We start from the raw sequence: 72089 nt of genomic DNA, 5'->3' as shown, positions 1-72089 counted from the left end.
GTCGAAGTCCATAACGCTGTCAGAAGATCGAGCGATACCGCAGGAGAGCTCTAGTAGTCACCTTGCCTTAAGCGTGCTCGAAAGTCATGTCAGCATCCCGCCTCGCTCCAGCACTGTCATTTCCGTAGGCACCAAAACGCCTGCCGACGTAGAAGGCGTCATCGAGGGTGACCAACGTCTACTGCTAGACCGTGAAATTTGCGTCGCAAGAGGGATCGCTCGACTTCATGGAGGGAAAACTGAAGTGTTGCTGACAAACTTCAGCCAGGAGTTCAAGCACATCAACAAGGGCACGACGATCGCGTACATCGAGGAAATTCTGGAAACCAGTAATGCGTTTGTCCTCTCGGATTCCGCCGCATCTACCCCGACGACCATGGTTCCCGAACCAGACTACGACAGTAATCCAAGTCTCCCCGTGATTAAGCAACAGCAGCTCAGAAGTCTGCTCCGACGATACAAAGGCTGCTTTTCGACGTCATCGAAGATTCGACGAACACCAGTCGCCAAGCATCGCATAATAACCGAGGAGTGCGCTCAACCACTCCGCCAGAACCCTTACCGAGTTTCGCCGCACGAACGTGAAGCTTTAAGTCAACAAGTCGACGAAATTCTGCGCGACGACATCATCCAGCCGTCGAAAAGCCCGTGGGCATCCCCTGTTGTCTTGGTGAAGAAAAAGGACGGCACCTTACGTTTCTGCGTCGATTATCGTCGACTGAACAAAATCACAAACAAGGATGTATACCCCCTACCACGGATAGACGACGCATTAGATCGGCTCTGCAACGCAAAATACTTCTCGTCAATGGATCTCAAGTCTGGCTACTGGCAAATAGAAATCCACAAGAGAGATCGCGAGAAGACCGCCTTCATCACCCCAGACGGCCTCTTCGAGTTCAAGGTCATGCCATTCGGACTCTGCTCGGCGCCTGCAACGTTCCAGCGCGTGATGGACACGGTGTTAGCAGGATTGAAGTGGCAGACCTGTCTTGTTTACTTGGATGACGTCGTCGTCTTCGCCGAAAATTTCGACGATCACCTTAGGCGGCTTACGACAGTACTAAAGGCCATCAAGTCATCAGGGCTCCCTCTGAAGCCAGAACGTGTCACTTCGCTTACGATGAGCTTCTGTTCCTAGGCCGCGTCATCAGCAAATCTGGAGTCCGCCCCAACCAGCAGAAGACAGCTGCCATCGCAAAGTTCCCGCAGCCCATCGACAACAAGGCAGTGCGTAGGTTTCTTGGCATGTGTGCCTACTATAGGCGATTTGTCAAGGACTTTTCACGTATCGCTGAGCCGCTGACGCAGCTAACTAAATGTGACGTCGAGTTCAAGTGGGAAATGCCGCAGGCCGACGCATTTCAAGAACTCAAACGACACATGCAGTCGCCGCCTGTACTTACGCACTTCGACGAGCACGCCGCTACCGAAATCCACACTGACGCCAGTAGCCTAGGCCTCGGTGCCGTGCTAGTCCAGAGAAAAGATAGTCATGAACACGTGATAGCTTACGCAAGCCGGTCGTTGTCAAAAGCGGAAGGCAATTATTCTACAACCGAAAAGAATGCCTCGCCATCATTTGGGCTACAGCGAAATTTCGCCCGTACCTATATGGCAGGCCATTCAAAGTCGCCAGCGACCATCACGCTTTGTGTTGGCTAGCGAATACAAAGGATCTTCGAGGACGACTGGCGCGGTGGAGCCTCAGACTAAAAAAATACATCACTGTAACCTACAAGTCCGGAAGAAAGCACTCTGATGCCGATTGCCTATCACGCGCCCCCATTGTCTCCACGCCGCCAGATCACGAGGATCACGACGCCTTCCTCGGCATAATAAGCGCTGAAGACTTCGCTGAACAGCAGCGAGCAGACTCGGAGTTGAAAAACCTCATCGAGTATTTGGAAGGGCACACCGACGTTGTCCCTAGGGCATTTAAGCGAGGATTATCTTCGTTCTCGCTTCAAAACAACCTACTCGTAAAGAAGAACTTCTCACCAGTGCGCGCCAACTACCTTCTTGTTGTGCCGTCAGGACCGCGTCCAGAAGTATTGCACGCCCTACATGACGATCCGACCGCTGGACACCTCGGATTTTCCCGGACACTATCGAGGATACAGGAAAAGTATTATTGGCCGCGCCTGACCGCCGACGTCGCCCGTTATGTCAGAACATGCCGAGACTGTCAGCGACGCAAGACACCACCGACAAGGCCAGCCGGATTACTACAGCCAATCGAGCCTCCTTGCCGACCATTCCAGCAGATCGGGATGGACTTGTTGGGACCCTTTCCGACGTCAACAACCGGAAATAAGTGGATCGTCGTGGCGACGGACTACCTCACCCACTTCGCTGAAACTAAAGCACTGCCGAAAGGTAGCGCAGCCGAAGTGGCAAAATTCTTTGTCGAAAACATCCTGCTGCGACATGGCGCCCCAGAAGGCCTCATCACCGACAGAGGAACGGCCTTTACAGCGGAGCTCACCCAGGCCATTCTGCAATACTGTCAGACAAGGCACAGGAGGACAACTGCCTACCACCCACACACGAATGGTCTTACGGAGCGGCTGAATAAAACCCTCGCCGACATGCTAGCGATGTACGTCGACGTCGAACACAAGATCTGGGATGCCGCCCTGCCGTACGTAACATTCGCTTACAACACGGCGGTGCAAGAAACAACACAGATCACGCCGGTCAAGTTGGTTTACGGCAGGAACCCGACGACGACGCTCGACGCCACGCTGCAGCACGTCACTGATGAAGATAATCTTGACGTCGCTACCTATCTCCAGCGCGCCGAGGAAGCCCGACAGCTCGCCCGCCTACGGATCAAAAACCAGCAGCGTACCGACAGCCGACACTACAACCTCCGACGACGCTTCGTCGAGTACCAGCCCGGCGACCGTGTTTGGGTATGGACCCCGATACGCCGACGAGGACTGAGTGAGAAACTATTGCGACGCTATTTCGGACCCTACAAGGTCATCCCACGTATTGGCGCACTGGACTATGAGGTCGTGCCAGACGGCATTTCGCATTCCCAGCGGCGCCGCGCACGACCTGAAGTGGTCCACGTGGTGCGTCTTAAACCATTTTACGGACGCTAACGAACTTACCTTATTTTGTTGTTTTCTTTTGTTTGTTTGTAGCAACGGGTCGATGCTTTCTTTAAGAGGGGGGTATTGACACGTGTACTTGTATTTATCGGGCGACACGTTTTGCCGCCTAACAAATGTTATCGCACAGCGCGGCACGCTGCTGCATGTATCCGAAGTTACTGGAAAGTTATCGATGCTTCTTTCCGCTGTCTGTTGTCGCCGAACCTTGTGTTATCTGATTTCATCGCTTGACGCGAATGGTCTAGAACTTTGTAAAAGGCATGCCGGTCCCAACGATTAGTCTGGAACATTCGATGACTGCTGTATAAAAGCCGACGCGCTTGACCCGCCGATCAGATTTTCGACGATCGCCGACCGTGTTCGCCGCTATCGTTGTGCTATAAGTGTAGCCTGTTTTGTGGGCACAGGTTCGCCCAATAAAAGCTAGTTTTGTCGTTCACAGTATTGCTACTGTGTCATTCAACGTCACTACCACGTGACAATATTTTCACAAGGTTCTTCTACTTTCCCTGTCTCCTCATGCTTATTTTTCCATCTACCGCCATGGTTTTCATTAGAAGTGCTGCGCACATTGATCGGCTCCGGTGTACCGTTGAAGCTCTCTCTCCAGTAGTGTTCGAGAAATAAGTCGGGCCGTAGTTCTCCTTTTCTTTTTTTTTGCTTGAGCACTCAAAAAAATGTGGTGTAACATTAGGGCCGATGTCATGTCATGTTCTTCATATGCGTTCCCGTTATGGTGCAAAAAACTGAGCATGAACAAACGAACTTAGCCCAAGTAATTGAAATGGCATATGTTGGGGTTTTAGCGTAGGAATAGAAATCATTATCATCATCATCATCAGCCTGGTTTCGCCCGCTGCAGTGTAACAGCCTCTCCCCTACTTTTCCAACTGCCGCGGTCATGTGCTAATTGGGGCCATTTTGTCCCTGTAAACTTCTTAATCTCATCAGCCCACCTAACTTTCTGACGCCCCCTGCTACGCTTCCCTTCCCTTGGAATCCAGTGCGTAACCCTTAATGACCTTCGGTTATCTTCCGTCCTCATTTCATGTCCTACCCATACCCATTTCTTTTTCTTGATTTCAACTAACATGTAATTAACTCGCATTTGTTCCCTCACCCAATCTACTTTTTTTATCCCATAACGTTACACCCATCGTTCTTCGTTCCGTAACTCGTTGCGTCATCCCCAATTTAAGTAAAACCCTTTTCGTAAGCCTCCTGGTTTCTGCCCCATACGTGAGTACTGGTAAGACACAGATGTTATACACTTTTCTCTTGAGCAGTGGCGTAGCCAAAAATTTCGGTAGGGGGGGGGGGGGGGGGGGGCTCACAATGCAGCTCGGCCTCCTCCTAAGAGCAAACATTAGGTCGGATGCTCCTATCTAAATACATGTAGAAGCAGAATTCGTTTTTCTCGGCAACCACTTCACCCAATTTGGTGAGGTTTGTGGCATTTAAAAGAAAAACTTACATTCTAGTGATCGTTTGTTTCGAATTTTTGATTTAGGTCGTAAATGTTTGATAAAAAAGTGGCAAAATTCAAAATTCTCAGAAAACGAAACAATGAAGTTTACAACTCTCTAAACCAGCAATGAAAATTGATATCACAATTCTGTGAATTGCACATAGTAGTACATCTACAGCGGACAAAATTGATGTTAAACATGAGTCTGAAAAAATTAAGTATTATGGAAATACGGCTTTTGCAGAACCTTTGTACATAACATAACCAATTCACATAAGATACAAATAGACATATTGAATTCCTCCGCTTTGAATTATGTAATGAATGCCGTTTACAGAACTGCGATATCTCTTCTTGATGCCGAGCTAATAATTTGTAAAGTTCGTGCTTCTATTTCTTTCGAAGTTTCGAACTTTTCAAAATATTTAGACAAAGTTTTTTTTTTTTTCAAGAAGAATCAAGAAGTCTTTATTGAGTAACACAAACAAAATGTATACACAGATATTTGGACCGATAGCCAATGAGGCTAGTAAGCGGTCCAATACAAAATAACATATAGGACAGCAATCACAAACACATTGAAGAAAAACTAACTTTGTAGCCTTGCTTCCATTCCCAAAAAATGTTTCTTGCATGTCAGTTTGAAATTCCTAGCTTGCTTTACTTCAATTGGCAACGAGTTCCAAATTTTCGCTCCTGTAAATTCTATTCGTCTTTCTCCGTACGCATTATGGCAAATAGGAAGGTTAAAATTGCCATTGCTGGCTTGTCTAGTGTTGCGGACGGGAATACTGAATGCACCAAGAGGTAAGGGGTAGTTGGTATTTATAATATTATTAACCATAAGAGCTATTTTGTAATCGCGTAAGGTTGTGAATGACATGATTTGCATTGCGTCAAAAATGTTATTGTTAGAACTATTCGAAGAAGGTAATCCCATGGTTTTCAAGGCACGTTTTTGTAGTCTTAGCAATGGTGTTAAATACGTTTTGTATGTGATTCCCCATGATTCACTGCAATAACTGAGATGACTGTGACATAATGAAAAATACAGTGATCTAAGAATAGCAGGTGGAAAGTGCCGCCGTGCCTTAGACAAGGTAAAACAACCGTACGCAACCTTTTTACACACACTGTGCACCTGTTCCTTCCAAGACAAGTGGCAGTCGAACATGACCCCTAAATATTTAAAAGAAGACACACTATCAATAACATTGTTGTCAACACATATAGAAAAATCACTTAATTCAATACACTTTTGTTTTGAACGAAAAATAACATATTTAGTTTTTTCAGTGTTTAAAGTTAGATGATTATTACGAAACCAGGTCGAGATATTTTGGAGTTCATTGTTAATAGGATTTTCTATTGACTCAAGTGAGTTGCCAGTAAAGATAAGTGCAGTGTCATCCGCATACATCAAAATTTGAGAACACTGTATTGCATTGGGGAGGTCATTAATAAAGAGCGAAAATAAAAGCGGTCCCAGAACTGACCCCTGGGGTACACCACACGTAACAGTTTGGTATGCAGACTTGAACTGTTTGAGGACAACTTGCTGCTGTCGTGAAGAAAGTCCCTAAATCGAAATTCCGTTTCCAATGGACGCTATAATTGACCTTACTCTCTCAAATGCAACAAATTTTATTAAAAGCGATTCAGGAGTTATCTCAGAAAAGCGGTTATGCGTCTTACATATATCTGAATAGGCCGCGTCGGAGTTGGGCCTGAGCTAAAGCCTCCTCTTGAAAAATTTGCCTACGGATCAAATACATCAATAATAACTGCATTGCCATTGCCAAAGATGCTGCAAACGAATTCTTGAACGCTACGCACTGTCGACACAAGTAAACTATGTATTTTCATAAAATATTATACTCGTATGTGCCAAGAATTGTGCCCAACATAACTGATGTCAGTGTTTCCATGTTTTTTTGTCTATTTAGTAAGTAAAGAAAATATCACACGAACTTTAGAACTACATCAGTTCGAAATCAGCAAAGCAGTGCATGCCGCTGGTATGAAAAATGTAAAGGCCATGAAATGAACAAGTTGAGCACAAATATGTTAATGAAACTTTGTCATTCAAGATCCTTGTTTACATCCTTGTACATATGCAACGACCAATGAAAAATCTCAATGACGCTGTCATTTGTTCCGATGTATTACGCAGGAGCAGCTGTCACCGGTCGTGTATCGTGAGTAATTGCACCGAATTTATAGTCGCAAAAGAGAGCACGTATAAAAAGCAGTTCTGCAGAATATACGAGGGCGAGTCAAATGAAAGTTAGCCAATACGAATATATGACAAACGGGGTACTTTATTTAAACGTAGCCTCCATGAGCTTTTAGACATTTGTCCCATTGACTAACGAGTCGCGTAATTCCCGTCTCATAAAGCTCCTTGGGTTGTTGCTTCAGAACGTCTGCAAGTGACTTTCACGTCATCGTCCGAGACGAATCTGGTTCCCTTGAGCTGTTTTTTCGGTTGCCCCAAGATGTAGAAGTCGCAAGGCGACAGGTCTGAGCTGTATGGCGGATGTTGCAAGGTTTCCCGCTTGAACATTATCAGTTTTGTAATAACCACAGCAGCGACGTGGGGACGGGCATTGTCGTGGAACAAGATGACCCCACTTGTCAATTTTTCACATAGCTTGTTCTTGATTGTGACACGCAGCCGATCCGGCGTTTCACAATATCGGATGCAATTGATAGTCTCTCAAGATTTAGCAAATTCTATCAGTAATGGCCCCGGACGATCGAAAAATAAAGCCAACAACACCTTTCCGGCGGAAATGACGGCCTTTGCTTTTTTGGGGGGTGGTGAATTTGAAAGTTTCCATTGTAAGCTTTGCCGTCGTGTTTCAGGCTCGTAGTAGTGACATGATGGTTAGTCTCCGGTTACAATTACAGACAAGAAATTGTCACCCTTATTGTGATACCGGATCAGATGAGTAAAGGCAGCGCCGAACTTCTCCGTATTCTGGCGGTGGTTAAAAATCTTGGGCATCCATTGCACACACAAGAGCCGATAAGCGAGATGTTCATGAATTATGGCGTGAACGGTGATGGTGAACCGAACCGTGACTGATGTTCACACGTACTGCCAGTTCATCGATGCTTATCCCCCGTTCTTGTGTCATCAGCTCATCAACCTTTGCAATTTTGATTGCACGGTGGCTTTGCTCCGGTCTGGGATCGTCTTTGGAACTTTCACGTCCTTCTTTGAACCGTTTGTTCTAACGCTTCACAGTGGCCAATGAAATGCAATTTTCAACGTACACGGCAGCTATACGACGACCAATTTCTTTTTGGCAAACACCTTTAGCTGTCGAAAACCTCATGACACCACGCTGTTCAACTATTAGAGTGTCCACTATATCGCGCAACCATGTTCAATGCACTCTATAAGACCATTAAAGAACATTTATTCTGCGTTCCACTTTTGTAAATGAGAGATCCATGTGTGCTACGCGCAGGCCTTGCATATAATGAACAGAACCCTAATTGCGCAGGGTGGGTAGGCTCACATTCATTTGATTCGCCCTCGTACATTAGAAATGGGAAGATAGAATGGAATATACAAATGCGAAGATACAGCTTGATAAAGGGCAAAAAGGTGCCACTGGAAACAAAGTTCACTGCACGTATGCAGAAAACCTCGCAACAAGATATCTAAACATACGTATAATTCTCCAATAAATCTACGTATCTAAGAAAAAGTCACGCTATATAATGGGTCAAACAAGGCAAATAAACATGTTGCGCAAACACAGATTCACAGAATTCTAGATCCCGCCCACATTACATCCACTCCCCCCGATGTATCGTGCGCGACGGAAGGCCGCGCGCTTGCTCCTCACTTTTCTCCCTTGCGCACACAAGACTGAGCCACCATCGTCGGCTCACCCATTCCCCACCACCCCCCACACGCTTTCACTCGCACATAGAGCATGCGACGCGCCGTCACGATGTTATCGCCCTTGGACTTTATGCGGAACATGAGAGCGACGGCGACGGCAGGAATGCGCCTAGAGTGTCCATATAATTGGTATGGCAATAATATAATAAGAGTATCCGGCAGCTGAAGCGTCCCATGGCCCAAAACTTTCCGCAAAAGCAGTAACAAAATAGAACTTTTACCATGTGACAATTCGCTGCGCCGCAACACCGTTTTTTTTTCCTTTTGTGGGGCGGGGGCACCGTAATGAAAAAAAAAACGCAAAGGAAAGTATGTTGGTCACAATCGAATGCCTACTTTGGGCAACTAATGTGGCTATAAAAGGAATATCAAAGAAAACGCGAGACGCTTGGTCCACCAAGAACCATGCGCATACTGCTCGGTATCCTACACCGGCGAGACAAGACTTTCGGGAGAGGTTGCGCTCAAACGAACGCGGTGCAATCCGTCGAGTCACCACAGTGATGGCGGTGAGCGACCATTGTTTCTTTTTCTCGTCTGCTAGCTAGAAAGCGTCCAAAACTCTGCCAGGCGAAAATGCACTCGGCCAGAGAAAACCGAACGCGCACCGAAGTGCGCCGCGTGGTGGTCGGGGCAACACGAGAAAATCCCATGCGCTCTGGCTGGCAGTGGCAGCCTGTGGGTATGGGAGCGAGAACAATATTGAAGAGGCTCAATGTGTCCTCGAGATTAAAAGTCAAAGTAGAACAAATAAATAAGAACGTAGTTACCTTGGCTGGCTTTAGTGTCCTTACTGGATGCTTTGGCGCAGGTGAAAAAATATTTTGATATTTTTTTATGTGACTTGACGGCACGAACGCAAACTTGTCTTTGCAAACTGGTCTGATAGTGTGTTGAGCTCCCACAAGTAACGCCGGAAGAAGTAAAAGCGTTGGGAGCTATGCAAAGGGATAAGGCAGCTGTGGAGGCTCACACAACAGCAGATTTGTATAAGGATGGTGGGCAGATTTTTCTAGAGAAACTGGCCACCCTGTATACGCAATGCCTCATGACGGCGAGCGTGCCGGAAGGAGTACCGGAGCGTGCCAACATAATCCTAATGCATAAGAAAGGGGACGGCAAAGACTTGAAAAATTATAGACCGATCAGCTTACTGTCCGTTGCCTACAATGTATTTGCTAAAGTATGCGCAAATAGAATCAGCAATGCCTTAGTCTTCTGTCAATCAAAGGACCAGGCAGGATTTCGTAAAGGCTACACAACAATAGACCACATTCACACTATCAATCAGGTATACAGAGAAATGTGCATAAGATAACCAACCCTCATATATAGCTTTCATTGATTACGAGAAAGCGTTTGATTCAGACGAAACCTGATCAGTCGTGGAGGAATTACGGAATCAGGATATAGACGAGCCGTATGTAAAAATACTGAAAGATATCTATATCGGCTCCACAGCCACCGTAGTCCTCCATAAAGAAAGCAACAAAATCCCAATAAAGAAAGGCGTCAGGCAGGTAGATACGATTTCTCCATTGCTATTCACACCATGTTTACAGGAGGTGTTCAGAGACCTGGATTGGGAAGAATCGGGGATAAAAGTTAATGGAGAATACCTCAGTAACTTGCCATTCGTTGATGATATTGCCTTGCTTAGTAACTCAGGGGACAAATTGCAATGCATGCTCACTGACCTGGAGAGGCAAAGCAGAAGGGTGGGTCTAAAAAGTAATCTGCAGAAAACTAAAGTAGTGTTTAACAGTTTCGGAAGAGAACAGCAGTTTACGATAGGTAGCGAGGCATTGAAAGTGGTAAGGGAATACATCTGCTTAGGACAGGTGGTGACCGTGGACCCGGATCAAAAGTCTGAAATAATAAAAAGAATAAGGATGGGCTGGGGTGCATTTGGCAGGCATTCCCAAATCATGAACAACAGGTTGCCACTATCCCTCGAGAGAAAAGTATATAACAGCTGTCTCTTACCAGTACTCCTGCATGGGGCGGAGACCTGGAGGCTTACGAATAGGGTTCTGCTTAAATTGAGGACGACGCAACGAGCTATGGACAGAAGAATGATGGGTCTAACGTTAAGGGATAAGAAAAGAGCAGATTTGGTGATAGAACAAACGCGAGTAATTGACATCTTAGTTGAAATCAAGAAAAAGAAATAGGCATGCGCATGACATGTAATGAGGAGAGAAGATAACCGATGGTCATTAAGGGTTACGGAATGGATTCCAAGGTAAGGGAAGCGTAGCAGGGGGCGGCAGAAAGTAAGGTGGGCGGACGAGATTAAGAAGTTTGCAAGGACAACATGGCCACAATTAGTACATGACCGGAGTAGTTAGAGAAGTATGGGAGAGGCCTTTGCCCTGCCGTGGGCGTAACCAGGCAGATTATGATGATGTTTTATTTCTCGTCCTAATCTCACTGAGCTCTATCATATCCCATTTACTGCCCGCTAATTCCTCCAATAGCGCTGCTAGGCTTGCCTCACTAGATAACGTTGTAGCGTTAAGCGTTGGCAGGTTCAGATTCCAATGGCGGCCTGTCCGGACCCAGAGATTCTTAGCACCCTCTGCATCGTCACCGATCTCACCACCGCTGTGGTCAGTTGCTTCGCAGTTGCTGAGGACTGAGGGACGGGGTTCGACTGTCGTATTCATATAGGAGGTTGTGGCCAAGTACTGCACCAGGGTGGGCAATTCTGCTCTGGTGAGAGAGTGCATTACCGTTTCTGATCACCGAGATCACGCCGCACTCCAGGCCTGTTTATGAAATTTTATCATGACGCGAATTTCTTTAATTTCGGTAGAAAATTGCGTGGCATCGGGATTCGAACCACGGTCCTCTTGAACGTGACGTGGATTCTCTACCTCTACGACACCGCTGCACGCCTCCATTCGTACGGTGTAGGAATGGAAAAGCTTGCCACATATAAGTCACTTCTATTGAGGACAAGAAATGCCCAACGTCAATCTGCAGTGGTGTGCACTGCGCTTTAAGAATATGGTTCAGCCACCACGGTTACACGTCCTACCGACGCCACAGCTTTTTTCTCAAACCAAGAATGTCTAAAAAATATTTATGTAAACCTGATCGCCTCAAATCAAGGGCACGCTCGCTTCTTGTGCGGCTCAGTCGCGAGAAGAGAACGTTCTTCTTCGTCGCTGTCCCAGGCTCGCGTGTTGTATGCTGCGCGGTTACCCTCCCGTAAGTGAAGGCGTCCTGATACGGCCGGGAGCCTGAACCATGCCCGTTTGGCAGTAGGTATAAAAGTGCAGCAGATTGAATGAGTGTTCTCCTAGGTAAAACCGCACAATAACTTTGCTCTGGTGGAGCAGGGCGAAAAAAAGTTTGGCGAACGCTGGTTTAAGCCAGTAATTGGGGATGGTGTCGTTGTGCTCGTTTATGTTGAGGGTGAAGGTATTGGGCGCGTAGTGAAACACGTGGTAAAGACTATTATAGAAGGTTGCAAGGGTTTTCGTACAAAGTCTTGGTGAACAAAACCTTTAGCCTTCGTCCTACATTTCCGCGAGACCTCTGGCAAACTCTGTCTTTGCGTGGGAGGAGCAGTTGGTGTAGGGCATCGACAAAACTGGCAACTCAAAGAGATGGTCTGCTGCGTCTGGGCTTCAAGGGGTGTGGCCAATTCCAAGAACTTGTCTGCAAGGAGGAGGATCGAACCAATGATTAGTTCTGTCAGTGTGCACTGCAAACTTTGAGCGTAGACCCAAGTCTCCGCAAGGCAAGAGAAGGGAACGTGCCGCACTGCATGCTGTTTGGTTTGGCCTTGAGATAGACTTTCGGGGAACGTTGTAATCGCTATACCCTGCCGTTAGCAATGGGGTGGTGGTACACCGTTGTGCGAATTCGCGATGAGTCGAGGGGAATCGAGAGGTTGGAGACAAGTGACGACTCGAAATGACCACTGCGATTGGTTGCGACTTTACAATGGACAGAGCACTGAGACACCCAGACTGCAGCGACATGCCTCATGCACGAGTGAAAGGATCCCTTCGGCTGCCAGGTAGCATGCTCGCTTTAGGCCCCCGCGTGAAACGTGTACGTTTTGCCGTTAGACGGAGGCTGCGGTGCTAGGATATTCATGTGAATCCTGTCGAAACGCTAGCTGTGAAGCGGCGTGTTGATAAGCTGGTGCAACAACAGGGTGGACCTTGGACTGCCGGCAGGCGAGGGAGCTGCGCATCTAAGCACGTGCGTCCTTCTTAATTCCTGACCATGCGAGACGCTGCGTGACATGATACTGCATAGCACGAATTTCAAGGTGTGACAGGTCGTGTAGCGAGTTGAACACGACAAATTACTGCAGCAGCATAACCATCGCCTGATAACATAATGGAATGTAATAGTGGTTCGAGTTCCCCTGTCATGTTCGGTTCGTCGCTTCTTAATTCAACCACCGATTTTAGCCTGCCGCTCCCGATATAAGCAACGTTCAACGCCACCTGAATAACATAAGGGCTTTCCCAAATTGTTAATAAAATTCGTTTGATTAGGGCTAAAATTTGAAACAGGCTTATATGATAGGCATCAAAGTGACCACAGGTCAGTCTGAATTCAGCGTAATTTCAATGCTGTTTTCCATGTAACATCACGGAACACTGCTAGGCCGTGAAAACGAAAATACCAAAGCTCATCGCGAAGGTTGGTGGCAGGCAAAGCATTGATCTGATTTCATTATTTGAGAAGCTACATTGCCAAGCAGATCTATGCCAAACAGGTGGCGGTGTGTGGTAACAGTGCCCCAGCTTAGCATACTCTTCTAGAATGTCTCGCACCATTCCAGTGCAGTCGAACCTGCCAAGACGGCGGAGAACGGAGTGTTCGACCGTCATCCGATTGTAAAACACAAGCTATTGTTTAAGTGGAAGTTTAAGTTGGCCGGCAAGCCACTGTTGAAGAACTGGTGAAGCCGGCTAGCTTGTGTGCGTGCAGAATTAAACTGTTGCTCGAGTCACAGTGCATAATGTTTGTTCCTTCATGACAGTAGTACGAACTGCCTGAAAGCCCCTCGTAAATATGAATGTAAAGGCGGAAAGCGGACTGATAAAAACCCGGAGATATTCGAGAGAAAATGAAAGACCTATAGCATCTGTTATAATCATTGTTCGAAATCAGCCAGATCTTTTATCTGCACTTTTAAAAGATCTTTACGCCAGACAGTTTATTTCTAATTAGCTGAATATATTACAAATAGTTTGAATCCTACCTTAGGATACTATGTATATAAGAAAATATGCAATAAAAACGGTAGTTAGTGTTCTTGAAATTTATTATTTTTGCAAGGAATTGGAATGAAAGACACGGTGATGAATGCCAGTGAAATGCCCTCGCAAGAAAAAAGAGAGATTGTATAGGAGCGGCGTCATCTAATGATATCAGTAAAAGGTAGGCAGCGTACTGCAACACCGTGTTAGAGTAAAAACAGGCCCTTAGCGTAGCCAAAGATATTGTTTAACCTGTACATGTCCCTCTTTGTTACAATACAATCCACAGAAGTTTAGGAGTATGGTTAGTTGGCCAAAGAAGCAGGACATGCGGCTATGCGATGATCAAGGTGATATCATACAAAGAAATCAGTGCTGTGTTTCTCTGCAAAACCATTTTGTTGCTTCATTTCCGAGTGATATATCAAGCATTGTCCTGAAGCTTACAGTGACTTCTTTTACTATGATGGATTCAATCCTGCATCAGCTCAGTTTCAGGAAATGTTACTATTGTGAAACCCAGCTTATTCTTCTTACTAGCCCTTGATCGTGGCTCCTTTGTAGATTTCGCCTCCCTTGACTTTGAGAAACTATTTCACACCGTGTCTCACTGCCTTTTACAAATGAAAACCCTTAACATCGACCTTAACGTACGGCAGTGGATTAAATTTTTTTTTTTTACTATGTGGCAAGCAGTACGTCAAGGCAAACAGCTGTGACTTTCCTAACTTCACTGTCGTCTCCGGTGTACCGCAAGGCACCGTTCTCGGGCCTTTACTGTTCCTAATTTCTATTACTCACATTCCTAATCATGTTGTTTCACAAACTAGATTTTTTGCTGTCGATTGCATAATATAGAGGCAGATTACTAAACTCGGCGATTCGCTGCTGCTCCAAGGTGACCTTGACAGTGTGCAAGCATCGTTTACGCCGCCTTGCAGCCATTTTGCGCTCTCCTTTTGCGTTCTCCTTCTTATAGGGTAAGTGCAAGCTTTTGCACGATGTATATATGTGTTGCTGTTTTCTGTTTGTATTTCAGTGCTTTAAAAGTATTAAAAGATAGGAATGATGCCATCTTGTCGATGATGGCAATAATGCCGCCTAGTGTTTTGGGCAATATGCAAAAAAAGAAGCGATAAGAGGTCGGAACGCAACTGCTCGGGGCCATGGACTGGGTCAATCCATCGGAAGAGCTGAGCCAGAGCTCGTAATACGTGTCATCACTCCGTCTGAAGCTGATTTAATACTACGTTATCTATCGGCTTCATATGATTGCGACTAACGAAAAATGGACCACTTAGTTCCCGTTTTTTCTTGTTCACTACGTAGAGAATACAGATGCAGTGCCCCGCGAGGACTCCAACTCAGATCCAGCAGATTGCCCACTAACAAATTCACCTTTCAGCCAGTCCAGTTTTGTACTTACTTAAAGGGAAGCTGAAAGGTTTTCCAGAAAAAATGAGCGAACATCTGTACATAATGGTTTTCAACCCTCCGAATTCGAATATCGTATCGAAATTGAGCGAAAGAAAGCGCAAATATATTTTATTTCGACGAAAAGTGCAGCAGCGGACACGCCCAGCTCGCGCGTCTCGTTTCCACCTGTGATTGGTCGGGCGCCTCGTGACGTCAACTCTAGTAACCGACCGCTGCCGCTACACATGAAGCGCGGTGCCAGGTAGTTTGGCGCTGTTTGTCTGAGACGGTAATGGAAAATTTAGAGAGACTGCGTTTTTCTGAGTAGTTCGGCGTTACTCCCTACATGTACGAGCCGATTGCGAAGAGCCGGCCTCTCGAAGAAGCAAACGATGTTGGTGCGAGCAGTGCTTTCGACGCGAACGAAAGCAAATTCTTGGGATCTCCTCGTGTTGGAAATGCTCTTTGGTGAGTATGTTTTTGCAAAGCGATCTAGTGATCTCGCCGATCTTTCGCCGATCTAGTGAGCTCGTTTCCGGTCAAACAACTGTAGTGTTCTATTCCTTCATGCCTCCTCGTGGAACGTAAGCGGGGATGCGATCGTCGGCATTTGTGCGCTGTCCAAACCTGTCGGCAATCTACAAAGACGGTTTAAACGCGTGAAAAGCTTCCCGGTTCATGCAGTACGTGTAGTGACCTTCATCTGTTGACTACCACGTTGACTACAACTCACGTTGATTACCACTCACGTTGACTACCACGCACGTTGACTACCACTCTACATACACGCACCCGCACCCACAAAGGAATGCAGGGTCGATCGAAGCAGATTACGCTGGCACGCACGCAGAAACAAGCGCGGTCAGGCACGGTCGCGGACGCTGCGAAGGAACGAAACACTAGAGTTGACGTCACAACACCGTGGTTTCCGGTCTCCGCTCGCATCGTCTGCGTCAGCAGCAGCGCGCGGCATTCGACGGGGGGCGGAGCTACAGCGCAATTTCAACCGACAATTACGTCGCTCCTAATTGAAAAAAAAGCCCAAATTTTACCTACATGGTTTATAATGTTCTCGCATCCGTATATGAGCGTCTTATTGAATTCGACCGACTCTTCAGCTTCCCTTTAAGCTATCACCGAGAATAGTGCTGTGCCTGCAGAGTGCGGTGCATCACCAGCTGCTACGCTGGGATGTGGGGCTGTAACAGACCGAAGCCACGTTCTACAGCCTAATCAAAAAGAAGCGCTCAGCTAATATAGTGTAAAGAAATGCAGCATTAGGACGCAAGAGGCACGGTAGAAAAGAGGAGGTAGAAATATTTATCAGAACCATTGTGGGCTAATGGTGTGAGCCAAGCAATAATTTTCTTGCGTCCAACTAGCTAACATGTCTGATTTGTGTAATTACGTGACGTAATTTGTTTAATGCCACCAACAACTGTGCGGCATAGGATGAATTGAAGTGGTCGTTAGAATGACGGACTAACGACGCCGTACTGACGACGGTGGCATGGCGACGAACGAATGGCGTCTACAGTTGATCTGCAATAGAATGGCAGTGACATCATGATGATCCAGCAGGCAATGGTGACAACTGTGATGACGATGAGTTACTATGAAGCCTACGTGCAAGCGGTGTTTTAAAACAAGACTTCCATGTAGGCTCACTAAGAGTGGTGATTCTTGGCTTCTCCAATTTGTACCCGCCTCCATTTTCGTGCTGCGTACAGTTACTCCTCGGGCTCTCGATGTTAAACGCTGCGATCCTAGACGCAATATCCCATTCAAGAAAATTGGGGCAAGTAGAGAAAGTTATTCATTTAAAAGTAGTGTCTCTGGAGTGCTCAACTGGTGAGCGCCAGCTCAGTAAAAAAAGGCGACTGGAACTACAGTTGTCACTAATGAAATGTTGAAAGGAGACCGACCTCCTTCACTTACTCCACTCTTCACTATTCCACTCCACTCTCCGCTTCACTACACTCTTACTCCAACACATACCGCACGGAACATTTCTATACTGATCAAGTCGCAACATCGGGTTACCAGGGAGGCCACATATTTTTGTAAATGTCCCCACATATTCCTTTGTTTTTTTAGATCGAGGGTGCCTCGGATGCCCCATCTTTGGCGGAAAGAAGCTTTCACGGGGAAGTTGAAGTACATAAATCAATATCGTCACATTGCTTTGAGCTTAAGCGAGAAGGAAGTGGGACACAAGCATATGCGCGTTAATTTGGTACCTCTCTGCCGAGAAAAACACAGAATTTTTCTAAATAGATTGTACTAAGCCAAAGTGCTTATAAAATGCGGCGTACTTTTAAAAAAGAGTGCCCTAAATCATCACGAAGGCTCTATTTCGAAAAATTGCGTAGTACTTACAAAGCAGAGTGTGCCGTTGGGTAGAGTCTCGATAAACCCGTAGCAGGTGTGATTGCATTCAACCGTTGTCTGTGCAAATAAATGATTGTGGTTAGAAATCATACGCCTTGTAATGCAAAATGTTTCTAGATGCACTGCTATTTGTCATGCTCTTTGTGGCAGCTATAATAATTATCTCAGTGATTACGTATTGCAGTGCGACTGAAGTGCTGGCTGTGTTGGCTAACATAGAGAGCTAGCCTAATTTCTTCAAACGTTTCATTGAAATGTTCTTCTGTATCACGGTTTCGTGCAACTTTTTAATCTAGGTTGGACACAACTTTTTATTTGCCTGTCACAGGTACCGACTTTTCTGTCGCAGTACGTGAACAGGCGCAGATAAGTTGCACCACAAAAAGCAATGTCCTGGTTACCAAATGGAGAAATAATAACACTGAGCAAATACCATGTACATCTCTCTTTCCCAAATTTTATAAAAAACAGAATAACTTCATGCGCCTTCCCGCATAGGGCATTTGTCAATGCGTACGTGCGCGCGCTCGCGCCCCCACGCTGCTGCGATGGGACACGCTCGGCAATGGTCTCAAAGAGCTAGTTGGCGTTGGCACGATAAAGTGTGCGCGTGATTGTGGCCATATTGGTTAGAACATTGTACTGTGTGCCGCACAGACTCCATGTCATCATCGGCCACGCAATAATTTTCTTTAAGTATGAGCTACTGGGACAACAGCAGCAGCATCCGAGAGCCACGGTCAGGAAAGTCCAGCAGAGTTCTCAAACAAAGCCTCACTTTGAAAAACCTGCGTTTAGTTATGCAGTTTAGTATATAAGTTAAGTATATCTGAAATTGAAGGGAGCCGTAATGAAGTCGCGTTTTTGCATTTTTATAAAAATGTTTAAACCATGTCCAATTTCGAGATGTCCGTCTGTAATGTGTGCTACGATATAAATTGTCGCTGCAAGCAATTTCCTGAGAAATGTGGGTCAAGCAGATCGTGATGATCTGAACCTAAACTCCAACTTAGCTTTCAGCAGATTTTTGGAATAGGTATCTCATAAATTGTGCTAGTTTATTACGGTAAGGAACATTACTATTACTTTTTGACTTCGCTTTCGCAGCTCAAGTATTTTCCTTCGAGTGAGTACTTGAAAAATTTTTTGTTAAACACTGTTATTAGCCATCTCGAAAATACAATTTTTCGTACATGTGATGCCTGCCACTTCAAGTAAGACATAAAAACAGGCTGAATTCCGTTATATTACCCATGTTCGTCTTAAACATTTCTTTTAACTAAAAGAACACATTTGTATGCCTAATAGATGTAATTGAACCATAATCAAATATTAAATTATTCGTTCACTCTGAGAACTCGCCATATGCAACTGCGTAAGATCAGCAGCTCCGAGATGCATGAGGCGCAAGTATTACCATATATATGCATAACTTCTTTTACACACATAAACCAACATGCTAGCGTCAGATAAAACGACACACAATTGCCTTCGTATACGATCAAGTTTCTCGCTTTAGTGTTATAAGCAAGATTATGGTTCACAATGCTACATTATTATCATAGCTTTGTGCAATTAAAATTGCACAATCAATTTGCGCAATTTGTTTAGATAAACAAAAGTGGCCATTAAAACTAAATAAGCTTAAACTGATCGTGCGATGCGAGCGTAGCACAATTTGCAGAAACCATAGCCGCAGTTTGCGAAGAACCTGCGCACCACTAGCCGTCTACTTTCGACAAGTGAAATGCAACATGTCAATAAGACACTACCATCATGTCTGTACGGAAGCTTCCGCACGAACCATCCCATGTATCGTTTCATTCTCGTACTCCACCTGAAAGCGCGCTATTTAAAGAGATCCTGAAGCAATTTTTGAAGTTATTATAGAATGAACTCACTACTGGTGTAGGCCACTACATAAAAATCCTGTGGCAAACATTTTTCCACTGCTGCAAGTATAAGCGGAGTTATCGCACAACCCTGCGGGCTTCTATTTTCTTACTTTTCCATTTGCAAGCTAGATGCTACACAGGAGGGTGACGGTTAAAAAGGTACACCTCAGGCAAAGTTATACTTTGTCTGCTTTCCCGGGTATGATATAGCTGCTGGGCGCGGTTGAGTCAGTGAAACAGAACATTTAGAGACTCTAGAAAATATATGAAATTAACAGAAGTCAGCAATTCACGACAGTGAATAGAAGCTTTCGACTTCCTGGTCATCATGGCTGGATGTAGGGGCGTGGACCTGTACGACTTTCAATTTGTACCTCACATTAATTTTCACAAGACCTGCCATCCTCTCGTTAATGCTATAGAATTCCTGTATGCTACTACCTATATGCTTATTAATGAGGAATCCGACTCCTAGTTCTCATCTCTGCGCTATGTCCCGGTAGCACAGGACGTGCCCAATTTTTAGCGCTGTATATGCTTCATTTGTACTCCTAACCTGACTAAGCCCTATTATATCCCATTTAATGCCCGCTAATTCCTCCAATAGCACTGCTATACTCGCCTCACTAGATAACGTTCTAGCTTTAAACGTTGCGAGGCTCAGATTCCAATGGTGGCCTGTCCAGATCCAGAGATTCTTAGCACCCTCTGCTGCGTCACAGGTCTCACCGCAGCGGTGGTCAGTTGCTTCCCAACTGCTGGGGCCTGAGGGCCAGGGTTTGATTGTTGTATTCATATAAGAGGTTGTGGCCAAGTACTGCATCCCCGTGGCCAATCCTGCTCTGGTGAGGAAGTGCGTTACCGGTTCTGGCAACCGGGATCAGGCCGCACTCCAGGTCTGTTTATGCAATTTTATCAACGCGCGGTTTTTTTTGATCCGGTGGAAAATTGCGCGGCACCGGGATTTGGTCCATGGTCCTCTTGCTCGCGAGGCGGATGCTCTACCTCTATTTTCCGCCACGCCCACTTCCACCACCCACAAGTGGCTCTTTGTGCACGGCTCTGTGCCTGGCAGCTGACAAGCCATGGTAGACCAAGTACACTTACTGGACTACTGTGGGAATGTTTGTCGTGTTGCCAATGATCGATGAGCCGTGGATGCCGAACTGTACGCGCGCCAGCGTGAGATGACAGCCGAGATGGCTTTTGATCCCCACCCACATGCAGCACCCCGCTAAATTGTGTGGGCGGAAATCACTGCCGCCAGTTGTGTGAGCGAAGATCTCTATGCATTGGTCGGTACTATAGCACCGATACTAGACTCAGGCTCAGGCTCAGGCTCAGATCATGAATCACGTCCGGGCATCGACCGCAGTCATCGACACAGAAAACGCCGTTTACAAACGTATCTGATTTGCGCAGTGTCAAAGCTTGGCGCACAGCTGTCACGTTCATTTAGGCTCGGAATATTGAGGCACTCAATACAGCGCACCCTACCGACGAAGCCTTTCCAGCTGACAGCACTCCACTGATATACTATTTACTAGAAATCTCGTAAGCGCAAGCCTCTTCAAGACCTCGGCCAAACAGATATCTCAGAAAGAATGGGAATGCACAGCACAGTGGAAAAGTGCAAGGAGTGAGCACAGATTTCCTGTAGCCGCTGTCGCATTGCTTACGCAGAACCTGGACTCCAAGCAGCAACGCTGCACGCAAACCAAGAATCAATCGGTGATTACTGAGACTACGAAAGACTTCGCCGCGATTACCACACCGCTATAAACTATCACACTGAACGCTGTGGATGAGAAAACGAAGCTTTGACCAGATGGCAGTCGCTCGAAGGCTGGGATGCAAGTATTTAATACGAGGGCTAACCAGAAAGTCTTTGCCCATATGTTTTATTAGCCAAGCTAAGGTACATACAGGTTCTTACAAATATACGTACTATAATACCTACTTTACACTTGTTTTCCACATATCCCCCACAACGGTTAAGACATTTCTTCCATCGCAGCACTAAATTTGAGGTGCGCCTGTGCAAGAATTCATCTGGATAACTGTGGAACCACCTTCGGACTGACGTCTTGGCTTCATCATTGCACATGAATCGCTATCATGCCAGGAACTTCTTCAGCGAACCCAAAACGCGGAAATCACTACGGACGTGATTCGCAGTGTGTGGCGGGTGCTCCATAATTTGAGGGAAATGACCGGAGCTTGTCGGCGGTACTGCTTGCCACATATGGCCTCGCATTGTCGTGGAGGATAACTGTGTTGTCCACATCGAGAATCTCTCGATGTTTTCGCCTGATGGCAGCCAGAGAAGTGACAGTGTGGAAGAATAACTATCGGCATTCATGGTTGCACTTTTTGGCATGAAATCCAGCAGCTGCAATTCTCGGCGATGCCAGGAGACCGTTGAGATCCCTTACCCAACCGACGGCACTGAACGGAATTTTTTGCGCCTGGCGAACCCCGATGTATCCACACGATTCTCTGCTGCTTTGATTCCGGCATGAAATGCACTATCCACGTTTTGTCACCAGTAACAATGCGGTTCAAGAAACATTAACCCCCCTCGGCGTATTGTTGCAGATGATTCAGGGAAGCAATCATTCGCTTGCCCTTCATCATGTCATCCAACAGCCTAGGGCCCACTGACATGAAACGTTCCGGTACCCTAAGGCTCCGTGAACGATGTCGTAAACACTCTCATACGAAATGCCAAGTTCCTGAGAAATGCCCTTGAGATATACACACGGTCAGCTTTCAGCATGACATCCACGCGGGAAATGTCATCAGTTAGCGACGCACGTGGCGTAGGAAAACGTCCCTTGTCATGCAAGTCTTCACAGCCTTTCGCTGATTCACAAAACCATCGCCTCACACTTCTCAAAGCGAGACACCTTTCGCCGTACGTGGGCTGTATTTACCTGTGGATTTCGATTGGCGTTACGTCCCTTTCTCCACAGAAAACGAATCACACTTCGTTGCTCGTACGCCGTACACCACAATCTTCAACAACTGATAACAGCACCGTGCCGCACATTTACCAGCAGATAAGGTCAAAGTGCTCCAAGAAGGGGCCACCGCTGGGAATGGATATGTTGACTTCACATTCACAGCCGTAATTTGCCTAAGGAAAATCGGGGCAATGACTTTCTGATTCACCCTCGTAGTTCATTGGTGTTTTTGAGATCGCAAGGCTTTTTCTTTGTAATATATGTATCTTAAATGTAGCAAAAGTCGTAATACTAAGAATTCCCCTGCGATCACTAATTCTTTCAATACCTCTTTAGCCAGCTTACGCCCGATGACGGCACAACAGTTGACGAAATTAGGAAGGAATCCTTGACTGCTTTTGATACGAGATTGCTAACTCCCTGCGTCATGCAGTACGATGATATTTCACTCAAATGTTCATGGCGGCCTCTTCTACAGATCGGGAATGTTTTTTTTTTTTTTACTATGTTCAAGAAAGTGTTTCAGAGTCATTTTTACCAGCCGTAAAACGAACAGAACATAACACTTAAAGATTTGTCATCTTGTCTAGCGCGTCCTACAATCCCAATCCCGCCCTTACTTCCAATCAAAATAATGAGTACAATTAATTCAAGAGTTTCTGGTGAACAAGCTTTGCTCATATAAAAAATATTAAACATGTGGCTTCAACATCCACCGTTTCTAATTATGAGGCTACCCCTGTGTACCGTAGGCTGATGGAAGGTGCTTTCCCCTTCTTGAGCGCTCTTTTGAAACAACGTACACTCCCGGTGTGTTTAGGCATCTTCGAATAAGAGCCTGTCTGTATACTTGATCACAGGTGGTGCCTTACTCAGCTCGTACTCTCTTACCTTGGGCAGAGAATTCAGCGCAAAGAACAGCCGTAATATTTACCGTGAAACGCTTGCGGAGAACTCTGTGCGCGAAATTGAGCTTTCCGGTTCTTTTTTGCCTTTGCCCTGGACGGCCAGCCCACTGCTGCCGCGGTGATGATGATGTTATGATGATTTAATGGCACCTCTTTTGCAATGGGCCAGTGAAAAATAGTGACCTTGCCTGCTTGATTTTATCTGGTATGCTTTGCATGTTCTTTAATTAGCATTTCTGTATTCATTTCCCCCATCTTTTCTTTTTGCTTCAAAATCTACCTTGTACTGCTAGCTATGACTGTGACAGATGCGGTCGTATCAATCTTCCCTGTTTTTTTTTGCAACAATTGTCTAAACATCCCTTGCTCATCTCCACTGCTCACCGGTAGATGGTTCCGTACACTTTAAACTCAAGAACTTCTGGAAGGTGTACGTTACCTACGGTTCTTACTGGGTGAACCCCTTCGCATTCTATTTCAATGTGGTGAATGGCCTCCGGATTTTTTATGCAGCATTCACATGCCTAATCTACTTCCAAATATTCGCTCCGGCATGTTTTTGTCCTTAGGCAACCGGCTCGTAAAGATGTACCGTACAGATTTCCGCTTCTAATTCTTTCGTGTTACTCTTGTAAACTCCATGTTCCTTTTTGTCCCGAATCCGTGCTTCCAAATATATGTCTGTGTATATCTCACTTTCTTTCCGATGACTGCTAGTTATTTATCTAGTTTCATTTAACCTGTGCTTGGTTGCCCAAGTTCTTGACCCCTTCCTCCATTCCATGCCGACTCTTTTCAAGTATTGCACGGACTTGAGCACCATCTGGTGTTGCTTCAAGGTGGCCTCCTTCGCTTTCATTCTCGCGCTCTGTTCGCTATTACAATCTCCTGCTTTTCGCCTCACCTTTTGGCCATACTGCTCTTCCGCTTTGCTCTTCGCGCTCTCTTCACTATCTCCTTCTTTTTGCCCCGCTGCGCTCCGTGTTCGCTCGGTAGCATACGAGGCAAGCCGATGTTCAAAGCAGCAACGCGCGCTAAGAGCTGCACCCTAAAAATTATGCAGAAGCTCCAATGGAGTTGTCTAACTTTGCATAATAATTGTACCGCTTGCTCATCTGCACGTAGTAGCCCGGTTTCGTTATCAATGTTACCAAATTTGATCTAACAAAATATAACATTTATCAGCCCTTATCCGCCCATATCAATCTTATTGGACTCGATTGAACTGTGATTAACCCTTATCGGTAATTACCAGCCTTATCGCAATTGATCAGAACCTCATCAACTGTTATCGGACCTTATCCACCTTATCGTACATCATCCTGCCCCATCAGCTCTCACCGGGCCTTATCAACCTTAACGCAGTTCATCTGATCTTCATCAAACCTTATCAATTCTTATCAAATTTATCAAAATTGCTCTATCCAAATTTTTCTTTGTAGAACAATTATCGACCATAATGAGACTCATGTAACCCCTCATCACTCTTTTTATCTTCTCATTGACTGCTTATCTGTCCGTGTTGCGGGACGCGAACCGCATCAGCCCACAACGATCGATGGCATTTCGGTCCATGAAGGAATGCCCCAACGGAAGGCACACCCTGCGACTACCTAAACACATCGGGACTGTGTTGTGCTTGGCGTTAAATGATAGCTAAACGGGATTCTTCCTCATATCTATAAGGTTCTAACTCGGCTCTGACTGTGGTTGTATAGATGTCTTTTATTCCCCTATCACAAAATCTTCCAAGGAAGCCTTCATGAAAGCTGTACTCCTTTGAATTTTTTTTTACTACCGCCAGTACAACACATTGATATGGTTCAGATATATTTACCTTCTCCAAGCGCGAGCGTTTAGCGCCATTATGCGTTCGACTTTTGAGGACGACGAACGTGAGATGGCTCGCTGTGTGTGAGGTGCTTTTGGCCGCCACTACTGGCCGCAGTGACAGGTTTTCTTCTGCACCCTCAGATTAAAGGGTTTTGCTACTGACATTGCCTTCAGGTAAGAGCATGCACCAGCGCGTTTTTGCACGGTAATCTGACAAGAAGACAATAATGGCTGGAATATTTTCGAGAACCATTGGAAGAAGGGGGCATCATCAAGAATATCACGGGTACAGGAGCCTTTCAGGAGAACCACATATGGCTGGTGAAGTTGCACAGCAAGGCCAACAAGGTTGCTTTCGCAAAAATGGGTGTAATTCGATTCATGGGTCGCGTCTTGGCTGTCATTAACCCCATCCAACATGACGTCACTCTAAATGTGCGCTGGTTTGACTTTCCTGTCAAAAATGAGCGCTTTCGGCAAGCGTACAACAACTTTGGTGACGTCCTTGAGGTTTTCAACGACAAATGGGGTGGCGCTTGCATTGAAGGTGTGGCGTTCATAACAAGGGTGGTGCGAATAAGACTTAACGAACTTGAAGAGCTTGACGACCTACCGCTCCTTTTGAAGTTTCGAAATGACATCGTTCTTCTTGTGCCTCCGGGTTGGTTTTAGGTACCGTGGACAAGGACACATACGACGGGACTGCCAGACGCCACCCTGCAAGCTGTGCCGGGCATTGGGAAAGAAAATCGAGGATTTTGCAAGAACCACGATAGAATAACGGGCACGTACTCCCGACAGGTGATCTCCAAGAGAACGTAATGGACGCGGAAGAAGCTGAGAAGTCCGCTCTGAACAGCAACATCAATGCATTCGACGGTGAGGCCGAGCAAAGAGACGCGGTGAAAGCTGTAGGGGCAATACCTGACAGCCAAGTCTTAAAGAAGGCAACCGAGGAACGTGCCCAAATAGGCTGCGCGCAGGAGCTAGCGCGGCCTCGTCAAGCAAGTGAAGAGGAAAAGATGAGGAACAGTAGGGAGTCCACTGCCGCAGAAGAGAAAGCAGGCGCTACGAGGGCGACCGATGCAATGGCAAGCATTCCAGAACAAGCATTCGTATGTTGACGAAGGACAGTACCGAACGCAGCATTAGACGCCTGGAGTTTGAGTGGCATCGACTTGCTGTCGTCGAGGGTAAAAAATTCTCCAGTAGTCCGGTCGGCGTTAGGGACCTAACAAGTAAACGGTCCCGTCTTCACACTGCAGGCTAAAGCTACGGTAACGGTTCTACTGTTGGTTCGCGCTCACAATCAGTATGATTAGTGTACCTGCACCATTATACGTCGGTACAATCAATATACGCTATATAGGGGCTAGTGACAAGCAGTATCAGGTCAAATGCATGATGTAAGAAAGACACCTAGAGCTCCTCGCAGTCCAAGTGACTAAGGTTAGCCAGGAGTAAAAATGCTGCTGCATATAAACGTGTCGTAAGAACGCTGTCTCAGTGCCAACACTGAAACGCGCCATGTGTCCTGGGGCAGTAGTTGTGGCGCGTGCTGAGGTGCGCGAAACACATAACGTGCTTCATCGAGCTGAAAAGTACTTAGCGGATTACAAGCCGTGCAAAATACCTTGTCAGATATTAAAAAAATATTAACGTGTGGTATCCATTTGTAAAAGAAGATCGTCCGCTTGTTGCTGAGAACGTTTTCTCTAAATTCCAGTACTCAAGTGTGCCTCGCTAGCAAAGAGGTATAGTTGGCGTTATATAAGACTGTCTTAGATCTAGGTCTTGGATTTGTTACCTTTGTTTTGCCGCTACTCATATGTTTATTTCGTTAGCTATGTGATTCAATATTATTGCTGCATTTGCTAAATTATATTTTATCTATTTGTTTAAGTGTTATGGTTGAAAGTGAGGGGCTGGTTGAGCTGTTCAGATGGAAATAATAATGATGCCCTTTGAAGGAAAATTTAATGAATCACCAACGCTGTTATCCCCAAAGAACTGAATAAAAAGTAATGCAGCAAAAGGGAGAAAACCAATGCAAGAAGCGTGATACCTTACATTACATGTGGCAACGAAGGACATACGACTCCACACGATGGACATTTGGCATAAGACAACATGACATTTGGTGGCAATGTCGACAAATATTGTACAAACTTATTACGTTGGTCTGTACTTTACTAGCTTGTATACTCACTCCGAATCCAGTTTTATTCACAGCAACTAAAAATGGACATCCATCTGTGCCGTAGTCGGAGGAATCTGAAACAAAGAAAGATTGCTATACAGAAACCAATAATAGAAAGTGCCCAATATTTCCTTATATGTTTTATGCAGGCACACCTGTAAACAACCTACAGTTTAAACAGAAGGAAAAGAGCCAAAAGTATAAGCCTAATTTTTTCCAGGATTTCGGTGTTCACTGAAAAGGTTCAGTGAAGGCAAATGTACCAGATAGCCCCGGCATTGAATATGGCGCAGTTGCGAGCGTACATATGTGATCCAAATGAAAGAGCCTTGCCCTATCCAGGCCATACTAGAGCCTACTGCCCAAGCAACTTTTACATATATTCAAAGCGCAGCTTTCTAGGTCAAACCTGTAGGCCTTAAGCAGCCGTGACTGCTGTTGCTGCTACCCTGCCGAGTGGCTCCAGACAATCTAGCAATTTCACAGCAACTACGATTATATGTAGCCCCTATTATACTACCCATACAGATGTGCGGGTTGTCATTTCTATTCTCTGCAGAATTACGAAGTGAAAAATCTCATTCTACCTAAATGTCCTCGCAGTGCAATATATACAATCCTTCAAGTACATAATTTCGTTATAAGCAAATATGTCCACTGCCTTTTTTCTCCGAGTTTGGCCCGTGTGCTCCGTAGGCCTTTTACCGAGTAAATTTGGCCTGTGCGGCAGATGGATAAAAAACCAACTGGGCTGATCCGAGAATGCAAGAGCGAAAACATTTATTGAAGTTGGGTGGGAAGCCTCAATGGGAGGAGTACTTTGTCCCGGACCGCTGCTAGCGGCACAAGGGGTGGAGCCCGCCGGGCAACCCGGCGTCGGAGATCGCGTGATAAAAAATGAGCGGATCTTAGTGGCACTGTAATACGTGGGCACGAGGTTCTCTTGATGGCGTCTACCTCGCGTTGCTAATTTGCCGGGCAGGCCCATAATCCCTACGCTGCAAGACACGTTGGAGGAGGTGAACACTTTTATAACAATAAATTACCCGCTTCGCGAACGCTTCGCCGCAGCCGGGTTCCAAATTGTGCGTTGGAGATCCATAACTGTTAGTCAAATTTGGGTACATACAGACTCTAGCTGCGTGGAAAAAGGAGCGCCCTGACCTGGATTCTAACAGGCTTAGCGCTGCGGCCACGGTAGAGCATCAACCGCGCAAGTTCATTGATGATAAGGTGGCGTCGTATGCACCTTCTCATTGTTTTCAGTAGTATTTTTGTCGACTGTACTCGCATAGTGTTACAAATATTATCTAGTTCCGTTTCTGCGTAACAATTAAATGCGGCCTATTAATTACTGTATAGTCATATGGCCGCATTGCAGTGTGCCCTTGCTATAAACAGCATATTAAAAGCTTTGTTATTCGGAGTATTGGATGCAGCTAATCTATTGAACAACACGTCATGAACTCATGGAGCGTGATTCAGTAGGGAAACATTTTGTAAGCCATAATTTACAGGAAGGAAGTGGTTGACGCGAAACCTGAACTTGAGCCACGAGAATGAAAGCCGGCAAATTATTAAAAATAGTTTTCGGGAGAAATTATTAGCCGATAAAATGCACGCCAAAATTTGCCAAGAAAGCAGACGCAAACCTGGAACCTGCTTTGCCCAGATGAGGCTGTTTCTCCGGCCGCCTTAGTCTTTCGGAGTAAAATGGTCTTCGATGTTATAGCATAACATTTTTACTCAACTACGACATAGAGCTAGTACTTTGTGTCGTGCCATGGTAGAGCGGGAGCCGCTCCTCTATAACATCACTTTGGCACATCGCTTTGGCACCTCCGCTGTGCTTTAGAGGGAAAGGCGCAGTAAGCGACGCGGACAATTAAAAAGTGGTCACTTTTTATGACACTATCTCAGGTACACGTCCATCGTCACGTCAACGTGGTAATTAATTAGTTTTAGTTAATACATAATAAAAATAAACAATTTCGCGTGGAGACCGTTGCAGTTACAGTGAGAAACTTCATGCTTCAGAAAACCCGTGCCTTTTGCTCGACATCATTGAAGGTAGCAAAAAAAAATGAAGGAAGAAGGTTCATAGGACACAGCGCTCTATGCTTTCACCCTTCTCTTTTGCACGTTTTCGTGCCTCGTTCAGTCGTAGGTAAACGCCAACTTGCCCAGCAATCATCTTATTCAGCTGCAGGAGACTCGCTCTCTCTTGGTATTACTTCGCATAGCGACAATGTTTCGTCTTTTACTATGAAATTTTTTACTGAGTTGAAGTCTTAGATGTGGTTCAGCAAGACTAAGAGCTACAGTTTGCCTGAGCGCAGTCGAGTTTTTTTTAAATAATATGCAATCACATTATGTATTAAAAGTTATAATATTATCACGGGAGTGTGCTATGCCTTTCGTGAAGACATATCTTCTCAATACATATTGCAGAGAGTTAAATATCGCATACTTCAAAAGATAACGCAAATGTTCTTAGTCATAGTGTAATGAAGAAAGGAAGAGAACGACATCCCGGCCTCAGCGATCATCATCATGATTGGAGGTCACAAGATCGGCGCTCGAACACCACCATCTTGTTCTCCCTGCGTACTGTTCCGAGCTACCGCCCGTTTGTTGGACTCGCGCAATAAACCTTGCATTTCGTGGATCGTGCTGGGTACGCACATCGCCGGCATCCTGGAACTCCGAACCCGCACATTGCACTCGACCATGCAAGCTGATGCTGCCCAACCACAGCGACCTCTCCCGGCCACCGTTTGCCCCGGCCCGGTTTGCCAGCGAGACCCCCCCTGTATTTTCGGATAGGGAAGACAGGACGTTGAGGACAGGCTGTCATCCTACGAAAAATTTTGTGGACCCAGCAAGTGGGATGACGCTGCTAAGTTGAGTACCGCGAACTTTTACCTGGCTGGCGTGCTGATGTTGTGGTATACGAACCACGAATCGGAATTTGAGAACTGGTCCGCTTTCAAGGAGACAATATCTCCCGTTTTCGGTCGCCTTGCCGTGCGGAAGTTAGGCGCCGAGCAACGGCTACGCACACGGGCACAGGAACCAAATGAAACTTTTACCTCCTATGTTGATGACATGATCGATCTCCGCAGGCGCGCCGATCCCTCAATGAGCGAAAGTGCCAAAATACAGCGCATTGTGAAGGTTGTCGACGGCGATGTCTTTCAAATGCTTCTTGCGAAGTCTCCTGGCACAGTGTCTGAAGTGGTAACTCTGTGCCACAGTTATGACGAGTTGAGGAGGCAGCGGGCTCTCACCACATGCTAATCTCAGACGTACAATCAACTACTCTGTGCACTGGGCATCATGCCTGACCAGTCATACCTTCTCACGCCAAATGAAAGAATTTGTGCGTGAGGAGGTGGCCCGTCAGTTGTCTCTCCTGCCGTTTGCTCAGCGTCAGGAGCTCCCACAGCAGCAGCACAATCCATTGGCTCCCGTGCTTCGACACGTCATTCAAGAGCAGATTTCCGAGGCCATGCCGGTGCCCATTCAGCAGCAACCTGTCGCCGCGCCTCTTAGTTACGCTGAGGTAGTAAAGCGGCAGCAGCTTCAACAACCCTCACCACCCCATGGTGCGTCGTATGCTGCAGCCCCATTTAACCGTCTGTAACAATGCCTGCTTCCATCACTGCAAATACCTGGCGAACGCGCAACGACCGGCCGATCTGTTTTGCATGCGGTGGCCCTGGTCATATCGCCCGATTATGCCGCCGTCGCTCGCCAGGATACTTAGACGCCTGTTCACCGAACTACATGGATCGTCCCCGCTCGTTATGAAAGCCCGAGCCCCCAGACAAGCACGTCTTCACGTGACTATCCGCAACCCACGTCTCGTCGCTCACGTTCACCCCGTCACCGCTCCCTGTCGCCTATGCGTCGTCGACCAGCCCCTGAAAATGAGGGAAACTAGCCCCCGCAGTTCGTGAGGCAAGAACTGCGCTGTCGAAATGCTCAAGTGCTCGAAGTTTGCCGTCAAATATTGTGGAAGATATTGTAGAAGGCACCCGTGCATATGCTGTTGTCGATACCGGTGCTGCCGTTTCTGTTATAGACGCCATACTTTGCCGCAAGCTTCGGAAGGTGGCCACGCCTCTTGAGAAGATGCCCTTCCGTACAGCAAATGAAGACCCTCTTCGGCCTATAGCTGCCTGCACTGCTCGACTTGTTATCGCTTAAGAGCACTACATTGTTGAGTTTATCGTCCTTTCATCCTGCTCGCACGACATTATACTTGGCTTGGACTTTCTATCGTATAATCACGCTGTTAGGGATTGTGCCAGATTTGAACTTGAGCTCTTCCCATTGTGTGACCAGTCCTACAACCCCGCTCATCAAGCCGCGCACAATCTAGTCGTAACAGAAGACACAGAAATCCCGCCGACAGCAGCTGTTTTGCTCCCCGTGTTCTCCAACAGCATATGTGATGAAGCTGCATTCTTTGAACCATCACGCCTCCTTCTAAGTCGGAAGTAACGTCTGCCTTATTCGACCCTCTCTATTTCGAATGGAACAAGCACTCTCTGTCTCACAAATCCTCTTCCGTATCCCATCAAACAGTTTAAAGGTGAATTCCTCGGGTGCGGGAAGCCCATTGATATCGGCCAAATTTTTTCCGTGCAGCAAGATTGAGCTCGACGCGACCTTGACGTCGTCAGTGCTCCTAATCCTTCTGATGTACCAGCTGCCGAACTATTCGATTCGTCGATAGCAGACGGACTGTCGCCATTTGAACGCTCTGCTCTTCTCCAGCTGCTCTACAAGTTCCGCGACTCTTTCGATGTTGCCCAATGTGCCCTTGGTGGAACATCTACCATTGTTCACTACATCGACACCGGCTCGAACTCGCAAGTGCGACAACGCCCTTACCGTGTCTCCATCGCGGAACGTCAAGTTACTACCAACCAGGTTGACGATATGCTTAAATGCGACGTTATTCGCCCTTCAGAAAGTCCATGGGCATCCCCTGTGGTTCTCATTAAAGAAAGGATGGATCGATTCGCTTCTGCGTTGATTACCGGCGCCTAAACAAGGTAACTGGAATATGCGTGTACCCTTTACCCAGAATTCACGATCCCCTTGATTGCCTACGAGGAGCCGAGTTTTTTCGTCGTTAGATTTGCGTTCCGGGTATTGGCAGGTGCTTTAGCAGAGGCCGACCGCTCAAAGACAGCCTTCGTCACGCCTGACGGTCTATATGAATTCAATGTCATGCCCTTCGGCCTCTGCAATGCGCCTGCGACCTTCAAGCGCATGATGGACTCGGCTGTGCGGTGTTTGAAGTGGCACATGTGTCTCTGATATCTCGACGACATTGTTGTCTTTGCGCCATATTTCGCAACCAATCTCGAATGTCTCAACCATGTCCTGACGTGTCTGAAGACCACTTAGCTGCAACTAAACCTCAAGAAGTGTCGCTTTTATGCACCAAAACTTACAATTCTCGGTCACGTCGTATGAAAGGACGGTGTGCTTCCGGACCCGGCTAAACTACGTGCCGTGACCGACTTTCCCACACCGACTACTCTAAAGCAGTGACAAACCTTCATGGGGTTATGTTCCTCCTTTCGTCAGTTTCTGCGCAATTTCTCCTCTATAATTGGGCCTTTGACCCAACTTTTAAGCAGCGCCTCTAATCTCTCGTCTTGGTTCTCTGAGTATGACCAAGCCTTGTCCACCCTGTGCCGTCTCCAGACGTCACCACCTATACTGCTCCACCACGACCCTACGGCCGCAAGTGAAGTGCACAAAGACGCCAGTGGTGTCGGTCTCGGTGCTGTTTTCGCACAACGAAAGCCTGGGTTCGCAGAGTATGTCGTCACATACGTCAGCAGAACGCTCACCAAGGCTGAGTCAAACAATAGCGTAACCGAGAAAGAATGCTTGGCAATAGTCTGGGCGCTTGTCAAGTTCCGCCCTTACTTATATGACCGCACGTTTGATGTAGTTACGGACCATCACGAATTATGTTGGTTGTCTTCGTTGAAGGATCCGCCAGGTCGCCTTGCCCGCTGGCCTCTTCGAATTCAAGAGTTTGACATCCGCGTTATATGTCGTTCTGGACACAAGCATGCCGATGCTGATGCACTGTCGCGGTCACCACTATCCACCGAAGCTGCGTCCATATTCACTATAGACCACCCATTGTCAGCTCTTGACGTCCCCACCATCTCCTCTGCAAAGCACCACGATCCCTGGATTGCTTCGCTTCTTGACGTTTTATCCGAGGCACCCACCCTTTCGACCACTCGAACGCGGCCACGCCAAGCTTCGCACTTCAGCATCCATGATGGCCTCTTGTACCGGCGCAACTACTCGCCAGATGGTAGGAAGTGGCTCCTAGTTATCCCTCGAACGCTGCGCTCAACAATCTGCGCGTCCTTTCACTCCGACCCGCAGTGTGCTCACGTCAGTGTCTTCAAGACCTATGAACGCTTATGGAGAAGGTACAACTGGCACGGAATGTATCGCTTTGTGCGCAAGGCCATTCGCGGCTGCCACGAGTGTCAGCGACGAAAAAAAACCAACGCATCCGGCCGCATGTTCATTACAGCCCCTTCCCTGCCAAGACGCCCATTCGACCGTGTTGAAGTTCACCTTTGTGGACCTTTACCTTTGACCATGGCGGGAAACCAATGGGCTATTATTGCTGTCGACCACCTTACACGATACGCCGAAACCGCTGCTCTTCCGATGGCGACAGCACAGGACGTCGCCTCTTTCATCCTCAAATGTTTTGCGCTTCGACACGGTCCTCCTCGAGAACTCCTCAGTGACCGTGACCGCGTATTTCTCCCCGATGTAATTCAAGCACTTCTCCACCCGCGCAACATTATACATCGGACGTGTACTGGCTACCACCCTCAGACGAATGGTCTCACTGGGCGGTTTAATCGGACACTGGGCGACATGCTTGCGACACATGTTGCATCTGATCAGTCCAACTGGGACCTGGTTTTTCCATTTGCGACATACGCGTATAACACCGCTACGCCAGTCACAACCGGGATTTCCCCCTTCTTCCTTCTGTACGGTCGCCAGCCGACGCACACTATCGACACGTTGCTGCCATACGCACCAGGTCCATCAGAGTGCACGCCCGTGTCGGAAGCCGCCCGCTACGCTGAAGATTGCCGAAAACTAGCCAAGTGCTTTACTACCGCCGACCAACAACGGCAGGAAAACGCCCGCGATGACGACCACTCTCCTGCCGCAACATTCCCTCCTGGAGCGCTTGTGTGGCTGCTTGTACTACCCTGCGCCCCTGGCTTGTCGTACATACTCCCAAATTATCATGGTTCCTACCGCGTCGTCGAGCGTACTTCCCCCGTAAACTACGTCATTGAACCTCTTACGCTGCACGATGACCGCCGTCGACGTGGACGTGATGTTGTTCACGTAGACCGCCTCAAGCCGTACTTCGGCCCTCTTGTACCCACCTGTTAGATCGCTTAAATGGCTCCACCTTTCTCGACAGGGGCAATTGTAATAAAGAGAGGAAGAGAACGACATCACGGGCTCAGCGATCACCATCAAGAGTGGAGGTCACGAGATCGGCGCTCGAACGCCACCATCTTGTTCTCTCTGCGTACTGTTCCAAGCTACTGCCCGTTTGTCGGACTCGTCCAATAAACCTCCTTACATTAGTATTATCGAAAACTTGAGAAAATATTTCGTTCGCATAGCTGAATAGGTTGCAACCAACGTCAAAAGTGCAAATATTCGATTAGTTCAACTTATTTTCGAAGCACCATGCTTAATCAACAGGCTCGTTACTCTGTTGTCGGGTAAATAATTTTGTCTTCGTTCGAATAAATTGTTGTGCACGTTAAAATTATGATAAATGTATATAGCCCTCTACTACGGCTTGTTCCATAACCACATAGTTTATTTTTGTTGTTAAACCGCATAAGTCACGGAAACCAAACCAATATAATCATTGCTGAAAATCGGCATAGAACCACGGCAAAATAGTGCAGATTCTCATACGTTTGTATTGAGAAAAACCTATATGTCAGTAAATAAGTTGGTGTTATAAGAAATGCCAGCGATAACAACACGTCGCTTTCTGGCGAAGATAAAAGTATTTTCACTGATACGTGTAAGCGATCATTGCAGAAATTTTAATTGCGGTGGTCGTAAATTCTCAAAATAAATGTAGCAAAGGCAAACGTAACAATGTTGGAACGAAAGTGCGGTATTACCGCTCAACTAACATCTATGTGCGTACGAAATTGCACTCGCAGCAAGTTTAAAACTTTCCGCGTCGCATTTTCGCCTTGTTTAAAGTACAATTACGCTTTCTATATCGCAAATACCCGTTCATTAGGGGCGGTCATCATATCGCGCTGCCGTGCCCAACTCGTAACACAATATTCCACGCAATGTTCTGGCTGTGAGAATTTTTACTGTACATTCGGTTTCCTCACAACTAAAAACTGCTTCAAGAAATCGTTTAGGAGAGCTATACCGGGCGTAAACGCTGGAAAAATGCTCTATCTCTTTTACTTCATAACTTTAAGATATTGTGACGAAGGCTCGCATTTGCTTACAAGATTAAGAATGCAAATGTATCCCTCAGCGAAAGCAGTTCACAGCGCACCACGCGAGCCCGCACGTCATCTGTCTCCTGTTCAGCCAAACTGCGCACGCATGTTTCAGTTCCCTGGTCGCAGACGATGCCCTTTGGCCGAGTCATTCAGAAGATGGACTGCAGAATGACTTAACGTGCACGACATGTGTCAGTTGTGCCTTTCTAGAGCGGCGATGATTGCTTGTGACACACGAGATTACATACCTAACGTCACTGAGGCGGTCGGCAATGACGAATAGATGGGAGTAGCGGGCCCACAACTTCCGGCACAGACCACGTATGGGGACCGGTGTCGAAAATCACACAAGGTCGCCTCTAGTGTAAGACACGCACCGAGGGCGATGGAATCAGCAATCGGTAAAATCAAAACAAAATACACTTTAATGATGGGCGACTTCGATGCCAGGGTAGGCAAGAAGCAGGCTGGAGACAAGTCTGTAGGGGAATATGGCATAGGTTACAGGAATAGCAGGGGAGACTTATTAGTAGAGTGTGCAGAACGGAATAATTTGCGGATAATAAATACCTTCTTCCGCAAGCGGCATAGCCGAATGTGGACGTGGAGGAGCCCGAATGACGAGACTATAGATAAAATAAACTTCACACTGTGCGCTGACCCTGACATCAAACAAGGTGTGGACGTGCTCGGCAAGGTGCGCTGCAGTGACCGTAGGATGGTATGATCTCGAATTAGCCAGTCATGAGAAGGGAACGGAAGAAACTCGCACATAAGAATCCGATTAATTAGCGGTAAAAGGGAAAATACACCAATTCCGGATCAAGCTACAGAACAGGTATTCGGCTTTAACTCAGCAAGAGGACCTTAGTTTTGAAGCAATGAGCGACAATCTTATGGGCATCATTGATGAGTGTGCAATAAAAGTCGGTGGCAAATCCGTTAGACAGGATACCAGTAAGCTATCGCAGGAGACGAAAGATCTGATCAAGAATCGCCAACATATAAAAGCCTCAAACCCTACAGCTAGAATAGAAACCATTTGATTCAGTCAACAGTTCAGCAGTCATGCAGGAATTACGGAATGAGGGTGTAGACGAGCCGTATGTAAATATACTGAAAGATGTCTATACCGCCTCCGTAGCCATTGTAGTCCTCCATAAAAAAAGCAAGAAAATCCCAATAAAGAAGGGCGTCAGGCAGGGAGATACGATCTCTCCTATGCTATTTACAGCGTCTTTACAGGAGGTATTCACAAACCTGGATCTGGAATAACTGGGGATAAGAGTTAATGAAGAATACCTTAGTAACTTGCGATTCGCTGACGATGTTGCCTTGCTTAGTAACTCACGGAGCCGATTGCAATGCATGCTGACTGACCTCGACAGGAAAACCGAAGGGTGAGTGTAAAATTAGGCTGTGGAAAGCTATTGTTTAACAGCCTCAGAAGAGAACAGCAGTTTCCGATAAGTAGCGAGGGACCGGAAGTGGCAAGGGAATACATCTACTTAGGGCAGGTAGTGGCCACCGATCGGGATCATGAGGTGGAAATAATCTGAAAAATAAAAATGGACTCGACTGCGTTTGGCAGGTATTCTCAGATCATGAACAGCAGGTTGTTAGTATCCCTCAAGAGGAAATCGTATAAAAGCTGTGTTTTACCATTACTCACCTACGGGGCAGCAACTTCGAGGCTTACGAAAAGGGTTCTACTTAATTTGAGGACTGCGCAGCGAGCGATGGAAAGAAGAATGATGGGTGCAACGATAAGGGCGGGATAAGAAGTTAGAAGACTGGGTGAGGGAACAAACCCGAGTTAAGGATATCTTAGTTGAAATCAAGAAAAATAAATCGGTATGGGCAGGGAATGTAATGAGGAGGGAAGACAACCAATGGTCATTAAGGATTACAGACTGGATTCCAAGACAAGTTAAGCGTAGCAGGGGGCTGCAGAAACTTAGGTGTACGGATGAGATAAAGAAGTTTGCAGGGACAACATGGCCACAATTAGCACATGACCGGGGTAGGTGGAGAAGTATGGAGGACTTCGCACTGCAGTGGGCGTAGCCAGGTTGATGATGATGATGACGCACCGATGGCGGACGTCGTAACGGATTTTGGAACGCTCTTCACAAGCCAGAATTTGGAGGTGTGCGATGCGACGGCCTTCTGCTCGGCACAATATCTCGGCAACCAAAATTTCCACGTGTAGCGTGAACGGAATAATCGTGTCTAGAAAGATGCGAGGAGAGCGAGCACAGAGCAGAGATAATGATGGGTATTCTGTGGTCTCATACTTCGCGGTGGTGTGAGCGTAAGTGACATAACGTAGTACTTCATCCCAGTTCTTGTGCTTGGAATCGACATAAATGGTTAACATGTATCCAGGAGTCTTGTTCGTGCGCTATACGAAGCCATTGGTCTGCGGGTGATATGAAGTGGCATGGCGGAACTGGCACGCAGACAGACACAGGATCGTGTCAACGATATCAGAGGCAAACTCACGCCTGCGATCACTGATGATGAGTCGTGGAGGACCTTTGCGTAGAATTATAAAGCGAAGCATAAACTGTGATACAATGAAGGCCTTTGCTGCAGGTAATGCCGCAGTTTTTGCGTTGCACGTCGGATGGTCGACACAGACGACTACCCATCAATTAGCATTGTTTGAGCGCGAAAACTGGCCGAAGAGATCGATACCAACAGCCTCGAATGACAAAGTTAAGAGGCAGTAGAGGATAAAGAAGTCGAGGCGGTGTAGTCTCGGTCGCTTGTTAGGTTAGCATCATTCGCAGCCCGGAACGTATTTTTCCGTGCCCTGTCTTATCTTTGGACAGTAGAACATTTGCTGGATGTGGTTAAACGTTCGGGCAAAGCCCATGAGGCCGCAAACGGCGTCATCGTGCGTGAAGCGAATAACGTGACAACCTAGAGTGCGTGTAATGAGAAGCTCGCGGGCCCCTTGGCCTAAATAATTTTTCTTGTAGAGGACATCGTCGTGGACCACAAAACAGCTGGGGCTCGCGTGCTCATCCGCAGAAGCGACCCGAGGATCTATGCCACGGTCGTCATGTTGCTTTTTCCGGAATATCGCAAGATCAGCGAACGGGGCGTCGATAGCGTCGATATACTGATGCAAGTGGCGAGTGTTGCAGTCAGTCGTAGGTAGACGTTCACACCTAAGACAGTCAGCGCCTGCGTGGTAGTTACCGCTTTTGTAGACTGCTACAAAATCAAACTCATGTAAGCACTCGGCCAATAGCGCAATTCTGACCAAGGGGTAACGTAACCCCACCATCCAACAGAGAATGATGGTCAGTGATGACTCAGAAACGACGGCCGTAGACGTGTTGGCGAAACGTGTGAACGACGAAAATTACTGTTAGGCAGCCCTGTTTTGCCACTGTGAAGTTGCGCTCTGCCTTGCTCAACGAACGGCTTGCATAGCCAACAACGTGTTTACCATTGTCATGGTGTTGGAGTGGTCGCTTCGGCAGGGAGGCTTCTGGGTCATCATCATCATCAGCAGCCTGGTTATGCCCACTGCAGGGCAAAGGCCTCTCCCATACTTCTCCAACTACCCTGGTCATGTACTAATTGTGGCCATGTTGTCCCTGCAAACTTCTTAATCTCATCCGCCCACCTAACTTTCTGCCGCCCTCTGCTACGCTTTCCTTCCCTTGGAATCCATTCCGTAACTCTTAATGACCATCGGTTATCTTCCCTCCTCATTACGTGTCCTGCCCAATCCCATTTCTTTTTCTTGATTTCAACTAAGATATCATTAACTCGCGTTTGTTCCCTCACCCAATCTGCTCTTTTCTTATCCCTTAACGTTATACCAATCATTCTTCTTTCCATAGCTCGTTGCGTCGTCCTCAGTTTCAGCAGAACCCTTTTCGTAAGCCTCCAGGTTTCTGCCCCGTACGTGAGTACTGGTAAGACACAGCTGTTATAAATTTTTCTCTTGAGGGATAATGGCAGCCTGCTGTTCATGATCTGAGAATGCCTGCCAAATGCACTCCAGCCCATTCTCATTCTTCTGATTATTTCAGTCTCATGATCCGGATCCGCAGTCACTACCTGTCCTAAGTAGATGTATTCCCTTACCACTTCCAGTTCCTCACTACCTATTACTTTAGTTTTCTGCAGATTAATTTTTAGACATTACTTTAGTTTTCTGCAGATTAAATTTTAGACCCACCCTTCGGCTTTGCCTCTCCAGGTCAGTGAGCATGCATTGCAGTTGATCCCCTGAGTTACTGAGCAGGGCAATATCATCAGCGAATTGCAAGTTACTAAGGTATTCTCCATTATCTCTTATCCCCAATTCTTCCCAATCCAGGTCTCTGAATACCTCCTGTAAACACGCTGTATATAGCATCAGAGAGATCGTATCTCCCTGCCTGACGCCTTTCTTTATTGGGATTTTGTTGCTTTCTTTATGGAGGACTATGGTGGCTGTGGAGCCGCTATAGATATCTTTCAGTATTTTTACATACGGCTCGTCTACACCCTGATTACGCAATGCCTCCATGACTGCTGAGGTTTCGACTGAATCAAACGCTTTCTCGTAATCAATAAAAGCTATATATAAAGGTAGGTTATATTCCGCACATTTTTCTATCACCTGATTGATAGTGTTAATATGGTCTATTGTCGAGTAGCCTTTACGGAATCCTGCCTGGTTCTTTGGTTGACGGAAGTCTAAGGTGTTCCTGATTCTATTTGCAATTACCTTAGTAAATACTTTGTAGGCAACGGACAGTAAACTGATCGGTCTATAATTTTTCAAGTCTTTGGCGTCCCCTTTCTTATGGATTAGGATTATGTTAGCGTTTTTCCAAGATTCTGGTACGCTCGAAGTCATGAGGCATTGCGTATACAGGGTGGCCAGTTTCTCTAGAACAATCTGCCCACCATCCTTCAACAAATCTGCTGTTACCTGATCCTCCCCAGCTGCCTTCCTCCTTTGCATAGCTCCCAAGGCTTTCTTTACTTCTTCCGGTGTTACCTGTGGGATTTCGAATTCCTCTAGACTATTCTCTCTTCCATTATCGTCGTGGGTGCCACTGGTACTGTATAAATCTCTATAGAACTGCTCAGCCACTTGAACTATTTTATCCATACTAGTAATCATATTGCCGGCTTTGTCTCTTAACGCATACATCTGATTCTTGCCAAGTCCTAGTTTATTCTTCACTGCTTTTAGGCTTCCTCCGTTCCTGAGAGCATGTTCAATTCTATCCATATTATACTTCCTTATGTCAGCAGTCGTATGCTTGTTGATTAACTTCGAAAGTTCTACCAGTTCTATTCTAGCTGTAGGGTTAGAGGCTTTCATACATTGGCGTTTCTTGATCAGATCTTTCGTCTCCTGCAATAGCTTACTGGTATCTTGTCTAACGGAGTTACCACCGACTTCTATTGCACACTCCTTAATGATGCCCACAAGATTGCCGTTCGTTGCTTCAACACTAAGGTCCTCTTCCTGAGTTAAAGCCGAATACCTGTTCTGTAGCTTGATCTCGAATTCCCCTATTTTCCCTCTTACCGCTAACTCATTGATCGACTTCTTATGTGCCAGTTTCTTCCGTTCCCTCCTCAGGTCTAGGCTAATTCGAGTTCTTACCATCCTATGGTCACTGCAGCGTACCTTGCTTAGCACGTCCACATCTTGTATGATGCCCAGGGTTAGCGCAGAGTATGAGGTCTATTTCATTTCTAGTCTCGCCGTTCGGGCTCCTCCACGTCCACTTTCGGCTATCTCGCTTGCGGAAGAAGGTATTCATTATCCGCATATTATTCTGTTCCGCAAACTCTACTAATACCTCTCCCCTGCTATTCCTAGTGCCTATGCCATATTCCCCCACTGCCTTGTCTCCAGCCTGCTTCTTGCCTACCTTGGCATTGAAGTCGCCCATCAGTATACTGTATCTTGTTTTGACTTTACCCAACGCCGATTCCACGTCTTCATAGAAGCTTTCGACTTCCTGGTCATCATGACTGGATGTAGGGGCGTAGACCTGTACAACCTTCATTTTGTACCTCTTATTAAGTTTCACAACAAGAGCTGCCACTCTCTCGTTAATGCTATAGAATTCCTGTATGTTACCAGCTATGTTCTTATTAATCAGGAATCCGACTCCTAGTTCTCGTCTCTCCACTAAGCCCCGGTAGCACAGGACGTGCCCGCTTTTTAGCACTGTATACGCTTCTTTTGGCCTCCTAACTTCACTGAGCCCTATTATATCCCATTTACTGCCCTCTAATTCCTCCAATAGCACTGCTAGACTCGCCTCACTAGATAACGTTCTAGCGTTAAACGTTGCCAGGTTGATATTCCAATGGCGGCCTATCTGGACAGGCTTCTGGGTGAGAGCCTACAACACAACTTCGCCTGCTCCGCAGTTCACTGTTGCAAAAAGTCGACGCCAAGGATAACGTCGTATGTGGAATGAGCAAGTACATCGAATTTTTATTGAAGGCCCTGCTTGCGACACAAACATGATACGTACACCGACTGGACACAAAGACAGGCCGCTCACTACCCGAAAGGTAGTAGGTTTGTCTCAATTAAACATAACTTTTCGACCAAGTCGTTCCTTGAAAATTAAACTCGTCACAGAAATAGTTGCTCCGGTGTCTATCAGAGGCATTGTGGGGAACATCGTCTGAAAGCACATGAACCTTGTTTTGAAGCATCGAAGCAGGTGCAGGCATACTTGTGTGCAATGCTGTACATCCAGCGACTTAACCTCCATCGGCCGCGCAGGCTAGTTTCCCTGTGGCGGAGATGAACGCGCCGGCTGGAGCTGTGGTGATGGTGACCGCCACTGGCGCATAGTATGCGGCGTCAGGCTTCGCGCAGATGCGGGGCAGTCACTACGGGCGTTCTGCCGGTACACGGGCTGCTGGGCAGTCGGATACAAATGCCTGTAGGTGTGATCTGGCCGTTGGCTTCGATTTGAGGATGCCGCAGATCGCTCTGAAAATATCGTACGTGGATGACGTCGCGTAGGCCAGAACTGGGCGATCTGTCCACGAACACAGCACTGGAACCACACGGGGTGTTAACGTTACACACCGAAAGTCGCGGTGTTGTGAGTGTACTCGGCACGCTGTTCCCACTCCGGAACAAAAAGAGGTGGTCAGCTATTGTAGTTGTGACTATCACGGGGCATATACGCCGGCTCGACGTTAGGGGTCTTTGGTAGTGGAGCCCTCAGCCGAGGCCCGCGGATGAAGCAGCTGCGCTCGTCGAAGCTCGCAACATTGATGGTTGTGAATCTATATCACTCTGCGTGTCTCTAGATTGCACAGGAACAGAATTATGCCGACGCAGTTGCTCGCGTAGAATGGGACGAATGGTGAAGGAAAGGTCGGCAGGTAATGAATCAAGGCACACCTCGACGGTGGCGACCGTCGTCATGTTGGCCAGACGTTTAAACTTCTAATTGATGAGACGTGTTTTAAGAGCCTCAAACGTTCTACAGTGGATAATGACGTCAGCCTCTGATTCTAGACTCTTCTTGCCGATGAGGAAGTGATAAACATCCTCAACAATACCTTTGAGAATATGACCCACCTTTTCTTGTTCCTCCATGTGGGCATCCACCGACAAGCACAAGCGTCCCTTCAATATACGTTCTGCAAGTCTCCCCAGTGACGTGAGCATTCTGCGACGTCTGCTCTGCACGTTCCTTCTTAGTTGCTATGTCCCCAAAGTATTTCTTAATTTACTACACAAATAAGTCCCAGCTAGTTATTGTCTTCATGGTTCTCGAACCGTACCAACGGAGTTAAACCAAGGAACAACCGTACGTTACACAACTGGCTAGCAGCATTCCAACCGTTGGATCGGCTAAGCCTCTGATAGTGGCGGAGCCACTCATCGACGTTGCTGTCGTGTTTTCCTGTGAAGGTCCACGGCTCCCTGTATTGGTAAGGAGATGTTCTCGGGGTCAGTTGCTTAGTGTCTCTGTTCGAGCTCATTTCTTGAGGTTGTGGTGCCAAACGCGCAAGTCAACGGCTCCGGCGGAGCTTGTACTGTTGCGCTTCCGTCGCTGGCAGACGGTGTCCCTCAGGTAGCACTAGGTAGTATCTGGCTTACTCCGCCTCTGCACCAAAAATGTGACGATTGATGGCATTTATTCAGAAGATGAAGAATCTAAAGTTATCGCTCAGCGAAAGCAGTTCGCAGCGTCACACGCGAGCCAGGCCAGCTTCATTCTCCTCTTGATCCAAACTTCGCTCGCAAATTTGAATATCAAAAATGTAATAAGTTTGTGTAGTTTATTTTCGACGTTTCTACGACAAAATGAGCGCAAAAAATTGCACAAGCAGCTTAGACACTTCCATGCTCACTACAGGCTCGCCGTGTCACTCTCTGCTGATCGTAAAGCCACATTAGCTTAAACAATTACAAAGCACCAAAGGAATATTTTTAAAAATGCTTTGTTTAAAAAGTGTTGCTAATATGCCTAATATCGCTTTTACTTAAATTGATGGTAATGTTGTCCTATGAGCAACTTTTGCTGCAAACCTTGCTTATAGTGCTATGTTGACACATTAGGTGCTCATTCTCTTCATATAATTTTGGGGTGTTTAATGCTATGCTTTTTGTACACACTATGAAACGTTTATAAAAAATTTCTGCACATCAACACATGATTCTTCGTCGCAGTGTTACATCGCATACAAACGCATAAAAAGGGAGAACCCTGACTGCACCCATCTGTCGTATACATTATCGTTGTTTTTCTGAATTTTTATGTGCCAACCGGTCTCTTGACTGGTTAGCATCCCTGCTTTCTTGTTATCTCTCTCTCTTGCATGTGCCTTAGTACTGCTACAAAGAAATTATGACCAATTAGCCCAGGTTCAAATATTTAGCGATTAGGCAAACCATTTTTAAAACGTGTACCCGAGTAATACAGCACGATATCTACTGGAGAGTAAAATATGAATTTGACTTTTACTCATTATACTAATATCCAGGAATTAGTCAATAATGCCCAACAGTATACCATTGAAAATCTATATCATCAGTTTCGCGTCAACAAGATTATCGCCATCCGCAGTAGTCGCAACCAGGGTTTCGTCTGTATGACTTGCACCTGTTCCAGAAACTCCACAGCTCACACACAAATGACAAAGTTCCCCTATAGTCTGTACTCCTCCACAGATCAGCTGTCGTCAGCTGCATATGAAGGAATATGGCTTCATGGAGAGGCACTTTAAATGAAATTTCGCTCGAGACCTTACACCTACTACTATAATTGGTGGACTTCGTAGAAGCATGCACACTTCATCACCGTAATCATCCTCATCAGCCTATTTATGTCCGTTGCATGATGAAGGTCTCTCCCTGCCATCTCCGATTACCCGTTCCCGGACAACGAATTCCAACTTGCGCCAGTGAATTTCCTAATCTGATCACCCCATCTAGGTTCCTGTCGTCTTCGACAGCGATTCCTTACTCATGGCACCCATTCTGTCACTAATAGTCTCCCAGTTATCTATCCTACGCATTACATGACCTGCCCAGCCCCATTTTTTTCTCTTAATCTCAACGAGAATATCGGCTATCCCCATTTGCTCTCTGATCGATACCACTCTCTTCCTGTCGCCTAATATTTTTCGTGCCATTGTTCTTTGCGCAGTCGTGAACTTGTTCTCGAGGTTCTTTGGCAAATCTTTCTGCCCCATATGTTGGCACCGGTATATTGCAGTCATTGTACACCTTTCGTTTCAATGATAGTGGTAAGCTCCTAGTTAGGATATGGCAATGCCGGCCGTATGCACTCCAGCTTAATTAAACTTCCTTGGCATGATCGGGGTCTCTTGTGAGTAACTGCCTAAATAAGCCTACCCCTTCACAGACTTTAGAGGCTAGTCGGCGATCCTGAACTCTTGTTCCTTTGAAAGGCTATTGAACATTATCTTTCCTTTCAGCATAATATTTTTTAACCCTACTCACAATTTCTCTGTTAAGGTCCTCAATCATTTGTTGTAATTCGGCCCAGTGTTACTGAACAGGATAATGTCATCTGCAAACCGAAGGTCACTGAGATATTTGCCGTTGATCCTCACTCCTGCGCTTTCCCTGCTTCATAGGTTGAATACTTATTCCAAACAAGCAGTGAATAGCATTGGAGAAATCTTGTCTCCTTGCCTCATCCCTTTCTTGATACGTAACTTTCTGTTTTTATTGTGGAGAACCAAGGTAGCCGTGGAATCTTTTTAGATATTTCCCAAGATATTCACGCATGCCTCCTGTACTCTTTGATTACGTAGTGCGTCTGTGAAAGCTGCTATTTCTACTGAATCAAATGCCTTTTCATAATCTACGAAAGCGATAGAGAGGGGTTTATTATTACTATGCAGATTTTTCGATTACCTCATTTAATCTATTGTAGAGTAACGCTTCCTGAAGCTAGCTTGTTTTATTGGTGGACTGAAGTCACCTGAAGCCCTCAGTCTATTGTAAAATGTCTTGGTGCATATTTTATACAATACTGGAACAACATCATGGCCCCGTAGTTTTTAATTCTTTAACGTTTCCCTTCTTGTATATTAGTATAATATTGGCATTCTTCCACTTTTTTGGTACACTTGAAGTAGTGAGGCATTGCGCATGAATGGCAGCAATCTTTTCATGCATATCTCCTGCATCTTTGATTAAATCGACTGTTATTCCTTCTTTTCTGCCAATTTCTCCTGGGTCATTTCTTGCAACGCCCTTCTAACTTCATTGTCACTTAACAAAGGAGCCTCTGTACCCTGTTCATTAATACTTCTAATGAAGGTAGCGTGGCTGTTCTGGGTACTATACCGTTCAGTGTGACCTCCCTAAAGTGATGCTAAAATAGGAATCCAGTTGAACTCGAGGTCTCGCTATCCCTAACAAAGCAAGTTTTTTGCTTCGTGCAAGCAAGGCAAGTTGATTTCACGGTGGAGCGTATTACCTATCAATATAAAGGCATTTGAAGAAATGAGACATGCAGTTACTTTGGCAAATAGTACTTGGCATGGTGCGGTGCATGTGTAATACCCTCGTTTTTCACGGCAACAATAATCAACGTCATCAGTCTTCTCCTGGCAATTTTTGAATCTTCAAGCCCTTCCTTTTCTTATGCCTCGTCATTTCATGATGAGAGGTTCTCACAGCAATCTGCATTACGCCTATCCCGTGTGATTCGACTGTTTTTTTTTTTTGCCTGCCTCACTCAAAAATAACCTAATTCTTTTAAAAGACCGACCATGCTTCCCTTGTTTTCGCTTCCATTCTTCTCGCACACTAATAAACCACCGCTTACTTCCCGTACACGATAACCTGAAAATGCAAAATATACTTTGTTTTGTTATTTTCAAATAAAATATTACTTCAAAATTACGTCTCATTATTTCATTTTATTGTGCTCAGTGGCTATGGCGTCGGGCTGCTGAGCAGGAGGTAGCGGGATCGATGCCCGGCCACGGCGGCCGCATTTCCATGGAGGCGAAATGCGAAAACACCCGTGTGCTTAGATTCAGGCGCACGTTAAAGGAATCCAGGTGGTCGAATATTTTGGAGTTCTCCACTACGGCCTGCCTCATAAAAAGGAAGTGGTTTTGGCACGTAAAACCCTATCATTTCATTTCTTTTTTTTTTCATTTTATCCCAGAACGTGCAATACTCACTATTCAATAAAGTTTCGCTGTTCTCAAGTTTGAGTCCCGTAAGATAGTAAACCTTGATTGTAGCGGTTGTATAGCCTTGTTTGCAGTTCTATTCCATAAACTGTCATTTATATCTAAGACATGCCTGCGACATAAGCACCAACACGTCTTATATCTATGTACTTTACATCTTAAGACCCTGTCTTAATTTACAAGTTCTATCTGCATATGTTACACCCTACTTCAATTGCCATTTTTCTACAGATCCGTATATCTTGATCATGTGACATGTATACATTACAATTTGGGTTATTCAGGTTTCCAGGAAAATATTAGCATTAATTGCCCAAAGCGGCACAATGCTGTGCGTAGAACAAATATGGACATCGCGTGTGTACATTATTCACTGTATACTACTTGCCACCATCATCTCTGCCCTCTCTCTTTTTTTCCCTTTGCACTTTGTCCTACCTACAATAGTAGGCCAAAAAAGAAGCTTGCCCGGCCGACATATCTTTTTCTAGCATTTAAATATTGATCTGTTGCTCTCTTCACGCGTGCTGCACATAAAAATTGGTCATGCAAACCACAGGGGAGGTTGGCATTTGATAACTCATACCCCTGATAAGGTCCGGTACTGAACGTCGGACATATGTTGACATGATGAACTGAGATATTGTGTCTGTTCGCGGGTGGCACTTTCCATAAGGAATATAATTTTTGCGTGATAAACTTGGGCAGCAAAAGATTGCAGGTAAATATATTTTTCTTATGTGTGGATGTATGTTCTTGTGTGTCATGAAGACACACTGCGGGCATATACAGTTGCAGGCATAACATAGTGCATTTACGTGACTACCTTTGTGTCATGTAGGCGCCCATTATCGAAAAGCAAATCGAAGTTCACAACTTACCATCTGATGAGTCTCCATCCGGTAGTTCTGCAACATGAAAATATATGCGCAATATAATATTTGGATTGAGAAAAGTAGAAGTATACTTATAACACGCCGCTGCCGGGCCAGATTCTGGGGAAGAGGAGCCCTTCCGTGTGCTGTTCGAAATGGCAGAGGAGGCAGATGAGGGGGATCTTGTCTTTAGTATTTGTTTTCCAAAATTGCGACTGCACTCACTAGGCCCTCTAGAACTGTTGCACAGAACAAAAGGTTGTCGGAGAAGAGTCATTCTTTTTCTGTTCGTATGGTCTTTGTGCATAACTATTCAGTAAAAAAGCGGCAGAGGATAGCGTATGACGTGCTTATAGCGTTTTTTTCTTTTTTTTTTTGCAGCCATCGTGAGCGGAGATCTCTGGCTAAACGGTGGCCCTGGTGCTTCCGCCGGCTGTTTGGTGAGTACTACTAAGCGGCCTTTCGGGAGCAAGCGCTTCGATTTGTTGCGTCCGTACGTGATGGTATTACACAGCATGAGGAAACTTCCTAATCATTCAATAGGCTGCAGATGATCCCCTATTAGGTTTACCCAAAAATATTGAAAGTGACTTCTTTTACTTTGCTACCTTGCTTTTCCGGCTAGTATTTGTTTAACGATTAAAGGAGTACTGACACAAAAATTTGAAGTCGAGATAACTTGTGAGATCGATTTAGTGGGTCACACACACATCGTGTGTAAAATATCAGCGGCGAATATCGCTTAGAACATATTTAAAATCAATTTTAAAGTACGTGTGCGCAGCCAGCCGCAAAACAGAGCACCTCGCGACATTGACATCTCCCGGGTCTGTAAATAGCCAAGAAAACGCTACGTCATGTGGCTACGTCATGAATTTTCGTTGGCTGCCATGCGGCTTTACACGTGCTCTTTACACGTGCTCGCCGTCGCCGGCCGCAATATCCGAGTCGCTGCTCTCCAGTGGCTCAAATTGAAAGTGATTGGCCACGTCTAATACAGCGGCGACTCCCACATGCAGGAAATCGTCGCCGCTGGACGACGAAAACGAGGACGACGACGACGATGATGGCGAGGACATGGCAAACCACGTGCAGGCGTAGCAGACGACTAGCAACACGAAGCTCGCGTGCCGGCGCGCCGCACGCTGGCTGCGCGGCAGAGCATACGTCATGGCTTTTTGCGAACACGTGACCACTTTGTTTACACTCCCGGTGGACCGTTTCGTTGCTCTCTGAAACCGAAACTTGGACTGGTCGCTACAAAAAAGACTGCAGATAATTACCTGTAGCGCTCTGAAGTAAATGAGGTCTCGTGCCGTGAGTACTGGGTCATTAACTACTTATCAAAGCAGAAAAGACCACATGGATTTTTTTTGTGTCAGTACTCCTTTAAGCTAAAGGAGTAATTCATTACCATGAAAGCGCCTGCAAATAATGCGTGAGTGACACTCACCATTTCAAGGTATCATAATTCTGCTAGATGACAGCTTGTAAGAACGCAGTTAGCAATGTTTAACTTATCCTTTTGACGCCGCGACGACCAGCTTGCCCTCTTCTTCCCATCAAACAGCATGCCGCATTCCGTGTCTTTTTCTAAAGAGTCGATTTTATGTAACAAGCATATACAAGCACCCATTTCCAGGTGTACATTCGAGCTCACGCTTTGGCTCGGCACAGCCGAAGGTGTAGAGCCCCCATTTCACGTGCGGATCCTTCGTGAGGTTTCGGGAGCACCGTCTTCACGCATTGGTTGCTCTACTTAAACTACCTCACTGCAAATCACTATACATCGTGAAGGGGCAGCGCAATAAGACGAAGACAGAAGGCAGGAACACACAGGACAACTCTGAACCGTTCCTGCCTTCTGTCTTTGTCTTATTGCGCTGCCCCTTCAAGATGTTCAACCAGTACCGACTCGCCCAAATGTCGATCTTTCTACAGTATTCACCACTAAACGTCGGTGATCTAATTTAACGAAATAGCAATCTGTCATCCAAACAATCGTTTCTGTCTGGCTCTCACCAAACTATCTTGAACACTGTCAGAAAAAGAAAGGCACAGGAAGGACGACCGGGCGCAAGACGTTGCCACTCGAGGCCTGCTATTTGCGCGACATTCAATGAAGAATTAGAGCGTAGGCAGAAAACCTAAAGACCTTAGCCACTTCGGTCATTTATGCCACATCATTCTGCAAAACTTGCCCCGCCAAAAAGGCCACAGATGCGCGCCGAACGAAGTGGAGTTAAGGAACAATGTTCGTCCACACCGTTACAGACCACTCCCATTGACGTAACCGGCGCTTGAGGGACGCATCGCACCTATTTACCTGCACTGTGCGATACGAAGTGCCTGGGCACAACGCCACGCAGCGTTCCAGCGGGATATTTTCCCGCAAATATTCAAAGTCGTGGGTTGGCTAGACAGAAGTTTACGATTCTTTTCGCTTTCCCAGCTTGGCAGCCTTTAATATCCTTGGCCTCGTATTCTGCTCTCTGTACTATGCAATACGGGACATGTTAGAAAGAGTGCAAAGCCTTGTGGGGAGGCAATATTTGCATTGTTGTAATTTTAGAAGCTTCAACATTTGTTGCTTTTATGACCTCCTTCGAGTATACGCAAGTGGGCGTAAATCTTTAATAAGTCTTGCGATTAACATAAGAAGTGATGCCGGTGTCATAACTCCCACAAAACTTACTACAAAAATAACCAAAGCTGAACTATTTTAAAAGTGACAAAGCGAGTGCATTGGTGCAGGCAAGCTGTGCTGGAGAGACCGAGTAAATAGAAATGTTGCATACGTAAAACGTGTTTAGTCGTAATTTACATCTATCACCACCATTCTGACTTTCATGCTCATGTTCCTCACTGCTCGCACAGAACTCGCGTCGTTACTTCGTTTCGCGCTTTTAATTTCAATCCTGCTTGGTGATGAAGACTTATACCGGCCTAATCAGGTTAATAAGCTAATCACACTATAGTACACATATAGCCGCCTACCATTTTGCTGATATCTACTTTAGAATGTTTCTCCTCATTTGATACTCCTACTTCTATATTACATCGTCAAATGTGCCTTTAAGAATAATGGCTCCATCTCTTCCCTTCTTTTTTTTCATGAATACCCTCCACGTGTCCTATTTATCTCGACTGCTGACCATTTAGTGCTCAACTCTGCTTTAAGCACGAGTGCTTCTCAAATGTGGACTTTCCCCTCGGTGCTGTTTGCCTCAGCATGTTGACTTTTCATTACGAAGAGCTGATTTATTTCCCCAGTTTGGCTATAACAGACACGTACGTCAACGTGGTGCGAATAAATTCCCTTGTATGTTTTTCTATTCACGAAGGCAGCTGCTGCCTCAAATAACAAGTCACTGCCCTTTTTCGTATAGTGCAGGTTTTCTCTCCTCTTTTCTTTCTTGCCTTGTTTTTAGATATCCATCAACATATTTAAAAATTTTTTTTTCAGAGAATTTAACGTCAGTTCTCCTCTCACTTTCTTTTCGCTGGCTGCGGTTCGTCTATGTGCAATTTCTATCCCCTTGTGCTTGGTTGCCCACTTTGTTCACCGGTTCCTTCATTCCGTGTCAGTGCTTTTGATGAACAAATATTATGCTCTTTACCCACGCATTAATTTTATCCACGTTCGTAATCTTTTCACAACAGTAAATTTGTCATGCACTTCTCTCACTTCATACTAGGTGGTACCTATGTGAACCTGCAGTGCCTCATTTGTGGTATTAAACATGGTGCATGGCGTAAGGCCATGGTGTAAGGCCAATCGGCCCAACAACCTTTGGGTAGCTGCAACGCCGACGATACCTGTGATTAAAAGCGCCTATTAGAATTTCTGAACCTTAGGGCTGGCAGTGTTACAATTTTCCAAATTTCTCGGATCAACTCCTAACTGCTACCCCAAAGAATTGCATGTGTCCCAATTTCAGAGAATTTCAAACTGGTCTCACGGCAGTTCCACTCTCAAAACACTTGCAATAATAAATTTGAAATTGCTGTTTACGACAGCGCCTCCGTACGGCCATCATTTCTCCAAAGAACAATTGATCCGTATGTTCTCTCTTCTCTCGCGCATCGCGCATCTGCTCCGAGCGTGGACTGAGCAAGCGAGAGCTAGCCGCGGTAAGAAAGGAGCTGTCTAACAACGGCTACCCATAACAGCTACTGAAGACTCAAGAACTGCGGTCCTCAATTGCTAACCACGGAAGAGTACAAGAAAAAAAGAAGCACAAACGGGCGGCAGTCCCATACGCTCAAAGATTCAGTGAGGCAATGACTAGAGTTTTTGGCGTACACGGCGTTAAAATCACACACGTTCCAACAAACAAAGACAGAAGCTCGTGCGCGTGGAATCATCATCATCATCATCATCATCAGCCTAGTTACGCCCACTGCAGGGCAAAGGCCTCTCCCATACTTCTCCAACTACACCGGTCATGTACTAATTGTGGCCATGTTGTCCCTGCAAACGTCTTAATGTCATCTGCCCACCTAACTTTCTGCCGCCCCCTGCTACGCTTCCCTTCCCTTGGAATCCAGTCCGTAGCTCTTAGTGACCATCGGTTATCTTCCCTCCTCATTACATGTCCGGCCCATGCCCATTTCTTTTTCTTGATTTCAACTAAGATGTCGTTTACCCGCGTTTGTTGCCTCACCCAATCTGCTCTTTTCTTATCCCTTAGCGTTACACCCATCATTCTTCTTTCCATAGCTCGTTGCGTCGTCCTCAATTTCAGCAGAACCCTTTTCGTAAGCCTCCAGGTTTCTGCCCCATATGTGAGTACTGGTAACACACAGCTGTTGTACACTTTCCTTTTGAGGGATAGTGGCAACCTACTGTTCATGATTTGAGAATGCCTGCCAAACGCACCCCAACCCATTCTTATTCTTCTGGTTATTTCAGTCTCATGATCCGGATCCGTGGTCACTACCTGCCCTAAGTAGATGTATTCCCTTACCACTTCCAGTGTTTCGCTACCTATCGTAAACTGCTGTTCTCTTCCGAGACTGTTAAACAGTACTTTAGTTTTCTGCAGATTAATTTTCAGACCCACCCTTCTGCTTTGCCTCTCCAGGTCAGTGAGCATGCATTGCAATTGGTCTCCTGAGTTACTAAGCAAGGCAATATCATCAGCGAATCGCAAGTTGCTAAGGTATTCTCCATCAACTTTTATCCCCAATTCTTCCCACTCCAGGCCTCTGAATACCTCCTGTAAACATGCTGTAAATAGCATTGGAGATATCGTATCTCCCTGTCTGACGCCTTTCTTTATAGGGATTTTGTTGCTTTCTTTGTGGAGGACTACGGTGGCTGTGGAGCCGCTATAGATATCTTCCAGTATTTTTACATATGGCTCATCTACACCCTGATTCCGTAATGCCTCCATGACTGCTGAGGTTTCGACTGAATCAAACGCTTTCTCGTAATCAATGAAAGCTATATATAAGGGTTGGTTATATTCTGCACATTTCTCTATCACTTGATTGATAGTGTGAATATGGTCTATTGTTGAGTAGCCTTTACGGAATCCTGCCTGGTCCTTTGGTTGACAGAAGTCTAAGGTGTTCCTGATTCTATTTGCGATTACCTTAGTAAATACTTTGTAGGCAACGGACAGTAAGCTGATCGGTCTATAATTTTTCAAGTCTTTGGCGTCCCCTTTCTTATGGATTAGGATTATGTTAGCGTTCTTCCAAGATTCCGGTACGCTCGAGGTTATGAGGCATTGCGTATACAGGGTGGCCAGTTTCTCTAGAACAATCTGACCACCATCCTTCAACAAATCTGCTGTTACCTGATCCTCCCCAGCTGCCTTCCCCCTTTGCATAGCTCCTAAGGCTTTCTTTACTTCTTCTGGCGTTACCTGTGAGATTTCGAATTCCTCTAGGCTATTCTCTCTTCCACTATCGTCGTGGGTGCCACTGGTACTGTATAAATCTCTATAGAACTCCTCAGCCACTTGAACTATCTCATCCATATTAGTAACGATATTGCCGGCTTTGTCTCTTAGCGCATACATCTGATTCTTGCCAATTCGTAGTTTCTTCTTCACTGCTTTTAGGCTTCCTCCGTTCCTGAAAGCTTGTTCAATTCTATCCATGTTATACTTCCTTATGTCAGCTGTCTTACGCTTGTTGATTAACTTCGAAAGTTCTGCCAGTTCTATTCTAGCTGTAGGGTTAGAGGCTTTCATACATTGGCGTTTCTTGATCAGATCTTTCGTCTCCTGCGATAGTTTACTGGTATCCTGCCTAAAGGAGTTACCACCGACTTCCACTGCACACTCCTTAATGATGCCCACGAGATTGTCGTTCATTGCTGCAACACTAAGGTCCTCTTCCTGAGTTAAAGACGAATACCTGTTCTGTAGTTTGATCCGAAATTCCTTTAGTTTCCCTCTTACCGCTAACTCATTGATTGGCTTCTTGTGTACCAGTTTCTTTCGTTGCCTCCTCAAGTCTAGGCTAATTCGAGTTGTTACCATCCTGTGGTCACTGCAGCGTACCTTGCCGAGCACGTCTACATCTTGAATGATGCCAGGGTTCGCGCAGAGTATGAAGTCGATTTCATTTCTAGTCTCACCATTCGGGCTCCTCCACGTCCACTTTCGGCTAACCCGCTTGCGGAAAAAGGTATTCATTATCCGCATATTATTCTGTTCTGCAAACTTTACTAATAATTCTCCTCTGCTATTCCTAGAGCCTATGCCATATTCCCCCACTGACTTGTCTCCAGCCTGCTTCTTGCCTACCCTGGCATTGAAGTCGCCCATCAGTATAGTGTATTTTGTTTTGACTTTACTCATCGCCGATTCTACGTCTTCATAAAAGCTTTCGACTTCCTGGTCATCATGACTAGATGTAGGAGCGTAGACCTGTACACCTTCATTTTGTACCTCTTATTAAGTTTCACAACAAGACATGCCACCCTCTCGTTAATGCTATAGAATTCCTGTATGTTACCAGCTATTTCCTTATTAATCAGGAATCCGACTCCTAGTTCTCGTCTCTCCGCTAAGCCCCGGTAACACAGTACATGCCCGCTTTGTAGCACTGTATATGCTTCTTTTGTCCTCCTAACCTCACTGAGCCCTATTATATCCCATTTACTACCCTCTAATTCCTCCAATAACACTGCTAGACCCGCCTCACTAGATAGCGTTCTAACGTTAAACGTTGCCAGGTTCAGATTCCAATGGCGGCCTGTCCGGAGCCAGGTATTCTTAGCACCCTCTGCAGCGTCACAGATCTGACCGCCGCCGTGGTCAGTTGCTTCGCGGCTGCTGGGGACTGAGGGCCGGGGTTCGATTGTTGTATTCATATAGGAGGTTGTGGCCAAGTACTGCACCAGGGTGGCCAATCCTGCTCTGGTGAGAGAGTGCGTTACCGGTTCTGGTCACCGGGATCAGGCCGCACTCCAGGCCTGTTTGTGCAATTTTCTCAACACACGGTTTTTTTTTTGTATTTTCCGGTGGAGAATAGCGCCGCACCGGGATTTGAATCACGGTCCTCTTGCACTGGAGACGGATACTCTACCGTCCCCGTAGGAGTTAAATTAAAATTTAATTTATGGGGTTGTACGTGACAAAACCACTTTCTGATTATGCACGCCGTAGTGGAGGACTCCGAAAATTTCGACCACCTGGGGTTCTTTAACGTGCACCTAATTCTAAGTACACGGGTGTTTTCGCATTTCGCCCCCATCGAAATGCGGCCGCCGTGGTCGGGGTCCGATCCCGCGACCTCATGCTCAGCAGTCTAACACCATAACCACTGAGCAACCACGGCGGGTCCCGCAGGAGTTGTACGCCTCATTTAACCTACAGTGGTGCCCTATTTGGTCAGTCAAGGTGGACCAATCTGAGCTCGGTTATACCGCATGGATGGCACTCGGCTACAGAACCTGTTATTTATGACCTGCACATGTGAGTGTGAGGCCATACATATTTGAAGCTATATATCGTTCTTTTTTCTTTCTTCTCTTGTTTTTTTTTTTTTTTTAAGGAGGGTTCCCGTACAGTGATCAAATAAAGGAAAAGGCATTAAAAGAAAGAAAAAAAAAAGAAATGGGGCGAAAAAAAAAGGAACGTCACAGCTGATTTGAACTCGTGACCCTTCGATGTTGCCCGGAAAGATAACTCAGTCGGTTGGTTCGTCAGGCCCCAGGCTACTTTCAAGCGCCACAGCTCCTGCTCCGAGCCTCACACTTACGTGGAAAGAGACTCATGTTGGAAGGCATATTTTCTAGGAAAAATGGCCGCTCGAGGAGAAGAGCGAACTCGAGCGGCTTTAGAGGCTAGGAAAACTGGTTTTAAAGCGCAACCGTGGTAGAGAAACGGAAGGCGATATAAGCGTGCGTGGCCATGATATGCACACGACAAACTGCCTTAAAATATTTAGACTTGAGGGAAAGCTTCGTTAACAAACTATAACACGGCAATCAGCACTCGAATACGACGAGAGAAATTACTGAGACGTGGAAAATTCCCTTGAAAAAAAAAAAAAATCTGGTTTGCGAGACAATTGCTTGTATGTATTGAACCTCTTAAAAGATGAGGGGGGGGGGGGCGAAATATGCGCTCACCGAGAGGGCATCGTCAGCACGAGACATCCACAGGGCACCTTACAGAGATGTGGAGAGCTTCGCGGCCGGAACGAAGCCTCCCTTCTCCGCCGGCCAAGAGGGGGAAACGCGCTTTCCGATCGCTCAAGGTTGCGCGGACAAAGCATAACTCTAGCGTCTAGGAAAAGCTTAACCAGGTGCGATGGCGGCACGCATAGCGTGAGAAGCTAGCCGCCAGAATAACTATACCAAGGACTGCTGCTGATGAGGGCGAAATACCTTCGTGTAATTATAATAACCCTAATAGGACTACTTTCGAAAAAAGAAGAAGAAGGAAACGGCCCAGAGGGCTATACTACGAGAGCTATGACTGATAGTTTTCTATATATATATATATATATTCATCTCATCTATGGGATCGCATGCGCGCGCTGTTGCTTTGTCTCTGCGTGTAGTATAGTTAAGAGAGCCAGTTTAAGGGCGGAGAAGAAGAAAGAAAAGAAAAGCAAAAACTGCAGCGCCGTGGTTTTAAAGCGCACCCGTGGTAGAGAAACGGAATGCGATATAAGCGTGCGTAGCCATGATACGCACACGACAAACTGCCTTAAAATATTTAGACTTGAGGGAAAGCTTCGGTAACAAACGATAGCACAGCAATCAGCACTCGAATATAATTATAACCCTAATACTAATTGTAAATATTCATCTCATCTATGGGATCTAATGCGCGCGCTGTTGCTTTGTCTCTGCGTGTAGTAGTTGAGAGAGCCAGTTTAAGGGCGGAGAAGTGGGAAGGAAAGGATAGTCTCTGAAGCAAACTTGCAGCGTCGTGGTTTTAAAGCGCAACCGTGGTAGAGAAACGGAAGGCGATATAAGCGTGCGTGGCCATGATATGCACACGACAAACTGCCTTAAAATATTTAGACTTGAGGGAAAGCTTCGTTAACAAACTATAACACGGCAATCAGCACTCGAATACGACGAGAGAAATTACTGAGACGTGGAAAATTCCCTTGAAAAAAAAAAAAAATCTGGTTTACGAGACAATTGCTTGTATGTATTGAACCTCTTAAAAGATGAGGGGGGGGGGGGCGAAATATGCGCTCACCGAGAGGGCATCGTCAGCACGAGACATCCACAGGGCACCTTACAGAGATGTGGAGAGCTTCGCGGCCGGAACGAAGCCTCCCTTCTCCGCCGGCCAAGAGGGGGAAACGCGCTTTCCGATCGCTCAAGGTTGCGCGGACAAAGCATAACTCTAGCGTCTAGGAAAAGCTTAACCAGGTGCGATGGCGGCACGCATAGCGTGGGAAGCTAGCCGCCAGAATAACTATACCAAGGACTGCTGCTGATGAGGGCGAAATACCTTCGTGTAATTATAATAACCCTAATAGGACTACTTTCGAAAAAAAAAAAAAAAAGAAGTAAACGGCCCAGAGGGCTATACTACGAGAGCTCTGACTGATAGTTTGCTATATATATATATATATATATTCATCTCATCTATGGGATCGCATGCGCGCGCTGTTGCTTTGTCTCTGCGTGTAGTATAGTTAAGAGAGCCAGTTTAAGGGCAGAGAAGAAGAAAGAAAAGAAAAGCAAAAACTGCAGCGCCGTGGTTTTAAAGCGCACCCGTGGTAGAGAAACGGAATGCGATATAAGCGTGCGTAGCCATGATACGCACACGACAAACTGCCTTAAAATATTTAGACTTGAGGGAAAGCTTCGGTAACAAACGATAGCACAGCAATCAGCACTCGAATATAATTATAACCCTAATACTAATTGTAAATATTCATCTCATCTATGGGATCTAATGCGCGCGCTGTTGCTTTGTTTTGTGTGTAGTAGTTAAGAGAGCCAGTTTAAGGGCAGAGAAGAAGGGAGGGAAGGAAAGTCTCTGAAGCAAAATTACAGCGCCGTGGTTTTAAAGCGCATCCCGCGTGGAATACCCTTTGTTAAAGTCAAGGTTGCTTGGGGTAATTTAAAAGATCCCATGCAAATTTCTAACGCCTTCTACATAGGTGAAACAGGGAATTTTAAAGAAGGATACAGCTCTACTAAACAATGTCAGGAAAAGCAATCTAAGTTCGAACGCCTTGGCGCATCATCAGATGACTGGCTACTAACCACATAATCCATCGGGATTCTTCTTGCATAACCGCGACAAAGGAGCGCCTCTCTTCAGGAATACTGTTGGAATCCTTACTTATTCAAACGACTAGAAACGCGATTAACCGGACACTGCGTAATGTCCCCGGGTTATGGATTCGCATTGTAAGCCAACTGACACATAAGTAATCGTCCATCTTGTGCTCATTTTTATTATGAAGAAAGGACTTGTAGCGGTCTCGAAACGTCATTACATATTTTATTTTATTTTTGACCTTAGGCGAGTGCCGCTTCATTTGACAATGTGTCACCCTCGCCTGACCAGTTTTAATCGAAGTTTATGTCCTTTTATCTCATGCCTTGTGGTTATATACATAAAGGGTTAAACTAAAATTAATATAAATTATGGCGTTTTACGTGCCAAAGCAACTTTCTGATTAAGAGGCACGCCTTAGTGGAGTATTACTAAAATTTGAACCACCTGGCTTTCTTTAACTTGCACCTATATCTAAGCACAAGGGTGTTTTCGCATTTCGCCCCCATCGGCATGCGGCTGCCGTGAGATTCTATCCCGTGACCTCGTGCTTAGCAGCCAAACACCATGAACACTAAGCAACCCCCGCGGAATACGTTTAGGGTGTGCCACGTAACATGAGCCAAGCATTACAAGTATGCAAATGCCACCTAGCTGGACAGACCCAAGGTAATGTTCTTTGCTGTCATTTGCATATCCTCAGATAATTACGTTTCAGTCAGCCTAATTAGATAATTAGTCCATGTTATTTAATCAACTTCTCAAATATTATAATTAGATGAAAACTGTCAATGAGAAAATTGTAAAGCAACAAGAAAAACTCCCGATACCGTTTTTGTTGCGGGCTACATAAAAATTTTTTTCGAGCATGAAAGCAACGCGCGAATACACGCAAAGTGCATCGAGCGGCCAGCCGCGCGCCAATTTTACGTGCACTTGCGGACTCATTTCATGCTAGGAAAAACTTTTATATTGCACGTATTGAGCAACAAAAAGCGGTATCAGGAGTTTTCCACGTTGCTCTGCAATTTTCTCATTGACACTTTTAATCTGATTATAATATTTGGGTAGATCAATAATTTTAACTCGTTATCTAAATAGGCGGAATGAAAAAAAAAATAATCTGAGTATCTCCAAGCGACTGCGAATAACATTACTTTGGTTCTGTCCAGCTACGTGGCATTTGAATTTTCTGTAAATTATGCTTGACTCAAGTTATGTGGAACACGCTGTATAACGAGCAGGCATGCAGTATCTGTGCACATGTCTTGGGAGCAGTTGAAGATGCGCATGCGTTGGAGGTTATGTGCGGCAAAGTAAATTTCAATAAAGTACAGTTCAAAGTGCAGCGTCCGTCCGTGTCTAACACCATTTCTTTGTGTGCGCGTTCTTTGTGTTTCGCTGGTACCCCCTTTTTCAAGTTCATATATATACATATATGTATATACCATAAGAAGCCAACAAACACGGGCAACATAGGGAAAATTAATTTTTCTTAAAATTTTAATTACAGAATCCTAAATTAATGGCAATGAAAGTGGATCATAAAACAACTTGGCGCAGGTGGGGAACAATCCCACGTCTTCGCATTACGCGTGTGATGCTCATACCAACTGAGCTACCGCGGCGCCGTTTCCCTCATCACTTTCTTGGGTATTTATGTTTTTACAAGAACTAACCTTAGGAGTGTTAGCCAGCACCACCACTCACAAACCTTGGCGGCCGATGTGGAACATCATTTCTACCGCCGGCGTCATGAGTAGGCCATCTTTTGGGTGAAGGCAACTGGTCAATTAGCCTACACATGCTACCTGAAGGCATCAATGTTGCCGGATTCGAGACCCTCGTTATGTAATTAACGGGAAGAAAGGACGTTAACCGAGGGTCCCGATTTCTATTAATCATATCATAAGAAGCCAACAAACAAAGGCACCGAGGACAACAATAGGGGAAATCGTGCTTACTAATTGAATAAAAAATATCATAAATTTATTGCAATGAAAGTGGATGAAAAAACAAATTGCCGCAATTGGGGAACGATCCCACGTCTTCGCATTACGCGTGCAATGCTCTAATTCAGCTACCGCGGAGCCGCTTTCTATCTATCTATCTATCTATCTGTCTATCTATCTATCTATCTATCTATCTATCTATCTATCTATCTATCTATCTATCTATCTATCTATCTATCTATCTCTCTCTCTCTCTCTCCATATATATGTACTCATATCATAAGAAGCCAACAGACACTGACACCAAGGACAACATAGGGGAAATTACTTGTGCTTACTTAACCCCCTTCTGGTTTATGCATATATATATATATATATATATATATATATATATATATATTACTGTTATAGAGAAAAATACCATTGTCGTGGCACATAGTGGGACTTACCGCAAGCCACCAAAACTGCGAAACTTATCGCAGCGGCGTAGATGAAAGTGTTCATGGCCTGAATAAAACCTGTGAAAGGAAGTTGTTTGAATTGGGATATGTCCATTTCTCAGACCTATTCTGTTTTCACAGTATGTGTTCCACGCTCCAACAAGCATTCTTTTGCTCCTTACATGATATATAACCGAACTAATCTTAGCGATTAAGAAGCAAAATGGACTGTGTTAGTCGTGTTGAAATAACTGCAGACATCAGCGTCAAAGCTACGGCACCATAGACAATGCAGTGAATAAAAGGTAAATGTGTTTGTTAAACACGCAAGCAGCTAGGTATAAAACTATAAAATTCATCACTGAATTTGAGAAGCCGCAGTTTCGCCCAAAACGCGAAGCATCGATTCGCATAGCAAATTATTAGAGGCACACACCAAATAGTTGTTTTATCAGTCATGCGAACTTGTAAACGTTAGCTTCCTAACTAAATTAACTGGTACGGTGTCACTTGCCCACAGGCAAACGAATGCGTCTCACTCTATCACAGCCGAAACTCGCAGTGAAAACATGACACGAGGCAGCGCGCAGCATCAGCGAGCGGATTGACCTTTGTGCTGCCTCTCGCATGAACGCAAAGCGCCAAGAACACAACGCGCGCGAAGCTTTCAGTCCTCGGCCCACTCTGCCCCCATTGCAAATCGCTTCCTAGAAAGGGACCACGTGGCCACGCTCAGCTGCGCCATACGCAAACGCCGCCAGAGTAGTAGTCCCCTCTTCCCGGTGTCTTGGGAGCGATAGAAGACAGCGCACTTCCTACTGGCCTACAACCCTTGGACGCGCGAGATTGTACCACCATCCTCGTCACATCATCGTACTATTTCACTAGCCCACACTGAATACAGCGTGCGGCCGTGATGTTATCGCCGTCTTACTTTATACAGAACATCAAGGCGACGCCGGTGGTGGCAACCACTGTAGAAATGCGCCTGGAGTGTCCCTGTCATTGCTATCGCAATAGAACTGGCCCTCCCTGTAGTATTATACACCGTAGTTGCTTCTTTAGTCGTGCCGCTTATAATACCACAGGACAAGAACAGAAACATGCAAGTGTACTTTTTATGCACAGACTGCGGTCAGAAAACATATTATTAAACAAAAAGAACACTGTCAACTGGGTCAGGACTTCAGCAAGACTGGTAGTTGATATTAAACTTTTTGGAATCGCCGAGATACAGCCGATTGGCAATCAAAATAATGGAGGAGCAGCCGTTGCCGCGTGACCATCAGGCGATGCTGACAGGCACTGCTGGGTCACATGACGTTCTGAGCATCACCAACAAAGTATGTCCTAGTATTCATGAGATATCATCAAGAAAAACAAGTAGGTGCACTGGTCTTTGCTGGACCAAGGTTGTTCGGCGAGCACATAGTGGCGATCACAGGGAGCGATGACCTTTGTAAAGTATTCTTAGTGATTTCTCCGTGTGGTGCAGTTCAATCTGATTTGTAGGGAGCGCATTAAATATTATTTTGTTGATGCCAATGACTCCATTGGCTACGTCTTCTTACTGATAGCTACCTCGGGACCTGCAAACAAGACAGGTCGCCTGAAATTCTATAGCGCACTGCGTTCAGGTCATAATAAAAACCATAATTGCAATAATCCCTGTGGCGTGCTCTTGTAGTTGTGTCATTGTTTGTACGCCATTTGTAGCGCGCTTTTGGAAATGTCTTAGTTATATTGAACGCTACGAACATACTCGCTCCTGACAAACTTCATTATAATGCAGCCACACTTGCGTTAGCTCGTGAATTTTGGATAACGGTTGATTTCCCCTTACTCCTTTAGATACGCATAAGCTTTCTGACAACATAGATACCAAGATCCTTTAAAACATGAGTTTTATTCGCCACTTTCGCCAGCTTTCATGGTTCGCTACTGTAACTCGCTGATGGTCCGACTGCTATGCTAAGGCTCCGAATTAAGGGGGGCCTGTTTTCGCGCAACTGAGTTTCAGGGAGTGGTGAGGGCTGTCGACCTTGTTGGGCGATAGCTTTCGTTTGTTCTGCAACGGGGGTGTTCGCCTAGCAGAAGGGTAACTAGATATAGGTTGTAGCGCTAGGCGTAAACAGGTCGGCGCTATATCGTAACGGGGAAGCAAGCACTTCTCGTCGTCTTCTCTTGCACCAGCACACCAGCACCATGCCCACTGCCCAGTGCCTTCAGTACAATCACTCCCCACCGAAAGAGTAGCCATCCTGGCGACTTAAGGACAGGAGAACACAGGGGGGTCATGGCACTGCTTGAGCCGGGAGACGTGGACAATTTCCTGGCCCCGACGACGCTGGTCGGAAGGCGTTTCGAGTGGCTCGATGAGGTAGTTGACCGCGGATGTTTGTTTCAGTACCCGATAAGGACCATGGTACTTGGAGAGCAGCTTGGAGGAAAGGCCTGGAGGAGTAGAGGGCACCCACAACCAGACCAGCGAGCCAGGCGCAAAGCACGGAGCCGTAGTGGATGAATCGTGGCGAAGCTTTTGGCGCCACTGGTCCTGGGATGTGAACGAACGAGCGAGCTGGCGACATTCTTCGGCGTAAGCAGCCGCTCTAGAAACAGTCGTACACTCCGAAGCATCTGGCCGGTAAGGTAGAATCGTGTCCATAGTGCATGAAGGTTCGTGTCCGTAAAGGAGAAAGAAAGGGGAGAACCCAGTGGTGCTTTGCGTGGCGGTATTGTAAGCGTAGGTGACGAAAGGTAGAATGCGATCCCAATTCGAGTGGTCAGGTGAAGCATACATGGCCATCATGTCACCAAGGGTGCGGTTGAAACGTTCGGTCATCCCATTAGTTTGAGGATGATATGCTGTGGTAGTGCGGTCAATGATGCGACACTCCTTTAGCAATGCTGAAAGGACGTCAGAGAGGAAAACGCGACCGCGGTCGCTCAGTAATTCTCGAGGTGCTCCATGGCGTAAAATCAGATTTTGAAGGATAAAACTGGCGACGTCTTTTGCTGTGGCAGGTGCTAGGGCTGAAGTTTCAGCGTACCGCGTGAGGTGGTCGATAGCAACAATAACCCAGCGGTTGCCGCTTGGAGTGTTGGGAAGCGGACCGTATAGGTCAATGCCGACGCGGTCGAACGCGCGCGCGGGGCATGGTAAAGCTTGCAAGGGGCCGGCGGCACGTTGAGGTGGCGTCTTGCGTCGTTGGCATATGTGGCATGACCGGACATACTGGCGAACGAAACGGTACATACCGCGCCAGTAGTACCGAAGCTGCAGGCGAGAGTATGTCTTTAATACACCAGTGTGGCCGCATTGTGGGTCGTCGTGGAACGTGGCGCAGATGTCGGAGCGGAGGTGTCGGGGTATAACAAGCAACCACTTACGGCCGCTGGAATTGTAGTTGCGGCGGTACAGCAGGTTATCCCGAATGATGAAGTGCGTGGCTTGGCGACGAAGCGTCCGAGAGATCGGTGCTGGCGATTGGCTGGACAGGAAGTCAATAAGCGAAGAGATCCATGGGTCTTTGCGCTGCTCTGATGGCATGTCGGAAATGTTGAGGGCGAAGGCACCGCAGGTAGAAATAGACGAGTGGACAGGGCCAGAGGGCAGGGGTGACCGGGATAGAGCGTCTGCGTCTGAATGCTTTCGGCCTGAGCGATAAACAACGCGGATGTCGTACTCTTGTAGGCGCAATGCCCAACGGGCAAGCCGACCAGTTGGATCTTTTAGTGAAGATAACCAGCATAGGGCATGATGGTCGGTCACGATGTCAAATGGACGCCCGTACACATAAGGACGAAATTTGCTGATAGCCCAAATGATGGCCAGACATTCCTTCTCAGTAACTGAGTAGTTCGCCTCGGCTTTGGTAAGGGTGCGGCTGGCATATGCGACGACGTACTCTTCGAAGCCATCCTTGCGTTGTGCAAGAACAGCGCCGAGCCCGACACCACTAGCGTCCGTATGGATCTCAGTTGGAGCAGAGGGATCGAAGTGTCGCAGTACTGGAGGCGAGGTGAGAACGCGTCGTAGTTCTTGGAATGCGTCGTCGCACGCCGAGGACCAGGCTGATAGGTCACAACGGCCGGTGAGAAGCTGCGTCAAGGGGGCAATGACAGAGGCAAAGTTACGGACAAAGCGTCGGAAATAGGAGCACAGGCCGATGAAGCTGCGAAGCTCTTTCATGGTGGTTGGTTTAGGGAACTCGGATACGGCGCTAAGTTTTGTGGGGTCCGGAAGGATACCGTCTTTTGAAACTACATGGCCGAGAATAGTAAGTGTACGAGCGCCGAAGTGGCATTTCTTCAAATTTAGTTGCAGTCCTGCAGTGGAGAGGCACGCAAGTACCTGCTCGAGGCGGTTGAGGTGCGACGCAAAGTCGGTGGAAAAAACCAAAATATCATCTAAATAACAGAGGCACGTTTTCCACTTCAGCCCTCGAAGAATGGTGTCCATGGGCCGTATTCTGTAGCGGTTCCTTTGGGAACCGGTTCCCTTTGGCTGTTACGTCTGGATTACGTCACTCGGAGAAAGAGTGGAACGGGGCGGCGTGAGGGGAACCAATCAACGAGCGGCGGTCTGCCGGAAGATCACGTCATCATTTTTGTTTGTACTTAGGGGACGGTATAGCAATTGAAGGATGTTGCTGGTTTGATAAAAAAACATTGGTTTGCATAGAACACTTGCAAATATATTTTCAGTAATAAATGTGAGCTTGCGGCGCAGACCGCTACTGCGAGTTGTAATTTTATTTGTGTTGTTTTCTTATTTAGTCGCTAGGTGGTGCGCCACACGTTATGCAAACAAGTTGCCTCGCTTTGTTTACGTTTTGGACTTGCCAGTTTGCGCGCCGAATCCGAAACTGGGTCCTCATGTTTGAGCGAGGCCGCGCGATATACTCGTGTGATTTGTTAAAGAGTACCCCTACCTTGCGAAGGCGTCGTGTGTGCTGGGTCAACAGCTGACGGCGGCGCGCAAGGAGGAGCTCTGGCAGCCAGTGACTGCCTTGCTGAATGCTGAGGGCCCGGCAGTGAAAACTGCAGCCCAATGGCGCGGCGTGTGGAAGAAAGATGTGTATAACGCCCGCCGTGATGCAGCCGCCTTGCACGCCGAAAGCAGGTAAGCACACTCGTTGACGGAGCTTTTGCGCACCATATTCTAACAAACGTGTTAATCACAGAGGAACCGGAGGAGGCAGCCTGCCCGGACCGCGAGGGCGCGTCCTCTCCCTAGTTGGAAGGGCGAGCGCCATCGGAGTCTGCCCGACGAAGAGGTGAACATCAGCGCATGGGTTTCAATAGGTCAACGCCAAGTCGACGCGCTGTCGCGATTTATGGCAACACACACGCTTTTAATTTTTCAACTTTGCCCCGTGCGGTCCGTTTATGGAACGCACTACCAGATACCATTGCATGCCAATATAAACACACTGCATTTGGCAATCTGCTAAACGATCAATATGCCGTTTCAACCGTCTAAACACGTCATGTCTTTTGTAATTTTCTTGCATTTTTTCTATAAGTTAAAGAATTTCAGTGGTCCCAATTTCTTTACAATACTTACTACTGTATAACATGCAAAAATGTTTACAATGTTATTATGCTATTATGTTGTTGTTTACCATTTATTGTTATTGCTCTACATATTGTATTTGCTAATGTAATAATTTTCCATGTTCTGTGCGTACTCCTTTCATTATGCTGCAGTTTATTTCTTTCCCGATTCCATACTAATATGTTACCGTATTTCCCCATTTACACTATACCTTCTCGAAGGCCTGTAAGGTACATGTAAATAAATAAATAAATATTTACAATGTTTGCAGATGACTGTATAGTATATAGGGTCATCAACAGCGAATCTCACCAACAAGCACTACAACACGATTTGGATTTGATTGCCATATGGTGTGAAAAGTGGAAAATGTCACTGAATGAGAAAAAGAGTGTTCACGTCACCTTTACCTGGAAGAGCTCATACGACAGCAATCGTAACACTATAAATAATGCTACTCTTGAACAAGTGTCAGAATATAAATACTTAAATGTATTTTTTTCTGCTGATCTAAGGTGGAACAGACACGTTACTCATGTTAGGAACAAGGCTGTCGGAGCATTAGATTTTTTGAAACGTAACTTTAGTAGCTTGCCACAGAAACTTAGGGAGCAACTGTATTTCACACATGTGCGCAGTACACTGGAGTATGCGTGTGTTTGCTGGGATCCACATGCTACAGAACTTGTAGATAAACTAGAAAAAGTGCAGAACAGGGCAGTTCGGTTTGTCCTTGGCAATTATGACAGGATGCTTAGCATGACAGAAAGCAAAAAAGCATTAAATTGGCATCTTCTTGAACACCGTCGCCGAAATCTCAGATTAAAATTTCTTCATAACATATACCACTCTAATACGGGGATAGCCAGGTAATTGTATTTTCAGCCGCCCACATATGTTTCTAAAAGGCAAGATCACAAATTAAAAATATGTGAGATTCCTTTTGACCCTCTATTGCATGAATTATGAAAGTCATTTTTTCAGCTTTCATTATTGATTGAATGAACAAACATGACTGTAATAATAAAGATAAAGCTTTGTGCCAAATATGGCACACCATGAAGATGGCTGAGCGCTCTTGCTGCCATGGGCGGAAAACAAAGCTTCATGGACGGTGGCCTTTTAATGTGATGTGGGGAATGAAATGAAACAGTTGTTTGCTGCGTTCAGGCACAGATGAATGTTTCACTTCTTCTATCTTACCAACGACTTGTTTGTGCAAGGTGGCCGCTTACATCTTTGTTTCTTCTCGTCAAATTCTGGCCAGTGGCTGACTTGGTCAGATCGGTCGTCTTTGGGTGGCATTGCGGCCGCTGGTCCCTGTGCTTTTTTGACTTGAACATGGAATTCGATGTCCTGACTAGAAGTCCTTCCTGGTCGCTAGTCGGGTAGGCACTTGTTATGCGAGGTAAGGCATTCTGCAATTTCTGCTTTTAATTGAGCCAGCGGTAGTACTTGTCTCCTCCTAAGCTGCTCCTGCACCCTCCCGTACAATACCCATGCTGTTAGTACCGATAAGTCTAGCATAGGCGTAAAAATTGGAAAGTGCCATTTCTTCGACATCTGATATGTATGCAGTAAAGTCCAAACAGAGAGTCCAGCAGGTCGACACCACCCATGTGCCTGTTATGGACCTTTACTACGCTGGGGCAATCAATTTCGCGAAACACCTTGGCGGAGGTAAACCAGCGCTGAGTCTTTTGGACTGGATCTCTCCCAACAAAGCTCGACAGAAATGTCACGGCGCGGTTGTCGTATCAACGCACACACGATAACTCTACGTCATCTATCGCGCTTGTGAGTGCCTCTGAAGCACCACTTCCTTTACATTTCAGTTCCTTTTCACTTTTCAGGCGGCTGTTTGGTAGACAATTCGCCCTCACCGTACCGATCGTCAAAATTACATCTTGTGATAGAGTGACCTGCAGCTTCGGGCTATTGAACAGATGGCAGCACGTTACCATATGTTGTATTTCAAGTTCATACTGTGCCAAATATGGCACACACCGATTTCGGTTTCTCTGCTGTAGTTGCAGGCAAAATTGAGAAAACTAGTAACTGCCTTGAATTGGCGAGGCCAAAAAATATGCCAAAATAATTTTTCTACGTTTCTGCGGTCGAACTTTTCAGAGAAAAAAAAAACCAATTGCTCGTGTTTGCCCCCTCCGAGTTTCACGTCGCATCCCAAAATCTACTTCACCTCTGTTTTGCGTATCACTCAAGAGATGGCAGCACTTGCCCATAATAAGTGCGCATAACTACGAGATTTACTCTGACAGTATCACATTCTCAACTGGGAATCTCAGACATGCGAAAAAGAATGGTAACCGGTATGTGCCAAATATGGGACGCCATGCAATAGAGCGTTAAAAGCGATGCTTTCTGCTACTCTTTCTATGTTCGTACTATAAGAGACTGGAATACTCTACCACCTGACACTGTCTGTATTTGTTCAAATGATGATTTCTTCCATGCTTTACGAGTGTAATTCTGAGTGTTCATTTATATGAGTTGTACCCTCCCTGCTGTAATGCCTGAATGGCGAAGCAGGTACCCAATGAATAAAATGAATAAATAAAGAAATGTTTCATTGTCATGATTTTGTTTATATTGTTGCACCTTGTTAAGCAGCAATTACGAGCATTATGTGAAATCATGTGCGCAAGAAATGCAATGTTGAAGCAACTCTTGAGTTTAAACAAAGCAGTAGTAAGCATGAGTGTCTGCTATTTAAAGAAATCCTGCTCCAATAAGTGCTTGACATGTCTCGTTTGTTGCTATACGTTTCAATATGTGCTATACAGATTGCTGACGACATTTCAGTTGCTGTGTAACTCATGCTGCTCTTGCATGTCACACATGAACAGATATCTTCAGCTTTGGAACAATGCATACTGCACAGTAAAATAGGCATTGCAAAGCAATATTCAACAATGCAAGATTGGTTGCCATTCACCTTGGAAATAACCTTTATTTAAAGAAAATTCCCTGGCGAGACAATATTCAAAAGCACAGTGAACAAAGCAAAGGAGTAACATAATGGCACATGGTTATTTGTCACTGCATGTGTATCTGTCATGCTCAACATAGACAAATCATGTGCTTTTCACTACTGCAGTATGCAGCATACTATGATTAGCCACATGTGAGCACACGCAATGTGTTATGTTGAAGTGCACGGCCTATTTACTTTTATGAAAATAAAAATAAAACATGTTACACCAGCACATGTCTCCACCTCATTTGCCAGCGAATGCGCCGGCGCACACTTTGCAGGTAGGCAATGCGCAAATTTCTGGGCAGCCGAAACACACCAACTATGGATTCACGCACCGCACGGCCTCTTTGAAACAAAGCTCGAGAAGGCTGTACAGGGTGCGCCTGCGGTGGCACCTGTACTTGAAGCGGCACTTGTGCCTGGGCTGGCTCCTGTGCGCTGTCGTCATGTGCACCGTCGTCACCTGGGTCGTCTGGCAGAGGCACACCTGCTGCAAGGCAGAGGTTATGCAGCGCTGCACAAGCTGCAACAATAGTGGCTGCTTTCTGAGGCGAGTAGTGGAGCACCCGATACCTCTGCAGGCATCGGAAGCGGCTCTTGATGACTCCTATGCACCGCTCAACGGCATTTCGCATTGATGCGTGTGCCTCACTATAGCGCCCCTCTGCCGTGAGGCGATTTGGGTGACCAGGCACAGGAGTCATGATCCATGGCTCTAGCGGGTACCCAGAGTCCCCTGTAAAGTGTTGCACGTCAGTGAACGAACGTGGATACATTAAGGCACAATGCAAGAACACAGTGTACGCCAGGGCCCTTTTACAACAGCAGCGGGTCTTGGATTTATTGTTGCAATATCTATCGAACACTGACCTTCCCAGAAAGTTGTAAAGAAAGTTCGACTCATTTTAAAGAAAAGCCCAATTTCACCTGTTGTCTCGGCTGCAAATCTCATTCTCGGGTTAAGTTGGACGTGTAATATTTCATACTCGTGGTTTTCTGCTCCGCTCATCCCATTTGCTTCTCCCTAAATGTACATCCTCCACTAAAACTAATTAGCTCTTCTCTCTTCAGAACTGTTATTTTATAAAACACTTCTAAGGTCTACTCTCGAATATGCTGCCAGTATCTGGGATCCTTACTCTACTTTTCGTACCTCTTCTCGTGAAGGTACCCTAACTCGAGCTACCCGTTTGATCCTTTCTAATCACTCCAGCACCACATGTCGCTGCAACAAAAAAAATTGCAGACATTGTGACACAGAGAAAAATAGCGCAACTTGCACTATTCTACAATATATACTACACCGATCACTAACGTCGATGCCGAAAGTTTCACGCACACGCTTATTCCTTCGTTCCAAGGACAGTGACCAGGAACCAGCTACCCGAGTCCATTGTCACCAACCCTTTTCCATCATACTTGAAAAGTGCCATTTCGACGTGTTCTGTAGAATTACACCCCTGCCTGTAATGCTCCACGTGGCATTCAGTGTATTGAAATTAATAAGTAAATAAACAGAATAACATGTCAGCTGTTGTATACATGCTGGTAAAAATATCTGCCTTCTAAGAGAGACATGTTTCTCTCAATAGTCGCTGCAGGTTCATTAGGTACTGCTGCATTCACAACACATTTCTAGCAAATCACGCTTTCTTAAAGCTTGCTAGGATGCAAAACTATTTGACTGTGTATGTTTTACATGTGGAAGAAGCACTGCTACTTTAGGTGCACTTACCAAGCAAGACTTCTCCATGAAGTAACAGGCCACGAGTGAGGCGGCGGCGAAATTCAGAATGCCTCCAAACGAAATAATCATGGCACGATCCCGGAAACCGTGGGTCAATTGCCAGGATATTCAGCTTTGCATCACACACCTCGTAAGAGAAAGCAAAGAGAAGGTGTCAAT

The 72089-nt window shown here is 46.0% G+C and overlaps 1 protein-coding gene and 1 long non-coding RNA gene across 2 annotated transcripts in view; both read right to left on the bottom strand.

Moving 5' to 3' along the window:
* Nucleotides 1-17544: 17544 nt before the first annotated feature.
* Nucleotides 17545-61706, bottom strand: LOC140216399 (uncharacterized). Its single transcript, XR_011893062.1, has 4 exons — nt 61635-61706; nt 48519-48545; nt 27368-27432; nt 17545-17613 (listed from the first exon to the last, which is right to left on the bottom strand). It is a non-coding gene; the product is annotated as an uncharacterized lncRNA (long non-coding RNA).
* Nucleotides 61707-70136: 8430 nt separating this feature from the next.
* The window catches only part of LOC129382163 (putative nuclease HARBI1), a 3137-nt gene continuing 1184 nt past the window's right edge, over nt 70137-72089 (bottom strand). Inside the window, exons 2-3 of the mRNA XM_055065666.2 lie at nt 71919-72057; nt 70137-70919 (exon numbers count right to left, since the gene is read on the bottom strand). Coding sequence (XP_054921641.1) covers nt 70402-70919; nt 71919-72057 — 657 coding nt within the window. The 3' untranslated portion in view covers nt 70137-70401. The remainder of the gene's footprint in view (nt 70920-71918; nt 72058-72089) is intronic.

The sequence above is a fragment of the Dermacentor andersoni genome, chromosome 3 (genome assembly GCF_023375885.2).
Source record: "Dermacentor andersoni chromosome 3, qqDerAnde1_hic_scaffold, whole genome shotgun sequence".
Classification (NCBI taxonomy): Eukaryota; Metazoa; Arthropoda; class Arachnida; order Ixodida; family Ixodidae; genus Dermacentor; species Dermacentor andersoni.
Note: the sequence above shows the minus strand (reverse complement) of the source record. Positions and strands in the feature narration are given on the sequence as shown.